The sequence below is a fragment of the Cervus elaphus genome, chromosome 18 (genome assembly GCF_910594005.1).
Source record: "Cervus elaphus chromosome 18, mCerEla1.1, whole genome shotgun sequence".
NCBI classification, from domain to species: domain Eukaryota; kingdom Metazoa; phylum Chordata; class Mammalia; order Artiodactyla; family Cervidae; genus Cervus; species Cervus elaphus.
This window is the reverse complement of record NC_057832.1, coordinates 82383932-82456020: the sequence shown is the minus strand read 5'-3', so window position 1 is coordinate 82456020 and position 72089 is coordinate 82383932. Positions and strand designations below refer to the sequence as shown.

General features: G+C 39.7%; 1 long non-coding RNA gene and 1 other non-coding gene across 2 annotated transcripts; both read left to right on the top strand.

Annotated features, from left to right (window-relative positions):
• Positions 1-59060: 59060 nt before the first annotated feature.
• LOC122674339 lies at positions 59061-71821 on the top strand. The gene is made up of 3 exons (XR_006334954.1): positions 59061-59170; positions 59303-59456; positions 70939-71821. It is a non-coding gene; the product is annotated as an uncharacterized LOC122674339 (long non-coding RNA).
• Positions 60828-60899, top strand: TRNAA-AGC. The gene has a single exon. It is a non-coding gene; the product is annotated as a tRNA-Ala (tRNA).
• Positions 71822-72089: the final 268 nt, after the last annotated feature.

Sequence of the window (72089 nt, the reverse complement as noted above, 5' to 3'; positions counted from 1 at the left end):
GAGGAGCCCTTACAAATAACTTTGAAAAGCAGAGAGGTGAAAAGCAAAGGAGAAAGGGAAAGATATACCCTTCTGAATGCAGAGTTCCAAAGAATAGCAAGGAGAGATAAGAAAGCCTTCCTCAGCTATCAGTGCAAAGAAATAGAGGAAAACAATAGAATGGGAAAGACTAGAGATCTCTTCAAGAAAATTAGAGATATCAAGGGAACATTTCATGCAAAGATGGCCAAAATAAGGGATAGAAATGGTATGGACCTAACCGAAGCAGAAGATATTAAGAAGAGGTGGTAAGAATACACAGAAGAACTGTACAAAAAAGATCTTCACGACCCAGGTAATCACGATGGTGTGATCACTCACCTGGAGCCAGACATCCTGGAATGTGAAGTCAAGTGGACCTTAGGAAGCATCACTACAAACAAAACTAGTGGAGATGATGGAATTTCAGTTGAGCTATTCCAAATCTTAAAAAATGATGCTCTGAAAGTGCTGCACTCAATATGCCTGCAAATGTAGAAAACTCAGCAGTGGCCACGGGACTGGAAAACATCAGTTTTCATTCCAATCCCAAAAATGGCAATGCCAAAGAATGCTCAAGCTACCACACAATTTCACTCATCTCACACACTAGTAAAGTAATGTTCAAAATTCTTCAAGCCAGGCTTCAGCAATATGTGAACCGTGAACTTCCAGATGTTCAAGCTGGTTTTAGAAAAGGCAGAGGAACCAGAAATCACATTGCCAACATCCAATGGATCATCAAAAGAGCAAGAGAGTTCCAGAAAAAACATCTATTTCTGCCTTATTGACTCTGCCAAAGCCTTCAACTATGTGGATCACCACAAACTGTGGAAAATTCTGAAAGAGATGGGAATACCAGACCACCTGACCTGCCTCTTGAGAAATCTGTATGCAGGTCAGGAAGCAACAGTTAAAACTGGACATGGAACAACAGACTGGTTCCAAATACAGTCAAGGCTGTATATTGTCACCCTGCTTATTTAACTTATATGCAGTGTACATCATGAGAAACTCTGGGCTGGATGAAGCACAAGCTGGAATCAAGATTGCTGGGAGAAATATCAATAACCTCAGATATGCGGATGACACCACCCTTATGGCAGAAAGTGAAGAAGAACTAAAGAGCCTCTTGATGAAAGTGAAAGGGGTGAGTGAAAAATTTGGCTTAAAGCTCAACATTCAAAAACTAAAATCATAGCATCTGGTCCCATCACTTCATGGCAAACAGATGGGGAAACAGTGGAAACAGTGGCTGACTTTATTTTCTTGGGCTCCAAAATCACTGCAATTGGTGACTGCATCCCTGAAATCAAAAGATGTTTGCTTTTTGGAAGAAAAGTTATGACCAACCTAGACAGCATATTAAAAAACACTTTGCCAACAAAGGTCCGTCTAGTCAAGGCTATGATTTTTCCAGTAGTCATGTATGGATGTGAGAGTCAGACTATAAAGAAAGCTGAGTGCCAAAGAATTGATGCTTTTGAACTGTTGTGCTGGAGAAGGCTCTTGAGAGTCCGTTGGACTGCCAGGAGATCCAACCAGTCCATCCTAAAGGAAATCAGTCCTGGGTGTTCATTGGAAGAACTGATGCTGAAGCTGAAACTCCAATGCTTTGGCCACTTGATATGAAGAACTGACTCGTTTGAATAGACCCTAATGCTCAGAAACATTAAGGCTGGAGAAGGGGTGACAGAGGATGAGATGGTTGAATGGCATCAGTGACTCGATGGACATGACTCGATGGACATCACCGGGAGTTGGTGATGGACAGGGAGGCCTGGCATGCTGCAGTCCTTGGGGTTGCAATGATTCAGACACGACTAAGCGACTGAACTGAACTGAGTGAAGAGGATATACTTGTACGTCCCTTGAGGAGTTAGCATACTTATTCATTTCAGCTAATTAAATATATGCACATGTAGGTAGGTGTGCCTTTATTTAATTTGATTTCTATAAAACTGGAAGTCAAGTTTTTGAATCACTTATAACAAATACACTCATCCTATGTAGTGTAAATATGTGCACATTAGGTCACTTCAGCCGTTTCCAACTCTTGGCAACCCTATGGAGTATAGGCTGCCAGTCTCCTCTGTCCGTGGGATTTTCCAGACAAGAATACTGGAGCAGGTTGCCATTCCCTACTCCAGGGGATCTTCCTGACTCAGGGATTGAACCCGTGTCTCTTATGTCTCCTGCACTGGCAGGTGGGTTCTTTATCAGTAGCACCACCTGTTAGTTTCATTTTGGCTTTGTTTTCTTTCTGTGCTTTAATTTCCTCTGGTCCAGATTATCTATTTCCATGTGTAAGGGAAGTTTCATTCAGAACCTGAGACCAAGAGTGAAACTTCTGCTTGAAACAATGCTGGCAATAATAAAAACTGCCCTGAAATCAAGGAACATTATAGCTATTTCACATTTCTTAATCTAATACAGAACCAGCTGCATGCCAACCTACACATTTTCTCTTCACTATGCTCCCAATTGATATGCTTACATATGACACTTTTACATCATAAAATCTATTCACGAGGTGGAGAAACCAAGTAATGCCACTTCAGTCAAGATGATGGATGAAGACAGCACCCTCATGCTTGTAGACAAAGATGGAAAAAATGTTTAAAGTTCTCCAAAGAGGCGGTAGGAGAAGAACCCTCAGTATATTCATCTAGTTGTAAAATTTGGAAAAACAGACTGATTTTTCCCACTTCTCGCAGGATGATTATTCCTAAACCAAGCTATTTGGTGTGAATTTGTAGGTATCAGAGATGGAGGTGGGGGTGGAGCTGAATTATTAAAGAGATTATAAAATCTTGCAATGGATGAAAGGAAGGGGGTTCCTTTCTTGTCCAGAACTCTACTTTGGAGTTGAAGTGGAGACAGCCATGCCCTGATTTCAAGGACTCCAGTCAAATATCACAGCAACAATGAAATTTCCAAAACTTCTGCAAAGTGCAATCTCTATTTTATTACAGTTGCCTCAGGACTGATAGTGTCCTGGCCACCAAAAAAACAACATGAGCACATGGCTATCTTGATTATATGTTGAACTGTTGAATAAACTGGACTGTTATGGCAGAGTAACAGCTCCTCATCAGGAAGGTGCCCTCTGGGGCAGTCTTTGGAATTGGCCCTTTGCTTTTAGAAGCTGTTTCATTTGCCTTTTTGAAGCATCTCTGCTTCTGACCAGAAGAGACGTTCAATCAATTAATAGTAGGCCAAAAAATTTCCCTGGTTAACAAATAACCTTTTTAAAAGGAAGGATAGTTCTCCCCTTAAATGATAGTAAGGATAAAGAAGGAAAAACGAACTAGGCTGGCATCTGGCATGTTCTAAATGCTTGATAAATGGCTACAAATGATTAAGTCAATGGCCCTTTCTATTTGCAAAACAAATGCACTTAAGGAGGAGAGCTTGAAACAAGATTTCTGGGCTCTAAGCATCTATCTGACTTAAAATTGGGAAAAGGTTGAGAATGGCAGGAGTCAAGAAAAGCACATACTCCACTATTTCACATACAGTTCTCCTTTGGAAAGATTGTCTCTTGATTTACAGACCACACTACAAACACACACAGAAACAACTATATTTAATCTGTGACTGAGACACAAATACACCCTCAAGTAAAAAGACAGTTTTTATCCAATTTTTATGAAGAAAAATGATGGTTTTCCTTATTTTAGTTATTTTAAAAAGAGGAATAATTCTTAAGTCTTGGAACTTCTCTGCAACTCACTGGGGACTCTGGAGTGTGGGTGTGCCAGTTACTTGCAGAAGTCTACATTTCACAACATATGCCTGAGGGGGGTGGAAATTAGCAAAAATATTAAGAGCCTTTATGTGGTTTAAGTCATGACATTTTGTACTTGGCTTTTCTCATCCAGTTTAGGTATTGTAACCCATTATAAACATTGGGGACCAATATAATTAAAATTGTGAAACAGTTTCCACTATAAGCTTTAATTTGAGAACACTTGAATTTTACGAATAATTCTTCAAAATGTTCCATCTTCAGTTTTTATCCAAATGTGATTTGTTTGTTTGTTTTGAAAATATTGAAGATATTTAACTATTGGAGTATCAGGTCATGAAAATATTTCTTTGCTGATTGATTTTGTTGAGTACTTTTATAGAAATACTCCAAATGTTATAAATTGCCTGAATCTACATGACAAACTTAGAAAGTGAGGCAAGTTTTAGTGAGAAATTTTAGAAACTAGAGTAAATGCTTGCAATGAATAATTAAGACCTTAGAGCAAACAACGTATGGAAAGAATTTAAGCCAAACTAATTCTAACTCTATTTGCAGACACAGAGGACAGACTTGTGGACACAGTAGGGGAAGGAGTGGGTGGGACAAATTGAGAGAGTAGCATGGAAACAAATACATTACCGTATGTAAAATACATTACCATATGTAAAATATGTAAAATAGCCAGTGGGAATTGCTATATGACTCTGGGAGCTCAAACTCATGCTCTGTGACAATCTAGAGAGGTGGCATGAAATGGGAGATGGGAAGGAGGTTTGAGAGGAGGGGGTATATATATATATATATACCTATGGCAGGTTGATGTTGATGTAAGGCAGAAACCAACACAATACTGTAAAGCAAATATCCTCCAATTAAAAATAGATAAATAAAAAAAAAAAAAAACAATTCCAACTCAGTCTCTCTTTTATATCTACAAAATCTGAATATATACTCTCTTGGGTTATTTCAAACTTTTGCAAGTAAAAGACACTCAACTCAATTCTAGTACCACTTTCTCTACTTGCTTGTATTCAGGAAAGAAGTAAATCTGTTATGAAATACTAGTTCTTGGTTATTATAGAAAAAAAAATCCCTGTCTTCCTTTCTCTCCTTCTTTTAATATAAATTCAATAAAATTGGTGATACAAACATTTCTTAAATAAAACTTCCAGCTCCAGTTCTATGTATAAAGAGTTTGAGTTTTATCATCCTCATCCTTACAATAAGAAAAAGCTGAACAAATTAATCATCAATGACTTATTTTGACCCATTAGAGAAATAAGGTTTTAGGGGAAATTACTACCCCACAAGCTGGAGGAACAAGAAAATCTAGAGCCACAGCTTAGATCTGCTTACCAAGACCTAGGAGCAGAAGCTGCTGGAGCCAGACACTGGTAGGAACATTTCAATAATAATTTTGACAAATTGGTGAAGGCTAAGTATCAACTAGCATGAGCATGATGGATCCAGAAGCTACAATCAGAGCTTCCCAAAGCATTTTGGGAGTTTTATCATCAAGTTCCCCATAGTGTTTTCACAGAGATAATCCAAAAAAGACCGAAAGACCATTTCATGACTTTTAAAGGAGGAGGTTAAAAAAAATTGTGGAATAATTGTGCAAAAATTCTGAAATAATCCCAATGTTTTCCATGACAATGATCTACTCTTCAAGGTAAAAAACAAAGAACACTTTCAATTCAGTTCAGTCGCTCAGTCATGTCCAACTCTTTGCGACCCCATGAATCACAGCACGCCAGGCCTCCCTGTCCATCACAAGCTCCTGGAGTTTATTCAAACTCATGCCCATCGAGTCGGTGATGCCATTCAGCCATCTCATCCTCTGTCATCCCCTTCTCCTCCTGCCCCCAATCCCTCCCAGCATCAGGGTCTTTTCCAATGAGTCAACTCTTCGCATGAGGTGGCCAAAGTATTGGAGTTTCAGCTTCAGCATCAGTCCTTCCAATGAACACTCAGGATTTATCTCCTTCAGGATGGACTGGTTGGATCTCCTTGCAATCCAAGGGACTCTCAAGTGTCTTCTCCAACACCACAGTTCAAAAGCATCAATTTTTCGGCGCTCAGCTTTCTTCATAGTCCAACTCTCACATCCATACATGACCACTTTACCAGAGCAATATTCCAGATGAGAGATCATTCCTCCCAACCAATCCCCTCTCATCTTACTGTCTTACTCGTGATAGGAAAAACAATTGTGAAAGTCACAGCCCAGGACGTGTACACACTAAAAGCTTGAGACTTGGTCATAAGATTATAAACTGCTTCTCCACCCCTACTTCTTACCACCATACCATCAGGGCTCCAGTGTAATCAAGCGGATCATAACTTAAACAAATGAGAGATGCAGACTTTCTCTGAAACGAGTTTCAGGAGAGCCTAGACTCAAACGTGAAAGTGAAGTTGCTCAGTCGTGTCTGACTTTCGGGACCCCGCGGACTGTAGCCCACCAGGCTCCTCCATCCATGGGATTCTCCAGCCAAGAATACTGGAGTGGGTTGCCGTTTCCTTCTCCAGGGCATCTTCCCGACTCAGGGATCAAACCCAGGTCTCCCGCATTACAGGCAGACGCTTTAACCTCCGAGTCACCAAGGAAGCCCACAAAGAGAAGACCAAATAATGACAGAAGAGTGATGTAAAGACTCTCGCATTTGGGGCTAAAACAGAAATTAAATACAGCTTAAGTCCAAGAAAGATGAATGTTCCTGCTCACACTAAAAGCCAATACAGATCAATTCCTTAATACAACATGTTCAGCATTCACTGAGAAAGTGACAGGGATAGAATAGGATAGTTATACAGATAGTTTTAGAAGTCCCAGGAGGGAACTACAGATAGCGAAGGAAACCTTAGAGTCTTTGGGAGACCACTGTAAGTTAATGATCTCTCAGGAAAGCTATGGGACCACTGTGGAATGAAGTAGGCTTGCTTAACTATAAATTCATAAATAAAAGCACAAGATACGCCACAGGCCATTAGGTGAAAGAAAACTGCCACCAGCTTTCTACTGATTTTTGTAAGTGATCTGTTAATCCTGGTTTGACCTCACAGGGTCAGACACTCTCCTGCCCAATTTGAAGGAGGAGTTAGTGATGCAAGCTTGAAATCTACTCATAGAAGGCAGTCTTTCCCCCTCCCCCACTTTCCTTTGACTACAAAATTGTAGTCCACTTAATCTTTTGGGGCTGAGCTCCCTCACCTGCCTGCTTGCATTTCTTACAAATTTTGCCAAATAACAAGTGTCCTATATTAATAAATCTACTTTTTGCCTATCACTTTGCCTCTCACTGGAAGAACCTGAGCCTCAGTAAGTCCAGACACCAGGTGAGTGATTCTAATTAAAAGACCGTGAGTAGGAGTCCCAAGCAGGGTTTTGGGCAGGTTCAAGTTCTTGCACACTGAGTTCAAGTTCTTGAACATTGAATTCAAGTCCCAATCTGAGGAGAATGATTTCAAAAGTACAGGTAATGCCAGAAGACAAGGAAAAACAGTCCGATGGGACAAAGACAGCATCAGAACCATACTCAGATATGTTAAAAGTTTTAACAGAAACAGTGGACAGCATGGAGAAAGAGATGGGTAATGTAAGCAGAGAGGTGAGGAACTCTGAGAAATAATCAGAAGAAAATTTAATGAATTGAAAAAAAAAACCTCACATTAATGGGAAAAGTCTTCTCATTATTTTCTGTTGGATTATTGATTTTTCTAATTGATTTCTAAAAACTCTGAATTTAATAAGGAGATTAGTAGCACATTTGTTATTTATATTGCAAATACCCTTGTTTACATGCATAATTAGAATTTTTATGTATGCCAATCTACTACTTTATGTGGTAAGTCTTGCTTTAAAATTCTCTCCAGTGCTCACATTATATGTGTATATGTATAGACAATTTACAATGCTTTATTACATTAATTAATTTTGAAATATTTATTATTTGAAGTCTTTTATTATACAAAAATATATACACCTGCACTGTCCAATATGGTAACCTCTAGACCCACGTGACCCCTGAGCAATTAAAATATGATAAGCATAAATGAAGATGGGAATTAAAGTGTGAAATAAGCAAACATCAAAGAAGTAATATAAAAATGAATATAAAATAAATTAACAGCTTTATGTTGATTATATTTTGAATATATTATGTTAAATATACCACATTATTAAAATTAATTTTATCTCTTGCTAACTTTTTAAATATGGTAATTTAAAACCTTTAAATTATTTATGGTCCATATTACATTTCTGTTCAACAGCTCTATACTTACGATTCTGTTTGCCAATCTCAAATTTTGCCAAATTATTTCAGATCTTGGGGTCTTCCCTGGTGGTCTAGTGGTTAATAATCCACCTTGCAATGCAGGGGACATGGTAGATCCTTTGTCTGGGAGGATCCCACAGGCTGAGCAACTAAGCCTGGGAGCCACAGTTCCTGAAGCTTGAGTGCCTAAAGCCCATGCTCTGCAACAAGAGAAGCCACCACAATGAGAAGCCCACATAACACAACAAAGAGTAGCCCCTGCTTACCGCAACTAGAGAAAGCTTGTGCTAGCAATGAAGGCCCAGCACAGCTAAACATGAAATAAATAAATCTTTACAAAGAAAAGAATGGAAAAAAATTCAAATCTTTATAAAAACCTCAGAAAATTATCAAAGATAAAGGAACGTTACACAGTAATAAACAGGTCAGTCCTCCAAGAAGATGTAGCCATCCTTAGTGTTTATGTGCCTAACAACAGAGTATAAAAGTACATGTGGCAAAAACTGATAGAACTGCAAAGAGAAAGAGATGAATCCACCATCATGGTTCAAGACTTCAACAACTTTCCACCAGGAAAAACCAACTCCAGAGTCAGAGAAACAGTGAAGAAATAGTTCAACTCAACCGCACCATCAATTAACTGGATTGAATTGAGAGCTTTCCCAGTGGCTCAGAAGTAAAAAATCTGCCTGCAATGCAGAAGATGCAGGTTCAATCCCTGGGTCAGGAAGATCCCCTGCAGAAGGAAATGACAACCCACTCCAGTATTAAATAGCATGGACAGAGGAGCCTGGAGGGCTACAGTCCATAGGGACACAAAAGAGTCGGACACGATTTAGTGACTAAATAATAAGAACATAGAATTATACACATTCTTCTCAAGCCCACATAAAACATTAAATAAGATAGGCCACATTCTGCACCATAAAATACACCTTAACAAATTTAAAATAATAGAAATCAAATATAGCAATTCTCATACCACAGTGGAATTAAACTAGAAATCAACAGCAGAAAGATAGTGAAAAAAGTCCAAATATTTGGAGATTAAACAACACACTTTTAAAATAACACATGAAATAAAAAATAAGCTGCAAGAAAAAATTTTAAATATCTGAAGTAAATAAGAATAAAAATACAATTTATGAAAATTTGTGCAATGTAGTGAAAGCAGTGACTAAGAGACAAAAGCATATACTAAAAAGAAAGAAGATATAAAATCAGTAACCTTGCTTTCAACTTAGGACACTAGAAAAGAGGACAGAAAATTAAATCCAAAGAAAGCTGAAGCAATAAAAATTAGAGCAGAAATCAAAACAGTTTGGTAATGGCATAAAATCAAACACATAGATCATTGGAACAGAATAGAGAGCCCAGAAATAAACCCACACATATATGGTCAATTAATTTACAAGAAAGGAGCCAAGAATACACAATGGGGAAAGAAAAGTTTCCTCACTAAATAGTGCTGAGAAAATTGGACAGCACATGCAAAAGAATGAAAATGGACAGCACACCATCTTACACCAAACACAAAAATTAACTCAAAATGGATGAAAGACTTGAATGTAGGACTTGAAATCATAAAACTCTTAGAAGAAAACATAGGTGGTAAGCTCCTTGATGCCAATCTTCCTTACGACCTTTTGAATTTGGAACCAAAAGGAAAGGCAAACAAAATAAAAATAACTAAAACTACATCAGACCAAACAGCTTCTGTACAGCAAAAGAAGCTTAACAAAATGAAAAGGCAGCCTATTGAATGGGAGGGAATATTTGAAAATCATATATCTCATATCTCAGTATCCAAAATATATCTTAAAAACTCAAAAAACTCAATAGCAAAGAAACAAACAACATGACTAAAAAATGGGTAGAAGATTTAAATAGACATTCTCAAAAAAATACATATAGGAGTTACAACAGGTACATGGAGAGATGCTCATCATTGCTAGCTGCTGTTGTTCAGTCGCTCAGTCATGTCCGACTCTTTGCATCCCTATGGACTGCAGCATGCCAGGGCCTCCTTGTTCTTCACCTTCTCCTGGAGCTTGCTCAAACTCTTGTCCATTGAGTCAGTGATGCCATCCAGCCATCTTGTCCTCTGTCATCCCCTTCTCCTCCTGCCTTCTACCCTTCCCAGCATCAGGGTCGTTTCCAATCAGCCAGCTCTTTGCATCAGGCAGCCAAACGACTGGAGCTTCAGCTTCAGCATCAGTTCTTCCAATGAACATTCAGGGTTGATTTCCTTTAAGATTGACAGGTTTAATCTCCTGCAGTCCAAGGGACTCTCAAGAGTCTTCTCCAATACCACAGTTAAAAAACATCAATTCTTCAGCACTCAGCCTTCTTTATGGTCCAACTCTCACATCCATACATGACTACTGGAAAAACCATAACTTTGACTATATGGACCTTTGTTGGCAAAGTAATGTCTCTGCTTTTGAATATGCTGTCTAGGTTGATCATAGCTTTTCTTCCAAGGAGCGATCATCTTTTAATTTCATGGCTACAGTCACCATCCACACTGATTTTGGAGCCCAAGAAAATAAAGTCTTTCACTGTTTCCCCATCTATCTGCCATTAAGTGATGGGACTGAATTACAGTGAGCTATCACCTCATTTCTGTTAGAATGGCTATTATCAAAAAGACAAAAGATAACAAATGTTGGTAAGGATGTGGAGTAAAGGGAACTTTTGTGTAATGTTGGTGGGAATGTAAATTGGTGAAGCCACTATGGAATTCATTAGAGAGGTTCCTCATAAAAGTAAAAAATTATACACCATATGACCCAGCAATACCACTTCTGGGTATTTATCTGGAAAAAACAAACACACTAATTTGAAAATATATATCCACCCCTGTGTTCATTGCAGCATGGTTTACAATATCCAAGACAGGGAAACAACCTGCATATCCACGGACGAATGGATAAAAATATGATTTATATATAATGGAATATCATTCATCTATTAAAAATGAAATCTTTCTATTTGTGACAACATGGACAGACCTTGAAAGTACTAGACTAAGTGAAATAATTCAGACAGAGAAAGACTAATACCACATAAACTTACTTCTACTTGCAACCAAAAAAAGTTTTTTGAACTCATAGATGCAGAAAATGGATTGGTGCCTGCCAGAGGCAGGGAGCAGAGGATGGGTAAAATGGAAGAAGCTGGTTAAAAGATACAAACTTCCAGTTATAAGGTAAATAAGTCCTGGGAATGTCATACAGCATGATGTCTAGAATTAATAATATTATATATTTGAAAATTGGTAAGAGAATAAATCTTAAATGCTCTCATAAAAAATTGTACCTATGTAGGTTGACAGATGTTAACTACATTTATTGTGGTAATCATTTCACAATATAAATAAATATTGGATAATTGCATTGTACACCTGAAATGAATATAATGTTAACTATCAATTATACCTCAATTAAAAAAAATAGAGCAGAATCCAATGGCATTGAAAATAGGATATCAATTGAGAAAAATCAATAAAGCTTATTTTCTTCAAACAGCAAGATTGATAAGATTCTAGCCAAATTAATTAAGAGAAAAAGAAAAATGCTACAAGCTGTTTATATCAGAAATGAATGACAGGCCATCACTATATACAGTCTGGCTACTAAAAAGAAGATAAAGGAACATTATGAACAATTCTAAGCCCACAAACTTGAAGACTTAGATGAAATCAAATAATTTCTTGAAATACACGGTGTACCAAAATTTACACAAGAAGAAATATACAATTTAAATTGACTTACATATTTTTAAGTACATGAATCAATGATTAATCTCCTTCCAAAATAGAGCACACTAGACCCAGGTGGGTTCACTGATGCATTCTACCAAATATTTAAGGAACTTTGCAATGAATAACTTTTTTGAATATAGACTTTTAAAATGTTTTAGGTTCACAGCAAAATTGTAAGTGCGAACGTTTCCATACAACCCCTTTCCTCACCTCACACATTTTTGGAGCATTTGTTATATTTGTGATAATGTTGGGAGAAAAAAACCAGAAATAGACCCACACAAAATTAGTCAACTGATCTTTGACAAAGAAGGAAAGTCTGTTCAATGGAGAAATGATCTTTTCAACAAATAGTGCTGGAACAACTGTAAAAATAAATAAAAATTTTTAAAAACACTTGATCTAGATACAGACTCTTCATCCTTCATAAAAATTAACTCAAAATGGACTATAGACCTAAATGTATAACATAAAACTAAAGAACATTTAGAAGATAATACTGGAGAATATCTAAAAGACCTCAAGTTTGGTGATGATTCTTTTTTTTTTGATACAACAACAAAGACATGATCCTTGAATGAATGAATTCATAAATTGGACATAACTAGAATTCTAAAATTCTTCTCTGAAAAAGGCATTATAAAGAGAATGAGAGGGTCTTCTCTGGCGGTCTAGGGGTCAAGACTGTGCTTTCACTGCAGGGAACCTGTGTTCCATCTCTGGTCAGGGAACTAAGGTCCCACATGTTGTGCAGTGCAGACAAAAGTAAAATTAAAATGTTTTTTAATGAAAGTTTTTACAAAAGAGAGAGAATGAGAGGAACTGCCACAGACTGGGAGAGAACATTTGTAAAGACAATCTGATAAAGAATTTTTATTCAAAATATACAGCAGTAAATCCATGGCTGATTCATGTCAATGTATGACAAAAACCACTACAATATTGTAAAGTAATCAGCCTCCAACTAATAAAAATAAATGAAAAAATATATATACAGCAAACAAAAACACTTCTTAAATCAAAACTGTAAGAAAATAACTTGATTGAAAAAGCAGAAATAGATTGCAACAGCCACTTCATCAAAGAAAATATATAGATGCCAAATAAACATATGAAAACATGATTAACATCATATGTCATTAGGAAATTGTAGATCATAGCAATGAGATATCAATACACATCTATTAAATGGCTAAAATCCAGAACACTTACAAAAATCAAATACTGCTGAGACTGTGAACAATAGGAATTGCTCATGAGAATTCAAACTGTTCCAGCCACTTTGGAGTGTAGCTTGGTAGCTACTTATAAAACTATACATACTCTCAGCATACAATCTGTGAATGCTCCATATTATATTTCTGAAAAAAAGTCAAATTTATTGCAGTTTGTTCCCCATTATTTACTCAAATGAGCTGAAAATGTATGTCCACACCAATAACTTGCATGCAGATGTTTGTAGTAGATTTAAGTTGGAAACAACTTAGAGGTTTTACAACAGGTAAATGGATAAACTGTGGCATAACCATGCAATAGAATATTACACAGAACTAAAAAAGAAATAATCTGTTAAGTCACAAAAAGATATGGAGGAGCTTATATTGCTAAGTGAAAGAAGCCAATCCAAAGGGATACATCTTGTATGATTCCAACTATGTCACATTCAGTGAAAGGCAAAACTATGGGGATGAATTTAAAAAGTTAGCATTTGCAAGGATGCTTGGATGAGAGGAAGAGGTTAGTAAGTGGACCACAGGGGATTTTCAGGGAAGTGAAACTATACTTATAGGCACACTACTATGATGGACCCTTGACATTATGCATTGTCAAAACCTATAGGACTATACAACACAAAAACTGATCCTTAATGTAAACTATGGACTCTAGTTGCTAACAACATATAACCATTGTCTCATCAAATATAACAAATGTTCTACATAAATGCAAGAGTTTCATAATAGGGAAATTGTGTGAGGTCAGGAAAGGGGGTGTATGGGAACCCCTTGTACTTTTTGTACAATCTTGTTCTAAACTTAAAACTTTTAAAAACTCTTTATTTAAAAAAAAATAGTCCATTGCAAACCGCAATAAATTTGACATTTTTCAGAAACATTTATTCTTCCTTGATGAGCAGAGAGTAATTTTCCTTCCCTTATCGGACTTTAGACTTGGCCACATGACTTGTCTAGGCTAATGAAATATTAGCAAACACTGCTGGATTAAAATTTGAAAAGTGCTTGTATGACTGGGTGTTTACTCTTGCACACATTCATTGCCAGGAGAAAAACATGCCCTGGATGATCCCAGAGGATGAGCAAGCAACACATGAAACAGAGCTGCTAAGTGAACCAGGCTCAGCTAATCTCTCACAGATGCATGAATGAGCTCCAGATCTGCAGAATCACCCAGGTAAGCCCATTGTGAATCAACCAGCACTCAACTGATCCACCAACACAGGATCTAGGTAGTTTGTATTCTTGTACATGGGTTTCCCAGGTAGCTCAGTGGTAACAAATCTGCCTGCCAATACAGGAGACGTGGATTCAATCCCTGGGTTGCAAAGATCCCCTGGAGGAGGAAATGACAACCCAATCCAGTGTTCTCACCTGGGAAATCCCAAGGACAGAGGAGCCTGATGGGCTACAGTTCATGGGGTTGCAAAGAGTCGGACACAATATAGCGTTCTTGTACACATGCATTCTTCTACACTACTGTGGTTTCTGATTGTTCCTCTTGCAGTAAGAGTTTCAAGAGAAATAGGTACTTGGAAGTGGAGGGCTGCCATAACAAAACCCTAAAATATGTGAGTCTGGTTTAAGAACCAAAAAATAGGTAGTAAGGAGCTGGAAACATGATATGATGTAGCCATGGAATATTTATTGATTGTTGACTTTTTTTTTTATTTTATTTTTTTTAAATTTTTTTATTAGTTGGAGGCTAATTACTTCACAACATTTCAGTGGGTTTTGTCATACATTGATATGAATCAGCCATAGATTTACACTTATTCCCCATCCCGATCCCCCCTCCCATCTCCCTCTCCACCCGACTCCTCTGGGTCTTCCCAGTGCACCAGGCCGGAGCACTTGTCTCATGCATCCCACCTGGGCTGGTGATCTGTTTCACCATAGATAGTATACATGCTGTTCTTTTGAAATATCCCACCCTCACATTCTCCCACAGAGTTCAAAAGTCTGTTCTGTATTTCTGTGTCTCTTTTTCTGTTTTGCATATAGGGTTATCGTTACCATCTTTCTAAATTCCATATATATGTGTTAGTATGCTGTAATGTTCTTTATCTTTCTGGCTTACTTCACTCTGTATAAGGGGCTCCAGTTTCATCCATCTCATTAGGACTGGTTCAAATGAATTCTTTTTGACAGCTGAGTAAAATTCCATGGTGTATATGTACCACAGCTTCCTTATCCATTCATCTGCTGATGGGCATCTAGGTTGCTTCCATGTCCTGGCTATTATAAACAGTGCTGCGATGAACATTGGGGTGCATGTGTCTCTTTCAGATCTGGTTTCCTCAGTGTGTATGCCCAGAAGTGGGATTGCTGGGTCATATGGCAGTTCTATTTCCAGTTTTTTAAGGAATCTCCACACTGTTTTCCATAGTGGCTGTACTAGTTTGCATTCCCACCAACAGTGTAAGAGGGTTCCCTTTTCTCCACAGCCTCTCCAGCATTTATTGCTTGTAGACTTTTGGATAGCAGCCATCCTGACTGGTGTGTAATGGTACCTCATTGTGGTTTTGATTTGCATTTCTCTGATAATGAGTGATGTTGAGCATCTTTTCATGTGTTTGTTAGCCATCTGTATGTCTTCTTTGGAGAAATGTCTGTTTAGTTCTCTGGCCCATTTTTTGATTGGGTCATTTATTTTTCTGGAATTGAGCTGCAGGAGTTGCTTGTATATTTTTGAGATTAATCCTTTGTCTGTCTCTTCATTTGCTATTATTTTCTCCCAATCTGAGGGCTGTCTTTTCACCTTACTTATAGTTTCTTTTGTAGTGCAAAAGCTTTTAAGTTTCATTAGATCCCATTTGTTTAGTTTTGCTTTTATTTCCAATATTCTGGGAGGTGGGTCATAGAGGATCTTGCTGTGATTTATGTCAGAGAGTGTTTTGCCTATGTTCTCCTCTAGGAGTTTTATAGTTTCTGGTCTTACATTTAGATCTTTAATCCATTTTGAGTTTATTTTTGTGTATGGTGTTAGAAAGTGTTCTAGTTTCATTCTTTTGCAAGTGGTTGACCAGTTTTCCCAGCACCACTTGTTAAAGAGGTTGTCTTTTTTCCATTGTATATCCTTGCCTCCTTCGTCAAAGATAAGGTGTCCATAGGTTCGTGGATTTATCTCTGGGCTTTCTATTCTGTTCCATTGGTCTATATTTCTGTCTTTGTGCCAGTACCATACTGTCTTGATGACTGTGGCTTTGTAGTAGAGTCTGAAGTCAGGCAGGTTGATTCCTCCAGTTCCATTCTTCTTTTTCAAGATTACTTTGGCTATTCGAGGTTTTTTGTATTTCCATACAAATTGTGAAATTCTTTGGTCTAGTTCTGTGAAAAATACCGTTGGTAGCTTGATAGGGATTGCATTGAATCTATAGATTGCTTTGGGTAGAATAGCCATTTTGACAATATTGATTCTTCCAATCCATGAACACGGTATGTTTCTCCATCTGTTTGTGTCCTCTTTGATTTCGTTCATCAGTGTTTTATAGTTTTCTATGTATAGGTCTTTTGTTTCTTTAGGTAGATATACTCCTAAGTATTTTATTCTTTTTGTTGCAATGGTGAATGGTATTGTTTCCTTAATTTTTGATTGTTGACTTTTTAACTGAAATAGAGAATTGCTTATTTGCGTGCATGCGTGTTAGTTGCTCAGTCATGTCCAACTCTTTGCAACCCCGTGGACTGTAGCCCACTAGGCTCCTCTGTCCATGGGATTTTCCAGGCCAAGAATACTGGAGTGGGTTGCCATTCCCTTCTCCTTGCCTTCATTTATATTGGTATTTTAAAAATATTTTTCTCAACAATATTTTTCTTTTATACTTTTCAGTATAAATATTTTATATATAGCTTTACTAGGTATTTTGATGCTAAATTAAATATTCTTAAATTTAATTTTCCTTTTGTTTGTTGCTGACATATAAAATACAGTTGATTTTTATATGGTCATATTGTGATAATCATGTTGTCAATTTAGTGATTTTGTTAAATTCATTTATCAAATAGTTTATGTAATTTGGGGGAGATTTTCTATGATTATATTTATGTTGGCTGGAACAGTTACAGTTTTACTTTTTCTTTTCAATCTTTTAACTTTTATTTCTTGTTCTTGCCTAATAACAGTGGTTCCCATAAAATTAAATTCCAGTGCTGTTGTCCAGTCCACATTGTATACAGCTCTTTGCAACCCCACGGACTGAAGCACACCAGGCTCCTCTGTCTTCCACTCTCCCAGAGTTTGCTCAAGTTCATGTCCGCTGAGTCAATGGTGCTATCTAATCATCTCATCCTCTGCCAACCGCTTCTCCTTTTACCTTCAACCTTTCCTAGTATCAGAGTCTTTTTCTATCAGTCAGCTCTTCACATTAGGTGGCCAAAGTATTGGAGCTTCAGTTTCTCCAACAGTCCTTTCAATGAGTATTCAGGGTTGATTTCCTTTTGGATCAATTGGTTTGATCTTCTTGCAATCCAAGGGACTCTCAAGAGTCTTCTCCAGCATCACAATTCAAAAGCATCACTTCTTCAGTGCTCAGCCTTCTTTATGGTCCAATTCTCACATCCATAGGTGACAACTGGAGAAACCATAGCTTTAACTTTACAGACTTTGGCAGCAAAATGGTATCTCCGCTTTTTAGTACACTATCTAAAGTTTGTCATAGCTTTCCTTCCAAGGAGCAAGCATCTATTAATGTCATGGCTGCACCATCCACAGTGAATTTGGAGTCCAAGAAAATAAAATCTGTCTCTTCTTCCACTTTTTCCCCTTCTATTTGCCCTGAAGTATTGAGACCTGGTGCAATGATTTTAGTTTTTTCAATGTTAAGTTTCAAGCCAGCTTTTTGACTTTCCTCTCTCTCCCTCGTCAAGAGGCTCTTTAGTTCCTCTTCACTTTCTGCCATTAAAGTGGTATCATCTGCTTATCTGAGGTTGTTGATATTTCTTCCAGCAATCTTGAGTCCAGCTTGTGATTCATCCAGGCTAACATTTTGCAGGATGTACTCTGCATATATGTTAAATAATAGGGTGACAATATATAGCCTTGTCTCGCTCCTTTCCCACTAGTTATTCCTATACATGCTGAATATAAGTACTAAGGGTAACAGAAAGATACTGGGAAAGTAAAGACATATTCTCAAGTTTATGAAATTCAAAAACCAGGTCTAGCTGATTCTAAGCCAATGTTTTTAAAATATTTCTACATCTTCGAAAAGCTCAATTATACTTCTCAGCACTTTTTCCAAAAGTTCCTCTACCATCCAAATGGTTCTGAGGTTCATTGTAGTAAATGACTATGAACTTCAAACGCAAACCATACTTTTGGAGCCAGTTATAACATTAGACAAACCAAGAGCCCAGGGAGAACAGAATAATGAAAAGTGCATTTCTAGCCAATTTCTGAGCACCTGTTATAATGTTGATTTTTTTTTTTTTTGGCAAAATACTTGGATAAATCATGAAAATTGACATAAAGAAAAGAAACGCTCTTTCCCTAAAAATACAAAATCTTATAGAACACTCACAAAACTTTCACTTCACTGTGCTATTATTCAGAATTGCATGACATGCAAAGGAAAAATTCTGTGCCCAAACTATGGAAAATCTGTACATTTAAAAGAACAACAACCATCTGGCATTCAGCACATTTATCATCTCTTGCCAAGTTTAATTTTTTTAACCTCAGTAGTTCTAGAGTGCTAATATAAATTAAACTTCTAAAAGACATTTTCAAAATTTTCCATTATGCATTTAGTATATGTGAAATACAGATTTGTGACCAACATTGCTAAAACACTTTTAATTTAAGGTTATTTTATTTTTAAGGTCAACATAATACATGGAATATATAATAATACATTTTGTAAAAATTGTATATAAATCAGTACATATATCAGAAAATAAAATCATTTTTTTAGATGAAGATCCTAGTTAGCTTGATTGAGAAATAAAGATCACTCTGCATGCTTCAATTTTTTATTTTTAAAATTATGTTTTAGTTTGGAGTTTCTATTCACGATAAGATAGCTAAGTCTGTAATCCCCTCTTCCCCTCAACTAAGCAAAACTACAAACCCTGGAAAAAGCATGATAAGATTCAAAAGAGAAGTTTGAGAGGTGCTAAAAGAAGGCAAATTGGTTTGGAACTCCAGGGAAAAAGGCACAACACAATGACAAGGTGTCATATATCCCTCATCCAACAAAAGTTGACTCAGGAAATATGAGAAGACCAATCTAGCAACAAAAAGCACCAAGGTATGTTTAATCCTTAGACCAAGAAGATTCCACAAGCCGCAGGGCAACTAAGACTATGAGCACAACTACTGAGCCCACACACCACAACTACTGAAGCCTGCACGCCCTAGGGCAGCAAGAGAAGCCACCGCAACTAGAGAGTAGCTGCCACGCACCACAACTAGAGGAAGCCCGCAGGCCACAGTGAGACAAATGTGGGAAATGATAATGGTAGATTCTGAAAGAGTCACTCATGTATCTTGTCATGCCCAGAACAACTACTACAAAAGCTGTTCTAGTAACCCAAAGAAAAGGGAAAGAAAGAGAAAGAAATAGAAACATAAGAACTGGAAGAAACAACTAGAAAACAAGTAATAAGATGGAAGACTTATATGCCAATATATTGATGATTACTTTAAAAGCATGTAATCTAAACATGCCAATCAAAAAAACAGAGAGTGGCAAAATGCATTAAAAAAAAAAAAAGACCCACCTTTATGCAGCTTACAAGAAATTTGCTTCAAATTCAAAAACAAAGGTAGATTGAAAGTAAAAAAATGGAAAAAGGTATATCATCCAAATATTAACCAAATAGAGAGAGAGAGGGAAATTATTTTATTGATATGTGATGCAGTAGACTAAAAAACAAAGAAACTTACTAGAAAAAAAGAGGTACACTATATAATGATAAAAGGATCAGTAGGTATACTATATAAAGATAAAAGGATCAGCCTACCAGGAAGACATAATAATCCTAAATTTGTATGCACCAGAGACTCAAAATACATGAAACAAAAACAAAGTTGAAAGAAGAAATGCACAAGCCCACGATTGTACTTTACTACTTAAACACACAATTCTCTACAACTAATAGAACTACTGAGCAGAATACCAGCAAGGATATAGAACATCTAAATAACACAATCAATCAACAAAGTAAAATTGACAAATATTGAATAGTCCACTAGAAATTATTAAAGGTCTCAAATCAGTGACCCAGATTCCTACCTCAGGAAACTTGGAAAGGAGCAAAATAAATCCAGAGCAAGCAGAAGAATGTAATAAATATAAGAGCATAGATCAATGAAATTGAATGTAAGAAAATAATAGAGAAAAATTCAAAATAAAGAACATCACTGAAACAGGGAATACCACTACAGATTCCACAGTCACTGAAAAAGATAAGGAATACTGTAGGTAAGTTTATATATATAAATTCTATGACTTAGAACATGTAGACCAACTCCTCAAAATCATGTGCTATTCAAATTATCCAAGATGAAATGAAAATATAAATGGTCCCACAACCAAATAGAAGTTAAATTTATAAATAGAAACCTCCACTCAAAGAAATGTCTAGCCTGAGAGGTTGCATGGGGAACCATTCAAAACATATCAAAAGAATAAACAGCAATTTTACACAATTTCTTCAGAGATGATACAAAATAAGAAAACTGTAGACCAGTATTTCTTGTGGACTTAGGCACAAAAGTACTATACAAAATAGAGAACTGAATTCAATAGTGTATACACTGAATTATACACCATGACCAAGTGAAATCGACAAAGCCAAATAAAACCTATCAGTCCTACTCAAAGCTGCCTTTTTTCAGACCAGAAAATGTCCAAGTACATTTTTTAAAATTTGTTTTTATTTTCCAGCTTTATTGAGATATAATTGGCTTATAATATTGTGTGTGTTTAAGGTATACAATGTGATGATTTGGAATATGTATATATTGTGAGATGCTTACCACAATAATTAGTTAATAGACCCATCATCTCACATAATTGCCATTTTTTACAGTGAATAATACTAAGATTTATTCTCTTAGCAAATTTCAAGTATGTAACACCATACTGTTAAGTAGAGTCATCATGCTCTACATTAGATCTCTGGAATTTATCTGTCTTATAACTGAAAGCTTTTAATATTAACCAACATTTTCTCACCTCCTTCACTCCCCAAACACTGGTGATCATTAATCTACTGTCATTTTCTATGAGTTTGAGATTTTAGATTTCATATATAAGTGAAATCATGCAGTATTAGTCTTTATGTGTCTGACTTATTTCACTTAGTATAACACTATCTAGGTTAATTCATGTTGTTGCAAATGACAGGATTCATTTCTTTTCCAAGGCTGAATAAGATTTCATTGGACCTTTATATATTTTCTTTATTTATTCATCCATCTATTGACCCTAAGGTTGTTTTCATATCTGGTCTACTGTGAATAATCCTGTAACAAAAATGGGCACATAGATATCTCTACAAGATTATTATTTCATTTCCTCCAGTTAAACACCCAGAAGTAGAAATGTTGGGTCATAAGGCAGCCCTATTTTTAAATTTTTGAGAAAGCTCCACGTTGTTTCCAGTTTATTTCCCCCTCAACAGTGCACAAGTGTTCACTTTTCTCCATATCCTCCACAATGATAACCATGCTATTGCTTGTCTTTTTGATAATAGCCTTTCTAACAGGTGTGAGGTGATATCTCATTATGGTTTTGACTTCTATTTCCTTGATGATTAGTGACATTGAGCACTTTCTCATGTACTTGTTGGTCATTTATTTTTGTTCTTCTTTGTAGAAATGTCTATCCAACTCCTCTGCCCATTTATTAATAGGATTTTTTGCTATTTAGTTGTATGTGTTTCTTATATATTAGGTTGGTACAAAAGTACCATGTAGTACTTTTATATATGTGATTTTTGCATTGCTGAAGTTTGCTATTTGATATTGGAATACATTCTTAAGTAAATGTGGCTATGTTACACATCATTTTAATGTGCATTTCTCACTTTATGGATTTTTGCTAACAGCTAATTACTTGCTGTTTATTTTATATTTATTTTAGACTATGGAAATGATGTTGGACAAAAAGCAAATGTGAGTGATTTTCTTATTTGAGTTCAAAATGGGTGGTAAAGCAGTGAAGACAACTTGAAACATCAACAATGCATTTGGCCCAGGATTGCTCATGAACGTACAGTACAGTGGTGATTCAAAGAGTTTTGTAAAGGAGACAAGAGTCTTGAAGAGTGTAGTGGCCCGCCATCAGAAGGTGACAATGACCAATTGAGAGCCATCATCGAAACTGATCCTCTTACAACTACTCGAGAAGTTGCCAAAGTTGTCGCAGAACATTCAACAGCATTGACCATTCTACTGTCATTTGGCATTTGAAGCAAATTGGAAAGGTGAAAAAATTTGATAAGTGGATGCCTCATGAGCTGACAAGAAATTTTTTTAAAAAGTCATCTTTTTGAAATGTCATCTTCTCTTATTCTATGCAAAAACAAGGAACCATTTCTCTATCAGATTGTGACCTCTGATGAAAAGTGGATTTTATATTACATCTGGCAATGACTGGCTCAGTGGTTGGACCAAGAAGCTCCAAAGCACTTCCCAAAGTCAAACCAAATAAAGGTCATGGTCACTGTTTGGTGGTCTGTTGCCCATCTGATCCACTACAGCTTTCTGAATCCTAGTGAAACCATTACATCTGAGAAACATCCTCAGCAAATCAATGAAAGGCACCAAAACTGCAATGCCTACAGTTGGCATTGGTCAACAAAAAGGGGCCCAGTTCTCCACAACAACACCTGTGCTGCTCATCACACCACCAATGCTTCAAAAGTTGAATGAATTGAGCTATGAAGTTTTGCCTCGTCCACCATATTCATCTGATCTCTCACCAACCAACTACCACTTCTTCAAGCATCTCGACAACTTTTCGCCAGGAAGACACTTCCACAACCAGCAGAATGCAGAAAATGCTTTCCAAGAGCTCATCAAATCCCGAAGCCCTGATTTTTATGTTAAAGGGATATACAAATGTATTTCTCATCGGCAAAATTGTGTTGATTGTAATGGTTCCCATTTTGGTTAATAAAGATGTGCTTGAGCCTGGTTATAATGCTGTAAAATGCACAGTCCAAAACCATGATTATATTTGCTCCAACCTAATATTTTGGATGTTAACTCCTTACCAGATAAATAGTTTGCACATAATATTTTCTCCCATTCCACAGGTTGCTTTTTCATGTTATTGATGGTATCCTTTGTCATATAGAAGCTTTATAGTTTTGTATAGTCCCACTTGTTGAATTTTGCTTTTGTTGCTTGTGCTTTTGGTGCAAGATCCAGAGATAACGTGGGATGATGTTTGATTAAATGAATATATATGGCATATATAAATATGTATATATTTATATTTCTAATGTATGATATTCATTAAAAGAAATTCCAGAATGCTTGTAGACACAAATACAAAAGACAGAATAATAAAACTTGAAGATAAAACCAGTGAAGACTGTCTTCATAAGATTGGTGAAGTGAAAAAAATTTAAGCAAGGCACAAACAGGAATAATAGGAAAAGAGCAATAAATCTGACCACATTAAATTAAGAACTTCTGTTCATCAGAGACACAAAAACGAGAATGAAAAATCAAGCCAGATTGGGAGAATGTCTCATTAAAGCATATGACTAACAAAGACAACAGTGTCTAAAATATGAAACAAACCCTTACAAACCAGTAAGAAAAGAGTGCAAAGGAAAAATGGACAAGAGACTAGAAGCAACATGTCAAATGAAGAATGTAATTGGATCAACAATAAACTTACTAACAGGTACTTGAATGCATTACGAAATGCAAATTCAAATCTTAATTCTATACCAGTGCACAACGACAAAAATGGGCAGATTTTAAATACTGACAAGTCCAAATGTTTGAAATATGTGACAAAAAGAGTGTTTTCTTAATGTTTAATGTAGTGTAGCCTGGTGGTACCGTCTTGAAAAGCCTTTGGTGTTATCTGATGCCATGGAAGATGTGATTTATTGTGCTCCCTGGGCACCCTATTCAATATTGGATAGTAGAGATAATTTCATGTGTCATTCTTGGTCTCCTGGAGACCAAAATTCTGCACAAATGCTTTTGTAATTTTCATCTTTAAGTGTGATGCTTGCTGTAAAATTTTTGTGGATAAGTTTTTCAAATTAAAAAAAGTTTTTTGTTTTGTTTTGCATTTTAATTCTTAGTTCGCTAAGAATTTCTTTTTCTTAAAACATTCAGTTCAGTTCAGTTCAGTTCAGTCGCTCAGTCGTGTCCGACTCTTTGTGATCCCATGAATCTCAGCACGCCAGGTCTCCCTGTCCATCACCAACTCCTGGAGTCTACTCAAACCCATGTCCATCGAGTCGGTGATGCCATCCAACCATCTCATCCTCTGTCATTCCCTTCTCCTCCTGCCCCCAATCCCTCCCAGCATCAGGGTCTTTTCCAATGAGTCAACTCTTCGCATGAGGTGGCCAAAGTACTGGAGTTTCAGCTTCAGCATCAGTCCTTCCAATGAACACTCAGGACTGATCTCATTTAGGATGGACTGGTTGGATCTCCGTGCAGTCCAAGGGACTCTCAAGAGTCTCCAACACCGCAGTTCAAAAGCATCAATTTTTTGGTGCTCAGCTTTCTTCATCTTAAAACATTAGTGGATGTTAATTTCTACCAAAAGTTTTTTCTCCCTTTTTTACAATGATCATATTTTTTCTCACTTATTCTATTAATGTGTAAATTGTATTGATTAATTTGGGGGTGCTACATAAACTTTTAGGGCTTCCCTGGTGGCTCAGAGGGTAAAGCGTCTGCCTACAATGCAGGAGACCTGGGTTCGATCCCTGGGTCAGGAAGATCGCCTGGAGAAGGAAATGGCAACCCACTCCTGTACTCTTGCCTGGAAAATCCCATGGAAGGAGAAGCCTGGTAGGCTACAGTCCATGGGGTCGCAAAGAGTCAGACACGACTGAGCGACTTCACTTTCACATAAAATTTTAATTCTTAGAATGACCTCAGTTTGGTTATGATTTTTATTTTTTGTGTGTATTTACTTTAATATTTTCTTTAACATTTTTGGTATCTTTCTTATTTACCTTATTCAATTTCTTTTAAAAGAGTATTTTGTTCTCAAAATCAAGTTGACTATATTTTAACCAATACAAAAGTTTGGATTTTTGCACAAAAGCTTAAATATGAAAAATTTTTTATGGTCTAAGCTTTTGGAATTGTTTTTAATATTTTTTTAAGTGCTAAAAAGCTCTGATGCTTGAATAGATATTGAAGAAAATATAAATGTAATGTGAGCACATATATTTCACAGGTAGAAGAGAATCAGGTATAATTAGTGCATGGGTAAGCATTAACATTTTTAAAAGGTAAATTTTATGTAAAACATTTATAACAAAAACAACATTTAGTAAAATTAAACTGGATGCATCAATAAAAACTCATGATATTTGAAAAATACATGCTTTCCTTGTCTGTTTCTAAAATCTGGCTGGAGTTTCACCTTGCCACCCCAGTGAAACCACAAATTCCCTCATCAGGACTATGTGAAAAAAAATGGATATGAACCCAACTATGTCAAAGTTGACTTCTAACACTATTCTCTACCAAAATAGCAAAGTTTCCTTGTAACATCATTATATCCATGTACTGAGAATTGAGAAACGTAAGATGATCTTATAGCATCTGGTAGTTTCCAAGAAACAAACATGTTTTTAATGTTTCTTAAATAGTGATGAAATAATATAAGATCAGATTTGTCAACGTTGATGACTTCACGAAAGGGATAAACAGTTAGTTGAGGCACATCTCCCCAGACTCTTACATTTGGCCAGCTTGAGAGGATTAAATATGTTTGATATTAGGGTGTCAGTGCATTACCCAGGGAAAGGGCGGAAACAAGACAGAAATGGATCCTAACATAAACTGTGCTATGAGCTTAGTCGCTCAGTCACGTCTGATTCTTTGCAACCCTTTGGACTGTAGCCTGCCAAGCTCCTCTGTCTGTGGGATTTTTCAGGCAAGAATGCTGGAGTAGGTTGCCATTTCCTTCTCCAGGGGATTGTCCCAACCCAGGGGTGTCTCCTGTGTCTCCAAACAGCAGGCAGATTCTTTACCCACTGAGCCACTGGGGAAGTCAAACATAAATTAAACCCCATAGAATTAACCCTTTAGAGTTGAGTTGATCCACATATAAATTGCAACCAACACTATCATCTGTATGTTTTCCTAATCACTTGAGTGAAATGTTGATAATCTTCTGGCTGCGGTGATGACTTGCACTCCATCTTTTGATGTTAGACAGCTGCTGACAGCTTGTAAGGCTCACCACCCCCATTCCCCTCCCCTTCCCTTTGTGCCAAGGATAAGGATAGAGGGTGCTTCTCCCCATGGGAGATTGAAACCACAAAACTCACAAAGTTGCAAAAACCTTGACCTTGACCCCACCCTGATCACTATAAAAACACAGGCCAATCTCCATTTCTGACTCTCTCAAGCCATTTTGGACCCGTGGAGAGAACTGCGCTCCTTTCTCCAGACTTCAGTTAGATGAAAAGGTTTACCACTTACTCCCTCTTGGAGTATGCTTGGCATCAATAGTTTCAACATTTGAGCCAAGCTGCATGGGGTCTGTCCACCCCTGACAGTGGCTATAACACTGACACATTAGGAAATCTGTCAGTTAATTCCAGGTTATTATTTGAAATGTTAAATAGAAACTGACATTACAGAACTGTGCTTTAATTAAAAATTGTGATTGAATGCAATTGTTTGTAAACAGTGTTTAAAGTTTAGTCCCATATTGTTTGTTGTAATTGTAAGCTCAGGTATATCAGAGAGGTAATTAGCAATGCAACATAGAAAGCATTTGTTAGATTACTAAGGCTTTCCTATTTGGGGTGTGGAGTTAGAAACAGAAAGTTCCCAGTTTCAGTTTGAAAAGTTAAAGATGTTTAAATGTGCTTGGAAATGGAGTAGAATTATAAGAAAATTCAATCCACAACTGAGTGTTGAATAGCAAGCAAAAATGAGCATTTTTAAGTCAACATAAAGTCTACTAAATTTATACATAAAAGATTTATTCTTAGAATTTAAGAAAAGCTATATTTTTAATTTAAAAGCAAAGCAATTGATGTTATTTTAAACCCAAACAAGTAAACTGTAAATAATCTCATCTACAAATGGCCCCTCTGCACCAAACAAAACCCAGATGACACAGAAAGAACAACCTTGAGAGAGGAGAATTTGGAGAAAGAGGAGAAAATTGCTGAGCTCATGGAAAGTCATAAGTATATGGGTGAGTGAGAAGGCTGGGGATCTAGGAGAAGAGGGGACTCTTAAATCTAGGAGATTTCAAGTGTGATAAAGACCTTTGCAATAAATTGGTGGGCAAGAGAAAGCACAATTGTGGTAGCAACATGTGTCTGGGCAGAGAGAGTTAAACCATTTTCTGGGATTGCAGTAGTCCCAGAGTATTACATAAAAGCATCTGAAAAACATTTCTTCTTTGAGAGAGATACTGTCTCTCTATCAGATGTGACCGAGAGAAGAACAGCAGACTTGAGAAGGTCTGATGCTGGGAAGGACAGCAGGACCCCTTGAGGAATTAGTAATATGAGGATGAGCAAAGTCATTAATAGCAAGAGATATGCTAGAGTGGATAAGGTATATCTTAGCTGATGGTGGTAGAAGACAGAAGTCATACACATTGGCATCCCCGATGTCTTAACATATAAGTAGTCCTGATGCCACCTTTCAGAGGAGAGAAGAGGGAGCAATTTTAAATTGCTGATGTGTCTGATATTAACCTGAATTGGAAAGATCAGGTAATTGAAGACTAGGTTGTTTGGAACTCTAGATACCAATTAAGGTTAATCAGACAAAATTAAAGATATCTTTTCACCTTTTTGCCCAACTGGAAAGCCTATGTTCATGTATCATAATTCTTGATAATTAATAGTCAATGAAAGTTATTTCAGTTATAGTAGCAGAATATCATAGAAAATCATCTTCAATATTAAGTATTGAGGACCATTGTCCCCATTTTGAATGTCCAGGCTCTAAGTTGTGGATATCACCTTGACACAGTCAACATTTGGAAACCATTCTAGAATATAGGTGAGTTGAATTTCTCACCAGTAATAACCTTCCCTGCATGAAAGACCAGCCGCAATGCTTATCATCAATTAACAAAGGGAAACACAGAATTTAACAAACCCTAAGTGGCAAATATGACAAAGCCTGTAAGAAAAAAATACATAGTACTTTCTAAGGAAAAGGAAATAGAGAAAGCCCAAGTGAAGACTGGCTATAGGTGGATACAGGAAGGCAGAAGTATCTGTACTCGAGAGTAAGTATCACAGAAGAGAGAAAGTCTTTTCAAACAAGTAGGTGACCTTGCAGTAGCCAGTCTTGCCCCCTTAAGCATTCAGGAGTGTTCTCCTGAGGATCTTAGTGAGTGCCTTTCTAAGTTTAAAAAAAAGGAGAGAAGATCAAGAATATCCTCAGTGAAAATAATACATTTTAGGAGCCAGGATTTCAGAAAAAGTCATGGTATCAGAAATATAGTTTAGAAGTCATAGTTTATAGAGTTTGCTTCCTGTCTCTATCACTGACAATGTATGGGAATTTGTGCAATTCTTTCATGCAAACCTTAGTTTCCCCATCTGTACAACCAGAAAAACCATAATGATCCCTCACTTATTGGCTGACTCTCCAATTAATCATTTCCTACCACCTTCCTTTCATCACTGTCAACTCTAGAGAGGGCCAAAATAAACTTTCACTTTCCCAGTCAAGAATGGCCAATGAGATGTGCAGGAAGAGGGAGAGCTTCTGTTAGGCTTTCACCCTGGTTCTTTTCTTCCTTTTACCTGTCTTGCCCACAGATGATAACTGCATCTGAAGCAATCACATTCTAAACAGGAGACACCAGTGTGAGCACAGTTGGCCAACAGGATAAGAAGGTGACCAGTCCAAGATGCCCTGTTAAGCAGCTGTATCAGTACAGCAACTGCCATTCTCTGGACTTTTTGTCTCAGATAAAAAATGAATCCTTTCTTGTTAAACCAGTGTGTAGCATATTTGCTGCTGAAAGTATTCCTAAACACCAAGACATTTTTAAAACTGTTTTAAATTATATGCAATATAAAACAAGATCTCTTGTTATTATACTTAAAGATACATAGCATAATAGCATACCAAAGAATACAAATTTTATTTGTTACACTGTATAAAATTAAATGGCATTTATTCATGTACCAAATGAATCGCATTTATTGAAAAAAATAGAAACATGTATGCATTGCACCACTGAAAAGAATGAAAGAATAAACGTCTCTCCTAGTTCTTAAGTCATAGACAACACATTGGTAAAATGAGAGCTTATGATATTTTTATTTTAAAACAGAAAATTTAAGATAAATTAGCTCTGTTGGAACCATAGGATGAAATGAAGATATTCTGTGATGTCTTTGTGTCTTTCCTCAGGAAACTTGTCCTGGCAAAGATAAAAGCTAGCTTTACAGAGGAAAATAGTCCAAAAGCACTCCCTTCCTCAGCCCCCTCTACACACGACCTTCAGAAGCATTGCCAACTCATGCCTCAGGGATGCTGCCCAAGCTAGGGGTCTGACATACCAGCTAGAATCCCCCAGGGCCCTGGCCCAGCCTGCCAACCCACATCATTTCCTGCCATTTCCCTCAGTACCACCTATGTTCTATCCAGAGAACTGTCCAATCACCTCTGAACGAATAGCCCAACTGTTTGCTTATTTTTCCTGTGGAAAATGCCCTTCCCTTAATTGTGTCTTTCAGGAAAACCCCTCTTATCTTGCAGTGCCTGTATGTGTGTATGCTCAGTTCTGTCCAACTCTTTGCGACCCCATGGACTGTAGCCCGCAAGGCTCCTCTGTCCATGGGATTTTTCAGGCAAGAATCCTGGAGTGGGTTGCCATTTCCTACTCCAGGGGATCTTCCTGTCCCAGGGATTAACTCACATCTCCTGCATTGCAAGTGGATTCTTTTACTGTTGAGCCGCCAGGGAAGTCCCTTATCCTGCAAAGAAGAGTTAGTCGCTCAGTCATGTCTGACTCTTTGCAATCCTGTGGATTATAGCCAGACAAGCTTATCCTGCAAGGTCCTCCTCAAATACCTGTTCCTCACTGAAACTTTCCACAGTAGAGTTCACAAGTCCCTCATATGATCCTCTTGTAGTATTAGCACAATGTCTTTGTTATAGGCACTAATAACAGTATGTATTTTTTATCATATTATACAGCTCTTTCCCTCAGTTGAATGTGAAGCCAGAGCCCATCCCCTTGACATCATAATAGAATTTAAGATGCATCATGACCTTCTGGTTGACTGGAATTGACTTCCAAGTGGATAGATTCAGGTTTATCCAAGCACCAAAAATGGAAGACTGCAAAGAAGCCACACAAAGAACTTCTCTAAGACTGGGGATGGAGATTCCAATTTTTTAAAAATTTACTTTAACACATGTCTATATACTTTTTTGTGTATTAGTTAGGTATACTTACTTCATTACATAAAGGCTACTTCTCTGTGTTCTATTCATAGAAGAAATGTGTATAGTTCAGTTGATCAATAATCTCCAGTATTTTCACACAGCATCTCCTGATAATTGATTCTGGAACTATCTTCCACATTTAGAAACAGCTCAATGATCTGATTGGTCTTTAGTGCTTCCAGGATAAATGAAAATGTGTGCTTCCCCTAAGGGTTGCTGGTTTCCATTTTTATCCCTTAGCGCTTGACTAAACACCACAGGAAAATGAAAAACCTATACTAACTTTCCTAATTGAAGCTGTGTCTGATTATAGAAGCATTTAAAACAGAAAAATGGATTGCACATGGTCTGCTCCTGGCATCGAAATCAGGCACCACTTCCTGCCATCAATCCTTGATAGGGCAGAACCAACCCAGTACTGGGCTATGAAGTTATGATGAAGCATGAAATGGTAAGAATATTAATTTTCAACTGACAACACTCTACCAGATCCAATTTAAAAGCGTTTTCCTAACTATTTCACTTTGTAGGCAAACACTACCAGACATCCCAATGTGTATCTTTAAGAATCTGAGTTTACATGCAAATTGAATCAATGCAGAGGGCTGAAGTAAACTGTTCACAGGCTTTTTTTCACTAGCAGAGGGCAGTTGGCTTCAGTCTCAAACTTTCTTAATAATTAGAACTACATGACTAATCAGTTTCCAATGCCTATAAGTCTTCAAGTACAGATGCCTGACAAGATAACTCAAGTCTGTGCTTGACTAGATACATATTTCATTCCCAATCCATATTTCATTCCCTACCCAGACTGCACTCCATTGGAGGAGGGCCGGGGAGGAGGAGGGCTGTTATCATTGTTAATGTTCAACAGAAATTAAATTTATATAGACTACAATGTAAGAAACTGGCTCTAATAAGAGTAATGAAGATAATCCAAATATATCAACTTTAGAATTCCAAATGGCTTAATTTTCATTTATCCTGAGGCGATAACTAAAAGGAAAGAGGAAGTTTTTTTTAACCACAATGGGGATCTATGTTGCTATGCTTTCTACATGTGTCCAGCCTGTGTTCATGCTATGAAAGGCTTCATATCCGCATAAAACCTACACTGAGTTCACGTCAGCAGACCTGGGCCAATTTCTCTGGGTCTCAGGTTGTGAAGAGGAGGAAGCAGAATCAATGCTTCATCGTTTTAAAAAATAAGCTATTTGGAATAACCAAGATGGGTTTCAGATCTCAGTTTTTCCACTTTCTAGGTAAAATTTTTTTATCTCTTTTTAACATCTGAAAAGACACTTTATTAATATTTCACTATATAATACATTAGTGACTAAACCAGGTTGCATTTTCTCAATTAGCAAACAAAGCACACGATAACATTTCTCTTTGATTCAAGAGAAGGTCAATATCATTTCTCTTTGAGAGAACCCAGTTTTTGTGAGAGTTATGGGACTGTCCACCAGAGTCCCAGTGAAGCTTAGTAGGAAAGAATATTTTGCTGAATTGTTCTATCATGGTTCTTACACCTGGCATTTACCTTTCCCTTCTCATCTGTATCTGTTTTTTTTTTTCCTACACTTTGATCATGTTTCCTCACTATTATGCACAAGATCTGATCCAGGAATAAGTTTTGTGCGTTTATATGGGACATCCACAGAAGGATGATGACATACTCTTATCTTGCCATCAGATGTCAACTCAAAAACTGCTTTGCAATTATAGCCTTTTGGAAGAGAAGAATACAGACCTACGAAAAATGCAATATAATGTCTGCCATTGTGTATCTATTCTCTTCCTGATGAACATTTATGTTTTCTCACCTTTTCCATTGTTACAGTCTTTAGAATGGAAATTCATGTCTCAAATAATCACTACTGTGCTGCTGCCACTGCTGTGGTGTGTCAGGATGTCTATCAGGTGGTCTAGAAAAGGGTGTTTGAAGAAAATTTGCTTTTAAAATCTGCTTCCAGTGTCCCAGTGTTCATATCCAGACAGGAAAGTGAAAAGTGAAAGTGAAAGTCGCTCAGGCGTGTCCGACTCTTTGCAACCCCATGGACTAGAGCCCTTGGAATTCCCAGGCCAGAATACTGGAGTTCATAGCCTTTCCCTTCTCCAGGGGATCTTCCCAACCCAGAGATCGAACCCAGGTCTCTCACATTGCAGGCATATTCTTTACCAGCTGAGCCACAAGGGAAGCCCAAGAATATTGGAGTAGGTAGCCTATCGCTTCTCCAGCAGACCTTTATGACCCAGGAATCAAACCAGGGTCTCCTGCATTGCAGGCAGATTCTTTACCAACTGAGGTATGAGGGAAGCCCATCCAGACAAGAGCCCACCATTTTTTCTCCGGAATTTTGTCCCTTAACTTCAGATCACACCTATGTGAAAACGAAGAATGCCATTCAAAAAAGTATGTAAAAGCAGATGGCGCTTTGTAGAAGAACCAAAGACAAGACGTTTCCATTTCCTTTTGCTCATGAAGACAAAGGCAAGGCCAGGAAAATATGTGTGAGATCCCTTCCAGATATAACAATCCATGGTTTATTTTCAAGCCAATGATGTGTTTGAATTTGATTAGTCATCCAGACAGAACTTGGGGCAGATAATGGAGCAAGTCATATGCTTTAAAGATTTCCTTTCATCACAAGGAAGCTACATGACTTAGCATCTCTCTAATAATAGCACTTATGTAGGGCTCTCCTGGACAGAGAGCCTGGTGGGCTACAGTCCATAGGGTTGCAAAGAGTCAAACACAACTGAAGCGACTTAACACACACACACACAGAGCACTCTCAGAAACGCTTGTCACTCTCCTAAGAGTTTTAATCTATATTGAACCATTTAGTCTAATGACCACTAAAGCTTCAGTTCAGTTCAGTCACTCAGTCGTGTCTGACTCTTTGCGACCCCATGAATCACAGCATGCCAGGCCTCCCTGCCCATCACCAATTCCCAGAGTTTACTCAAACTCATGCCCATCGAGTCGGTGATGCCATCCAACCATCTCATCCTTTGTCATACCCTTCTCCTCCTGTCCCCAATCCCTCCCAGCATCAGGGTCTTCTCCAATGAGTCAACTCTTCGCACGAGGTGACCAAGGTATTGGAGTTTCAGCTTCAGCATCAGTCCTTCCAATGAACACCCAGGACTTATCTCCTTCAGGATGGACTGGTTGGATCTCCTTGCAGTCCAAGGGACTCTCAAGAGTCTTCTCCAACACCACAGTTCAAAAGCATCAATTTTTCGGCGCTCAGCTTTCTTCACAGTCAAACTCTCACATCCATACATGACCACTGGAAAAACCATAGCCTTAACCAGACGGAAGTTTGTTGGTAAAATAATGTCTTTGCTTTTTAATATGCTATCTAGGTTGGTCATAACTTTCCTTCCAAGGAGTAAGCATCTTTTAATTTCATGGCTGTGATCATCATCTGCAGACTCTACACATGGACATCACCAGATGGTCAACACCAAAATCAGATTGATTATATTCTTTGCAGCCAAAGATGGAGAAGCTCTATACAGTCAGCAAAAACAAGACCAGGAGCTGACTGTGGCTCAGATCATGAACACCTTATTGCCAAATTCAGACTTAAACTGAAGAAAGTAGGGAAAACCACTAAAGCTTACATAGTAATTAATACTAATGTTCAATGTGCTTTGTGTTTATTAACCCTCAATCTTCACAAAACTTTAAAGTAGCTACTTCTGTACCTCCTTTTACACACATGGAAACTGAAGCACCATAACCCAGCTTGCTACAGTGCAGTGGAGGTGAGCATCAAGGTACTTGCTCAGAAGCCAGGCTCTTAGTAACCACCCTTGCAGCCTCTGGCTCCAAGTAGATTCTAGTCATCACTCTTGTTGGGTTGTTCTGTTTGTTGTGCTTTTCTAACCACTATGATAACATCGCTTTCAAAAGTTTCCTGCCTGTCCTTCCAGGATGAGAGGTAAATGTAAAAGCTGAATTTTGTGGATAAAGAAAACTAACTCTTTGGAGAGAATGCAGGCCAGTTACCCTGACTTCACTTGTTAGCCATCCAGTTTAGGAGCGTGGGGTTTTTTATTTGTTTTTTGAATAGAAACACTTTGGATTTGAAAAGCTCCTGTTTCTTCTAGAACTTTCAAATTCTACATTTATAAAACAATTCTCAAGTCAAGTAACATATTCCTCAGTTTAGCATTTTAGGGGGCTTACTAGGTTGTCAACTTAAAAAAAAAAAAAACACAGTGTGAGAGTTGCAAGTTTTACTGGGGGCAAAATGAAGACTGCAGCCTAGGAGACAACACCTCAGATAGCTCTGAGAGGCTGCTTCAAAGAGGCAGGGGGAAGGTCAATATATGTGATTTTGGTAAAGGCGGAGTACATCCAATCAAGCACATTGTAGAAAGTTTCTGCTAGTCAAGAGAAACAGTCGTCCCCATGAAGGATTTTAGTGCTTTTCTAGATATGAGAGATACAAGAATTGCGCTCATAAAATCAGTTCCTGAGAATATCTAACTATCTGAAGACGTGTCCTGCCAGTCTTTCCCTGAGCACAGAGGGCCTCATTTCTGCTCTCCACCCTGAACTCCTTCAGGGGGTGTTGAAGGTAAGCAGCTGCATCGGAACATAATTTAATCCTTGTAGAGGTAGGTGGCAAGCACCCATGGCAAGTGCCAATTTGTAGTTGACAGGTGACGTCATGGGCCTGAATTTGAAGTGTAGGAACCCATCATTTTCTTCAGTTCATCGTAAGGAGGCCCTGCTACATCAGGCTAGAGTACCAAAGCCCATGTGGCCTTAGGCAAGTCATATATCACAACCAGGACTTCGTGTCCTCATCAGCAAGTGATATAATATGTGTGAGGGGATTGGCACAACCCCTCACACACAAGGAGTACAGAAAGTCATGAGTCCGTAGAGCTGTTATACTATTATGATTACTATTCCTTTTACTACTATAAAATTATTGTGTTGCAAAATTCTTCAACACCTGGAAGTAACTGAGCTCTAAGCTGGGCTAGGCAGGGGTTTCAAGTTATGAGTCCATCCCTTTGCAGACCTTCCCTGGAGCCTGAGACTCTGAAGATGTGTCCTGAGGCCATCTGATATGAAGATATGTGTGACTTCCCCAACCAGATAAATGCACAAGGACACTATCTGATAGGTACATGCTTACAAAAATCATCACTCCTGCTGTTACAAAGAGCTACACTTTCTTTTGCTCCTTCCTTTATTTTTGAGTTCCTTTTTTCTGACATACATGACATCAACAGGCTAGGAGAACATGTATTTACACAGGGCTCCTGGGAGAAGGTAGCCTTTGAGGCCACCGTGGTCAGAATGGCCAGATTCAGTACCCCCAATGCCTCAGCTGGTGAATGCAGAGTCACCATCAACTCCTTGAGCGTCTGACGGTCGACCCAACTCCTCTTGGCTGAGCTAGTGGAAAATGCATTTACATTTGGCAAATGCCAATGCAATTGGGCTTTTTAAAATTCCAGAAGACTTTCACTGCAGAAAATCACTTAATTTTAAATCCCTTATTGTCTTTTTTTTTTTTTTTCCGCTTTCGAAGCTGAGCAATGAAATGAGACCAAACTAGAGTTTAATAAAAATGAATTCCCAGTAGAATTCAGAGCACATCTTTAAACTGCCTTACGTCTGTCATGAAACTCTGACCAGCAAACTGCAAGAGGTCAACAGCCTGTTTCTAATTTATACATTTTACTCTCTTCAGGAGATAGAAGGAAAAATATCCAGAAAATAATGTCTGCAAAGTAATCATAGTTCCCGCACTGCTGTGCAATTGCCAGCCTCTGCTCAACTCATTGGAGAGGAGGAGACCTCAGAGTGAGGGAGGAGCCACGAGGATTCCCAAAGACCTCTGAGAGGAAGGAGGGCTGCCCCATATCAGCGCCTCATGATGCCAAGGGCTTGTGAACGTGATGCCTCTGCATCCTTGGGTTGCTCTATGAGACGTGTTTGTATTACTGTGTAGCCATGAGTTCAGAGAGATGGGGCCTACACACTAGCACTGTGCAAATGTCATAAAATGTGCAATTCAAACCAGGTTCTCCTACTTCCTAAATCAGTTTTCCTGCCAGACAAAATACAGGATGCTCAGTTAAATTTGAATTTCATATAAGCCAGATGTTCCTAGGAGCCCCACCACCCAGGGTAAGGCTTTGGTGTAAGTGTTTCCCAACCACAGCATGGAGGTAGATTCACTAAGAAATAATCTATTGTTTATCTAATGTCTCCATTGAACTGAGCATCCTATATTTCTATTTGCTAAATTTGGTAACCCTAACACTGGGATGTTTTTCTTGATAAGAACTAAATGTTGACTATCTTGTTCTCTTGATTGGTATAGGTTTCAATTCAATTTTAAAAGATAATGTATATTTGGCAGGGTCTATAGGATCTTGCTGCTTAATATTTTATTTTAGACTTACAGAAGGAAAGGAAAAAGAAGGGAAAAAAGACTGGAGGAAAACAGGGAAGACAAGCAGGAGGGGAGAGTAGGAGTGAAGGAAAAGGGGAAGAAGGAAAAAAATATGATACCTCAGAACATTTCCTATTAAAATCAGCAATACTTTTACTATATCAGATTTATAGACTGCTCAAAAATAATCTATCTTACAACTAAAATGAATAATAATCTCTTATATAGGACATTTATTGAGAAAGATAATCTAAAATTTTATGGTGGGACATTTCAATTTAAATATGCATATCTTTTACTAACTAAATCATAGTATTAATGCCGTGTTTCTCAAATATTATCATAACCAAGCAAACCTACAATAATTAGATTATAGTAAGACAACTAAATTATATGCAGATAAATTCTGCTTTCATCCATTCAAAACATATCATACAAATTCCCAAACATCTGGGTGTCTGCAAGAAACTAAAACTCTGGCATATTTATAGGCAACATAATTCACTGATTTAATATTTTTTTGCTATTTATCCAAAAGTTGCATCTCTATATACACACAGTCTCATTTCTCATTGATTTAAGAAGCCATTTGACCTCTCCAGGCCTTGCCCATTGTCTCCATGTAATGACGTTTGGGCTCCGGGACCCTCATAGACCTTCTCACTCTAATATTTAAAGATTTTCTGAGTCAGACTTCAAGTGAGTAATTGCAAGTAGTAGAGGATTAAAACATTGCTTTTCTCAGTTGAAACACGGTTAGAGAATACAAATATGCACTTATTTCATTTCTATTTAAGCTTCCAGGGATATAAGACATGGTATTTATAGCCTGCATAGATGATTATTAACCCAACATGAGGTGAGAGTGTTTAACAGACAAGTTGGGGGGCAGGGGGAAGTGGTGGCAGAGGGACAATAAAATCACACCGTAATCTTTCCTATTTACTTAAGACTCATTGTATTTATTTGAAAATGCCAAGGTATATTCCAATGGGAACAGACACCTCGGAAATAAAAATTTCACTCAAGACTGACTTCACAGTGATTTAATTGTTAATATAAAAATCCCTTTCCTTTTTATCCTTTAATTCCCAATCTGTGTGCCTCGAAAGTGAAGGGAATGACCGTATCCAGTTCCCACGGCATTCCTGCAGTACAGAGGCATTCACTAGCTCCTCGGGCTGCACATATGAAAAAAACATGGTTTTCCTTTCAAGCAAGGAAAACATGGACTCAGCCAACTTTAACGCACTACAACTGGTTTATAATAGCCAGTGATGAAAGGACCTCAGGGGAATGTGAAGAAAGAGCCCCAAATTCTTAGAGGAATCCAGAGAAGATCCTCAGAGGAGGAAACAGAGTGGTGGAGAGAACCCCAAAAACTCAGGGCATCAAAGCTAGCTAACACTATCACGGTATCGTGGGCCCAGGGACAATGCGCTGCTGCTGTGTGTGTCCAGGCTGAGGGAGTATTAATGCGGTGTATTCATAGAGACCTGAGGTACTCAAGTCCAACAATCAGGAGATGGTTGCCACTGAAAGATCATCTGTTTGATTCCTAGAGGAGGAGGGCCCAGCTTCGGAAGCACCAGGGTCAGTCAGGAGCAGAGAGAGGAGAGAGCAGTGAGCAAGAGCCTCTGTTGTGGTTTCCTGGGAAGGAACAGAGGAGACTGGCTACACGTGTAAGCCTGGGACTGAACTGGCTTGAGTGATCAGTGGACTCTGGGCAAGGGGACTGTCCCTGGTTGCCTGGTCCCTGCTGCTCCAGTGATCGGGGCAGGGATAGTGGATCTTTGCCCACTGCACACCCATCACCTGGGACGGAACACAGGAGACTGGCTACACGTGTAAGCCTGGGACTGAACTGGCTTGAGTGATCAGTGGACTCTGGGCAAGGGGACTGTCCCTGGTTGCCTGGTCCCTGCTGCTCCAGTGATCGGGGCAGGGATAGTGGATCTTTGCCCACTGCACACCCATCACCTGGCTGGGCACAGCATCCCTAGAGGAAAGCATGGGTGTTGTGGTTGTTCTTGGGAGAAGGTCCTGCCCAGTCCAGTGGGGTCCAGCTCCTGATGCATTAGTTCAATTCTCCACAATTCCCCAGGGTGTTCACGAGACCTTGTACGGCCCAGGGAAACATTTCATCTCTAGTTCACAGACACTGACAGTAATTGTTAGTGAGCTTATTGCACAGATGGAGAAGAAAGGCAGGGCTTCCCTGGTGCCTCAGTAGTAGAGAATCTGCCTGCCATGCAGTAGACCGAGGTTTGATCCCTGGGTGGGGAAGATCCCCTGGAGAAGGGCATGGCAATGCACTCCAGTGTTCTTGCCTGGAGAATCCGGTGGATAGAAGAACCTGGCAGGTTGCAGTCCACGCGGTCACACAGAGTCAGACATGAGTGAAGTGACTAAGCAGCAGTGGTGGCAGAAGAAAGGCAAGGATAATTGTCACCACCGACCCCGCACTTTATCACCTGCACTTCCCACAAAGGAGAGGACCTGGTGAGTCTCAGCAGCACTGGAAAACACCTCCAAACCCATACCAAACATGGCATTCTTTTACATTCACTTGACTCATATAAAATGTTTCTAAATATAGATTAGTAAACAAGTTTGATTTCAGAGTCTTTGATAAACATCATGAATGTTAATCAAGCCAAATAAAGCTTCTATACCGACAATAAAGTGAAATTCAAGTAATTTTTCAAGATTGCCAAGTATCTAAATATTAGACACTGTGTAGATAAGAGTGACCTAATCATAACACCCCGTATTCTATTACAATCTTGGACTCACTAGTTATAAATGAAATCTCCTTATGAATACGTGCACAGAGGAAGAAAACCACAGAAGCAAAGCAGTTAAGCTCCTCAGTACCACATCAGATTTACAGATGGGAAAACTGGTGTCCATCCAAACGACCCATGTCACTTGGGAACCCACCAATATCACAAGATTGAGATTGCAGTGTTTATAGTTTTCACAATTATGAAGCTATTTTTTATTTCCCCAAATGGAGAGAGAATATATATATATATATATATATATATATATATATAAAGAAGGATGGCATCCATAAATTGGAATACTAGAATAAAATACTTGCATTTACTGACTTTTACTCTAATGTTTGTAGTTTGGAGAAAGAAGAATAACTTTTATAAGATGTTTTATGGCCAAAATTCTCCTCCTGGAATCTTTTCAGGATGAAGCATTGTAAAAGAATCTGCCAAACAAACAGCTGTGAGGTTTACACAGTAGAGGGATATGGATATTTTTGGAAGAAAACACATGGGAATCATTTCTAAAGCACTTCTAAAGAGTCCTTCACATTTAAACAATAAAATATTAGCCATAAAAACCTAAGAAGATAAAAGTTATGGTGATAAAATCTTTTTAGCTTGGCCACACACTGAAAGTGAGGACATTCAGGTAAGTCATGAGACACAGTGACTGGATGCCCTGAGATCCAGGGTGATGCGTGAGACAAACATGCCCTTCACACTGACTGACTTAGGACTCTAACCATGTAGATCAGAAGGCCCAGAGAACCTTGTCCTTCACACCCCACTTCACCTCTGTTAGGTGAGATGACAGACAGAACTTTCACCCAGTCAAGGTACAACAAAGATTAGGGGATAAGAATAAGAGCTAAGTGTCCAACACAATTGCACTCTCCCTAACAGAAGGGGACCAGCTTAAAAAGTAACTTTGATCTCTATGTTATTCCAGACCCAGACCTGTTTTGTTTTTTTGGAGATTACAAGGTCTTATTTTCCTTCTGTTGTCGGCTGCAAAGATGGGCTCAAAATACAGCATAATAGCTAACGCTGTAGTATAATCCCACTTCACAGTTCCCTTAAAACATCCTCTTGACAAGGGAAAAGGTTCACAGGCTGCAGCCTGGATGAGGCCCTGGTGGCCTGACCTTTGAAGCCTGGTATGCCGGAAAGACTCTGTATGTAATTATGCATTACTTTGACAAATTTGTAAAATATGGACAAAAAGCAACCCAAAAAAATATCCCAAAGTATTTTAGACATTTGGTCTTAGGAAAGTTTTGGATTTCCTCCTCCCTTACCCCGCACACAGAGATGAGAAATAGATATATATTTGAAGTGGAGGAGTTAAATTCTGAGTGTATCCATACCTCTTGGAGTCCTTTTCAAAATGAGAGAACTGACAAAAAGGCAGTTTTTAGATAGTAATAACAACCACTGACTTGTACTTCCTAATAGCTAATACTTAACTTAAATTCAGTTGGGCCTTTTTCTAATATAAGAAAAATACTTAAGCAGAAGTAAATTCTAAATAACAGACTTCTTATTTAAATGGTGACTTCTCAGCAATCTGTACAACATAAATTATTGAATTCTTTACTTGCTCCCAAGGACATTTTGCCACATTCAATCAGAACAGAAAGTTTTGGAAAGAGAACTTGATAATTTACCTATTGTGCAAAAGTTGTGAAATATGAAGATATTTGTGAGTTTTGCCATGGGTGGAAAACTAGAAAAATCATTTAATTCTTTTTTAAAAGGTGGAGTTTAGACAATTCCCAAAATATGCCCTACAAACTATTGCCCTTGAATTCTAACTCTACTCTTTATCTACCAAATATTGATCTTAAGAGGATACTGATACATAATTTTGAAACAAAATTAAGAAATTTTTTTTTTCCTTTAAAAACAAGGAACTGGTTAACCAAGAAGGATTTAGTTGATCACATTGACAGCATCTCCTGGTTGTCAGGTAAGATTTCCTCCAACTCAAAAATGTCAAGAGCTCTCTCTCCTCTGAAGTTGACGTTGCAATTTAGCGAAATGAGAGAGTAACACGTTCATTGCAAGAATAGTATGTCTTTCTGCATTTCATATTTTCTAGATTTTGTTCATTGAAAGAACTAGCTGGAAGACTAGCAGGATGGAAGTTAAATTTTACAAAGGGTCTAAAATAAATCACTGTAAGGGATCCATCTCCTCATAAAATATAAAGAAATTGTCCACTGAGAGAAAAATTGTCCAAAGGGAGAAAAACATACAGATGAAGAGAAATGGTTTTTCTAATAGCTGGTGTTTCCTGGCATCTTATGCTATGCATGACACTCCCTTGTGTGTGTTATGTGTGATCTTGTAACAAAGCAATCTTGAGATGTTGGGAAAAGGTAGATCCACTTTTCAGTTGAGGAAACTCAATGACTGGCATAAAGGTACTGCCCAAGCCAACCCTGGCATTGGCCCTTCCCTGCTACCACCACCATGCCCAGCTTCCAGGCTCACTCAGTGAAACCTACTGTGTCCTGGTCCTAGTACGCAAACCCTGGGCAGAGATGGAAGGAGCACACAGCCACTTGGCCAAGGAGCTTTGTGACTCCATCACACCTGGCTCCAGGACGATTCCCACAGGGGCTCCACCCTGACTTGACTTGGCCTTACGATGAATACAGTAGTAGCAAGATTGAAATGTCCTCTGAGGATTTCCAGCAAGTGTGGCTCTGCTAAGATAATTTTCACACCTGCCTATAAGAACCACCTTCTAGCTCCAAAGCATGCAAACAAAAAATCTGTATAACAGCTTATAGGATGCCCTCTGTGAGAGTATCGGATGTTAAAGTGATGGATGGGTGCATTCTGTAAGCATTCATTAACTAACTTCTATGTTCTTGGGATGTACTGGACCTGGATTAATTCACTTAAACTCACAACAGCTTTATTGACTAGATTATTATTTTTCCCATCTTTTTACATATAATAAATGAGAGCCTTAGAGAAACTATGACAATGTTCATGGTCACTGTGGTACTGTGATCTATAAGAAAAATATATTTGGTCATTCAGATGACCAAAATATATTTCTCATATATATTTGGTCTTCCTTCACAGTTTCTGGCTCATAGCTCCCAAAAACCCTTGGAATTTCCTAAGCAATAAGAGCAGTGAAAGCTTTTGTTATAATATTTGGTCTCTTGTCCTCAGCTCTAGAAATCAGTTCAGAGCTGTAAAGATAAAATGGGTGTCTTATTATTCATAACAAGCTCTTTCTACCACAGCTGGTAAAGGTGAATTTTGAAAAGCACCTAACCAATGAGGGCTTCATGCCGGGGGAACCACCAAGTGATGAGACGGTTATAATTCTCTCGGGAAGAGGAGTGGGGCTGGAGGCTGACTCAGTCACCACTAGCCAATGATTTAATCGACGGTGCCTCTGTATTGAAACGTTCATGAAAAATCAAAAGAGTGAGTTCAAAGATCTTCCAGGTTGGTGAACAAGTAGAGGTTCAGGGAAGGTGGGGTCCCTGGAGAAGGCGTGGAAGCTCCATGCCCTTCCCCATAACTTGGCCTGTGCTTCTCTTGCATCTAGCTGTTTCTGGGTTATATCCTTTTATAACTGGGTTATATCCTCTGATAATAAACTAAAATCTTTCTCTCAGTTTTATGAGCTGATCTAGCAAATTAATCGTATCCCAGGAAGGGGTCATGGGACCCTCTGATCTACAGTCAGCTGATTCGAAGCACAGGTGCCAACCTGGACTTGTGACTGGTGTGTGAAATTGGGGGTGGGGAGTGGAGTGCAGTGCAGTCTTATGGGGCTGCCCTCAACCTGTGCGATCTGACATTACCTCCAGGTATATAATATTAAGTTGAATTGTAGGACACCCAGCTGGTGTTGCAACATTGCTGTGGGAATGGGGAAACTTTCCCCCCCACACACACATATTGGAATTAGGTATTAGAACTGAAGAGTCACAGAGATAATTTGTCAAAGGATCAAACTTTGATTTCATATCATCCTAATCTCAGAGTTCATTCTGCCACATCGCAAGGTCTCTAAGAAGGGATACTTTCCATTTGGAAAGCTGGGTTCTTTTTTTATACAGCTCTAGAGAATTTAATGCTTTTTTACTGAAGTATAATTGCTTTACCATTTTGTATTAGTTTCAAGCATACAGCTGATCCAAGTGTACAGAATATATATATATATTCTTTTTCAGATTCTTTGCCCTTATATGTTATTACAAAATATTGAGTATAGTTCCCTGTACTATATAGTAGGTTCTTATTGGCTATCTATTTTTTATATAGGAGTATATATTGGCACCCCACTCCAGTACTCTTGCCTGGAAAATCCCATGGATGGAGGCTCCTGGTAGGCTGTGGTCCATGCGGTCGCTAAGAGTCAGACACGACTGAGCAACTTCACTTTCACTTTTTACTTTCACCCACTGGAGAAGGAAATGGCAACCCACTCCAGTGTTCTTGCCTGGAGAATCCCAGGGACGGGGGAGCCTGATGGGCTGACGTCTATGGGGTTGCACAGAGTCGGACACGACTGAAGTGACTTAGCAGTAGCAGCAGCAATATATATTAACTCCAAACTGCTAACTTATTGCTCCTCACACTTCCCCCTTTGGTACTCTTAAGTTTGTTTTCTATGGCTGTGGGTCTATTTCTATTTTGTATGTAAGTTCATTTGTGTCACTTTTTTTGGATTCTGCATATTAGTGACATCATATGATATTTGTCTTTGTGTGGCTTACTTCACTTAGTATGATAATCTCTAGATCCACCCATGTTGCAGCAAATGGCATTATTCCGCTCTTTTCATGGCTGAGTAATATTCCATTGTGTATATATATACCACATCTTCTTTATCCATTTATCTGTTGATGGACATTTAGGCTACTTCCATATCTTGGCTATTGTGAATACTTTGCAATGAATAGATATCTTTTACTCTGGTTTTCTCTGGATACACAAAAGTAGGATTGAAGGATCTTAGGGCAGCTATATTTTTGTTTTTTAAGGAACCTCCATATTGTTCTCCATAGAGACTGCACCAATTTACATTCCACCAACAGTGTAGAAGTCTTTTTCAAAGACTTGATTTCCTAAGATTCAGAAGTTTTCCAGTTAATAAGGAGGATTCCCATAGATGTGTGTACCTTGATCTCTAATCAAGCACCAATGCACAGGGAAGCAAAAAATCAAACTATGGAGTCTTTTGCTGGCTTATGCAACTGAATGATTGCACTCTCAGGAAAAGTGATTGCACTTCTGCATTCTCAGGAAAGAAGAAAAATGAACTCTCAAGTCTTCTTTTGCTGCAAAAATCATGACTTGCAGCATTATCCCATCTACAACATGAGAAGTGAAAATGTAGGCTTTAAGAGAATATATTTCCAATTGAATTTTATAGCCAAGTCATTACAAAATGTCCATTCTCTGGATAAGATGAAACTGATGACTTCCTGTTGGAATATTTTCCACACCCTTAATCCTGTTAATGAGAATTTGCAGAAAGCTAAAGTGGCAGGAGCCATGGATATATCTCATCTTCCCTTCATGTTTCACAAGCCTCCTTCTATCTGCTCCTTCCACACCTCTAATTTTGAGTATTGTAATCAATGTCTCCACAGCTGCTTGTATCTCAGGAAACATCTCTCCTAGATACCCCCAGGATTGTCTTCTTAGTAAACAAACCAGCTCGATCCTCTTCTAAGGCTGAAACAAACCTAACCAAACCAAGACAAAACAGAACTTCTGACAACTCCTGCTTCATTCACACGGGGAAGACTGTCATTCCCAGCCTGGCACACAGACCCTTGACATACAAGCCAAATCTTGTCTCCTTACCACCACCTACCACTTTTTTTCTGACTGTACAACCCTTAGTGCTAATTTCCTGTTTCTCATCAAGCACCGTTTTATCTTACATATATCTAAGTCTTTTTTATATAATTTTATTTATATATTTATTTGGCTATGCTGGGCCTTCATTGCTGTGTGAGGTTTTCTGTAATTGTGCAAAGTGGGGCTACTCTCTAGCTGAGGCGCACCAGCTTCTCATGGTGACTGCTTATCCTGTTGCTGAGCACAGACTGCAGAGTGTTTGGGCTTCAGTAGTTGCAGCAGTGGGCTCAGTAGTTTCAGCTCCTGGGCTCTAGAGCACAAGCTCAGTAGTTGCGGTGCACAGGCTTAGTTGCTCTGTGGCATGTGGGGTCTTCCTGGACCAGGGATCAAACCCAAGTCTCCTGCACTGGCAGGCAGATTTTTACCACTGAGCCACCAGGGAAGCCCTCATGTATCTAGTCTTAACATGCATTCTTCTCTCTGCCTGGATTGTCCTTTCCCTGATATTAACAAAATGTTTGAAAGGATAATTCAGAGTGCAGAATCTCAGAGAGATTTCCATCTTGGGTTGACTTCAGGCTTTCTCCATGTACTTATCAGAGGCTGGCCATACATCTTTCTGCAGATCACACATTGTGTATGATGTCTAGTTTCCCCAACTTGCTGCTTCACCAGTCCTTGCTAAGTCGTGAGGTAAAAAAAAATGTCACAGATCTTGGATGAAAAATGCAGATTAAACTCTGTTCCACTTTTTGAATAAGGCAGCTTGGTTGAAGTCTCTAACCATCTAGATGAGATTGGGCAACTTGCTTAACAATATCAACCTCCATTTTCTCATCCATAAACTAGTAATAATGACATACTTCTCAAATAACTGTGGTGAGGATTGATGTTTGTAAACACTCAGCACTTTCTGGTATAAAGCAACTGTTCTGTAAATGAGTGATCAAGAGTTTAGGCCCTGGAGGCAGAGCACAGTTGTCCAAACTGGAAGTCCTGCCTTTTAGTGGCTGTGTGAACTTGACCAGTGAAGCCCTTTTAAACCCAATTTCTCCATATATTAAAATGAGAGTGAGATGCTTGCACTTAGTTTGGGATTATGCATATAGATACACTACACTAGAATATTGTTGAGTAGAAGCTACAGGATGCACAGTGTATGTAGTCCTCCATGTGTTAAATCACACCACCTTCACAAAGCCTGTGCTCAGTATTGTTAACTCTTAATAGCACCAGTTGTTGCTATCATCATTATCGTCATCACCAACATGATCATCCTCATTTTCATCATGCTCAGCATCATCATGGTTATCATCATCACTACCGTCATCACCCTCATCACCATCACCATCATTCTCACCTCTGCCATCATCATCACAGTTATCACAGATATCATCACCATCCATCATCATCATCCTAGTGGTCCTCACACACTCACACTGACTCCTACTTGGCGCATTCCTGTCTAGTCATATCCACTCCTCAGCTCCTTACAATACCTTAGTTATGACACTTTGGTAATGTGCTCACAAGCCCCTTAGAATCCAGCCTCTGCTCTCCAGGCATGACAAGGACAGTTTGAAAGAAGCCTGATCACTCATGATATCATTTCTTCACATTAGGAGAACTGATTGAGCTCATTGTGTTCAGCTCACTCTTCTCAAAATCACCCACAAAAAAAAAAAAAAAAATCTTATGAAATGTTCTGGAAAATGTTTAAAATTAGAATCTATCCTTGATCAAAACTTTGAGAAAAATCATAGTATACATAATTCTTTAGATACATAGTAATTCATTTTAGCATATTAAAGAACTAGATAATTACCACAGTAAACTAATTAATATATTTAACTAATGTAAGTCTGCTGATCTGTGTAATCAGCTAATCCACAAATCTATGACTACAGAAAATTTCCCTGTGTTTGTGTGCATGCGTATATAGGTGGCCTATGCAATCGGAAGTGTTGTGTAAATGCCTTCCTCTTTCCATGTATTCATTTGTGTGTCTGTGCACATGTGCGGTGTGCTAGATGCCTCTCCTTTCTGTTTGTGTGTGTTTATTAAACGTGTAAAGATGTGCCATATGCCTACAAGTGTGCGCATGTACAATGAATGAAAAGAATGTGCTGTGTGCCTTCTTTTGGTGTATGCATGTGGGGGTGCATATGTGTGCTGTGCTACATGGGTTCTTTCTGTGTTTGTGTGTGTGTGTGTGTGTGTGTGTGTGTGTGTGTGTGTGTCTGAAGCAATGAGAGGATGTACCAAATTTTTTTGCCTATGAAATTTCTCCCACCTTAGCCTTCTGCTTTTCGAGTTTTGAGTTCCTTTCCTTTTCCTAATTATTGACTATTATATCAGCATTTCTATAGTTTCTGTCTCTTTCCATATTTTTCCTCTACTCTATAAGAAAAAGGAAAGTACCAGAAGGCAAAGGGGTGGTACAATACATTGTATGGCCACTGGTTTTCACTTATCTTTTTCCATTCTGTGGGGTAACCTGGTGCTAGGTCTGCTGCTGCATCAATACCAGTTATAGCAGGTCTTCCCCCATGCCTCTTGCCCCTTAAATATTGTTGAAATGTCCCCCTCCTCAGAAAATGAGCATGGGCTCATCTCACACCCATCTTCACATGGATGACCTTAGCCCCTTAGATGTCAGGCTCATGGACTCCAGGCTAAGATAGATGGATGACAATCACCATCTTAACCCCTGAATCCTTAAAGTTAGCACCACATCTGGCAGAGAGTCACGCCAATGAATGTTGAAAGAATAAATGAATTAATCAGGATAGCTCACCGAGGGCCTGTTTATTTTTAAGACCATGTGGTATGTTTTCAGTCAGCAACATGTTCAACAGCAAAGGACAAACTTGTCCCAAGCCCCTGGTGTACTTTCTTTTATCCCCTTTCTAAAGGTTATTATTTTCATACATTCATCCTGCTTTCCTCTAGAAAGTAAGTCTCCACCTTTAAGAGTCATTATGTACAGTTGTGCAGATTGTGCACTGTTATTAAGCAGAGTGTCCGGCCAAGGGGAGTGAGAGTTGAAACTCGAGTTTGCACATTGGAACAGGGTAGGGTCTGCCATGAAAAAGCACCATGTGTTTGCAGTTATGTGTTCCCAGAGGGGATGCTTTTTATTTTTCACTCAAAGAAGTAGTGTGGATTAGTGGTGAGCCTCCCACAGGCTACATGAATCCCTGGGGGTACTTCTTCCCTAAAATCTAGGTCAAGAGTTGAAGAGGATGGACATATGCCACCTTTTTTATTATGATTTACTGTGTGGATCACAGTGGGAAACATTCTGGAGAGAACATAAGCAACAGACATTAGATTTGACTATACTGAGTCTCATAAAACCCTTTCCTACAGTGGCCACAGAGTGGCTGAGATGCAGATGTGTGCTGACAACCGAGAAACAGAAGGATGAAGAAGAAACCAGGAGCACGGTTGGAGGCATTGGCCCGCATGTAGTCCCAGCTGACTCATGGGAGTGAAGTTTTCTAGAAGGATAGAAGTTGTACCCAGTGGCCACCTGCAACCCTCCTCCTATCAGGAGCCCATGGTATCTGTTAGTTGTTTTCTTCCATCTCCAAGTGAAGAGTCCTCCTGCCCTTCTGCCTGCTATCCCTTCTTCCCTGACATGAAGGTCTTGCCCCATTACAGATTTTCTCTGGCCCTTGTCATAAAGAGACCCCAATAACAAACAGGTAGAAACCCTATTCACGTGACCCCTGGTCTCAGAGGAATAATGCGTATCTGCAGAGGTCTCTGATCAGAAAACATTTTTGACTGCTTGTCTCACCTGTTGCCCTAGAAAGGTCTCTCTCAGGTGGGACCCACCCGGAAGGCTACCATTGTTACGTGTACCAGTACACTCCAGGCATTGAGTCGGGCGCTTGGCCTGCAGAATTTCTTCATTTGTCACCAAGTCTCCAGCATAGCAGGCAGATTCTCTACCATCTGAGCCACCAGGAAAGCCTCATTTGTCACCACAACCCTCCGCTAAGTTACTATACATCTCTGCATCATAAAGGAAAACAAAAGCAAGAAAACCACCCATGTTGTAGGAGTGTAATTACAAGGAGGAGTACTGCGTAAAAACACTCAGCAGGGCACCTAGAGTACACCGAGCACCAGGTCAGTGAGTCATTGGGTTTGTTTGTTGTGAAAACCGCCTCTGCAAAGATGCAAACACATAACACAGACATTGGGCCTTATGCAGACAATGGTGAGAAATTGTTCTTTGCTGGACGAGTTAGGCTGAAATGATTTTTTAATATTCCATCCTTGTGGCCAAATCCTACTTGCTGGGTTAACTTTTGAAATTTAGAACAAATTGTCATCTAGTAAGTTAAAATGATCTCAGCCTGAGTGTGTTTCCTGCTGTTAGTTCACTCGGAATGTTCTGGGCTGTGTGTCAAATGCATTCTCATTGTGTGACTGCCAGAGGGGGGAAAATGCCCATTGTCTTGGCTATTGCTATTTTTATTTAAATTGCAGTCCAACTTTTAGAAAGTCTTGATGGTCATAAATGTGAAATGGTGGGTAAGGTACTCTTGAAAAAAGATATACTGTTTTCATTAAAAGAAAACAATACATGTTCATAAGGGCACATAAAAGCAAAACCCATTCTCCTATAAGCCTTTTTCTAAAACAGAACCACTTCTAAATTTTTGAGTTTTTAAAATCTAGCCATATAGACAGATAGGTAGATAAACAATAAATAGACAAACAAGATTGGATATCCATGTAAATGAGTGAATAGAAATAGATATAGATATATACTAGATATATATACACATATATACCTAACTTGCAATATATAATTGGAGTTGTGTGTGTGTATATATATGGGGAAGGAAACGGCAACCCACTCCAGTACTCTTGCCTGGAAAATCCCATGGACAGAGGATCCTGGTAGGCTACAGTCCATGGGGTCATAAAGAGTCAGACACGACTGAGTGACTTGTATATATACATACACATATATATATCTATTGTCAACATTATGTGTGTATACATGCAGAAACACAAACAAATGATATCTGGAGATAAATAGATATACTGATCATACTGTTGTGAACCTGCTTTTTAAGCTTAATACTCTAGCAAAAACAATATTTTGTATTTTACAATGATTTTGTGATTATCATTTTAATAACTGCAATAATAAATGCAATTAAAAAAGTATATTTCATAGGTTGCCAGATCATAGTTCAAATGTCATTTTTTCTGTGGCTGGAATTTGAGATTGTTTCCCAGTCAAGGTTTGTATAAAGATTGCAGGAGTAACATCGTTTGCACAAATGCTTATTCATTGTTTCTCTCTAGGACATATTTCTGGATCAAAGAGTATGGCTACTTTGGAAGGATTTGAGATATATCATAATAAACATCACTTAATTGTTTATTTCATTGTTATTAATTTGGTTTGATTAATATTCCCACCAGTGTATTTATACTTTATTTCCCTGAATTCTCCCAAATGCAATTATCACAATGTTCAAATGAGAATGTTTTTATTTTGAAAATAATAGTATACATTCAATAGGGTTTGAAGTGTACCACAGAGCAGATAAACAATCAAGAAAGACTTCAAACTGTTACATGTAAGCCATTTTTAAGCATTAAGGTCACTAAGGTTGCTGTCACTGTTTAGTCACTAAGATGTGTTCAACTCTTTGCAACCCCATGGACCACAACCCACCAGGCTCATCTGTCCATGGGATTTCCCAAGCAAGAATACTAGAGTGGGTTGCCATTTCCTTCTCCAGGGGATCTTCCTGACCTGGGGTTCAAACATGTGTCTTCTACTCTGGCAGGCAGATTCTTTACTACTGAGCCACCTGGGAAGCCCCCAACTAAGGTATGGGGGGCTTTTACTCATTCACTCAAGGAGGTTACAGTACTGAGAGGAGGGTGCTGGCATGACTGCACCCCATAAAAAAGGGGGTCCACAGTCCCCATAAATGTCATGGTCTCTGCAAGTGAGGAGGACAAGAGAACATGCCTCAAAAGAGCTGAGACTCCAGTGGGACTGAAGAATGTGACAAGAAAAGCAGTCACCTGCAGAAGAGTTCGTGGAGAGCAGTGCTTGGCAAGCAGGGGCCCAGGGGGTACCTTTGATAGCTGAAGGTGAAGATGGGTGGCTGAGAGACCAGCATACCTGGTGGAGGTGAGGGACTCTGTCGTGTCGGCCACACGGAACCTTGGGAGGAGTATGAGATGGGCAGGGAGGACACCTGTGAGTTGTGGGGGATTCACAACCTTGCCTCGGGAGTGGGTGAGGGCAAAACCCCAGGGGAAGATATCAGGAGACCCTGAAAGAGCAGTGGCCACAGGGTGAGCTTTAACTAAAAGAGCACTGTGGCCGTAGAAACAAATCCCCCATTCAAACTGTGGAGGAAAGAACCAATAGAAGTTGGTGAATGAGTACACCCTGGCAGGGCCAAGAGGTGCAGGTTTGAGTCAGGTGGGGTTGGAGCCACACCAGGTCTCAGCACCGGGAACTGGTCTGTGTTAGTGACCTACAGGCAGATGACCCAAGTATTCTTTCACTCTGTATGGACATGAGTCTTCCTAATATTTCCACATAGTGTCAGCTAAATGGTACCGCTAGAAGCTCCAGAAAACCCTGCCCTCTTACTTCCCTAATCTGACAATATGTGTTCTCTAAGGTGAGGTTGAGAGGTTGCTTGGTGAGTCATATCCAGCTCATTAAAAACAGCAAAAAAAGAAAAATATTTAAGCAGAAATGCTGTGGGAAACTTCAGAGACTTCTCTTTATAATGATGATGGTATGAAGGTGCTTCCCTTCCCCTTCCTTCTTAATTGGCCCAGAATATAGCTGATGTGATGGTTGGAGCTCTAGCAGCCATGTTAGATCATGAGATGGCCTTAGAATGGAAGCCACAGGCTGAGGATGATGGAGACTTGCTTCCTAAAGGCACCATGGAACCACCACATCAGCTTGTCTCTGCCACTTTTACTTTGGGTCTTTATGTTTTTGTTTATTTATAAAATAAAATTCAAGCTAATTTCCTTCATATTTATTAAATAAGTTCTTAGAAAATGAAAAAAAAAAAACAGCAGTCCCAGGCTTCCCTGGTAGCTCAGTGGTAAAGAATCCGCCTGCCAATGCAGGAGACGTACGTGGGTTCAGTCCCTAGTTCAGGAAGATCCCACATGCCACGGAGCAACAAAGACTGTGCACCACCATGACTGAACCTGTGCTCTAGAGCCCATGAGCCACAACCACTGAAACACACACATCCTAGAGCCTGTGCTCCATAACAAAAGAAGGCACCACCATGAGAAGCCCCCTCACTGCAACTAGAGAGTAGCCCCCACTCACTGAAACTAAATTTTTTTAAAAAAGAACAGCGGTCCCAATGCCCAAACTCGGACCTCAGTCACCTCACTGTGACCAGCTCTGCAGGCCACCTCTGTGTGCCAGGGAGACAGGAAACAGGGGCATCTCCAAGGAAAAGAGGGAAGTTCCTTCCAAGAGGAGCTGGTCAGCAGTATACCTGAAGGGTCTGGGGCAGCAAGAGGGCAACTCCAGGAAGCAGAAGTTCCAAATCCACCCCAGGAAAAGATGACCAGGCCCTGGTGGAGAATAGCCCAAGGTGATGTTCTCTAGCCTGAACCAAAATAAATACCAAAATTCACAAAATATTTAAAATGTGGCCAAGTAAGAGGCCAAGCATGATATCTGAAATGACTTGCACTTGTTGTTTCCCTGAGCAAGTCTTGTGTTTCTGCTGTAGGATGATTGTATCCTGATAGCCTAAAGAACCCACCTGCCAATGCAGGAGATATAAGAGATGCAGGTTCGATCCCTGGATTGGGAAGATCACCTGGAGGAGGGCATGGCAACCCACTCTAGTATTCTTGCCTGGAGAATCCCTAGGACAGAAGACTCTGGCAGTCTACAGTCCACAGGGTCACAAAGAGTGGATATGACTGAAGCGACTTAGCACACACGCAGACAGCCTAAAACTAGCTTGCACAGTCATTAACAGGACCCCCAAATGCAGAATAGTTGTGGGGAGCAACTGTTTTTAGAGACTATCCAATTTGTGACACTGTTGCCACTAGAATGAGCAGCTCTTTTTCTTCCCAAATAGCTCTGCTGAGGATAGGTGTAGGGTTCTGGCTTGTGTGACCCATGCTCTGGTGCTTGTAAGTACCTGGCCTCCAGTGCCTTGTCTCAGGGCTGCTCAGGAGCTTTTTTTTTTTTTGCACTTGACCCCAGGAGTACTGTGCTTGTTCACGAATATATCCATATATCTCTGTGGACAGAATGAGAAAACACACAGCCAGGCAGTCAGTCTTGAGCCCCTTTCTCTGCCATATGGGGGGGGAGTGGGGCTCATGCATTGGATGTTTCAGACTTTACATGAGAGAGGAGGGGGAGGTCTGGCAGGCACAAAGACTAGCCTTTAGCCAGACAGAGAAGGAGGAATTAAAGGAGTAGACTCTTTTATGAGTAGTGGTGGGGAAATTGAGAATATTCTAGAGTTAGAAAATTCACAGTGCTCTGAAATAAGACAGAGATCCATCCAGGGGGCACCAACCACTGTGCATCTGCCTGGAATGCTTGTAGAAGAGGACCTGGAGTGACACCAAAAAAATAACATAGAGAATTCAGAAACACGAATTGGACACTCCTATTCTTTCAAAATTTTATATACATACATACACACACACGGGTTTCCCTGATGGCTCAGATGGTAAAGAATCTGCCTGCAATGCGGGAACCCTGGGTTCAAACCCTGGGTTGGGAAGATCCCCTGGAGGAGGGCATGGCAACCCACTCCAGTATTCTTGCCTGGAGAATCCCCCCGGACAGAGGAGCCTGGTGGGCTACAGTCCATGGGGTCGCAAAGAGTCAGACATGACTGAGCGACTAAGCACACACATACACACACATAGATGCATACACACACGAGAAAATGTGCACACAAACACATACACAAGCATATACACAGATACACACATACACAAACATACATGCATACACACACACATACAAACATAAATACATACATACATGTTTAGGTGCTATGTCGTTTCAGTCGTGTCCAACTCTTTGCGACCCTATGGACTGTAGCCTGTCAGACTCCTCTGTCCATGAGATTCTCCAGACAAGAATATTGGAGTGGGTTGCCATGCCCTCCTCCAGGGGATCTTCCTGACCCAGGGATCAAACCCACATCTCTTATGTCCTCTGCATTAGCAGGCAGGTTCTTTCCCACTGGCACCACCCAGGAAGCCAAATTTATACACATGCATACACACAAATAATGCACACTAAGCACAAGCCTGCATACAAACACTTACACACGTACAAACACTGACATGTCAACACATGCATGCGTACATGCAAATACACACATGTATGTATTTGTACACCTGTTCTCCTACTGGGGTCAAGATGACTGATGCTCCTTAGAAATTAGTCAGGGGACAATCACAGTAACATGTCTGTACCTTCAAGTCTCTCAGCACCATTTCCACTGAACTCCAGTTCAGACCAATAGCAGGTGGGGATACCTGCCACAGAGGCTGGGGCCCACGGCTCTATGGGCGTCTCGGGTCTGTCACTCTGGGTCATGCGCCCGGTCCTTCTCCTGTCAAGGGGGTGGCAGTGTAGCTTATTTCACTTGGCTGTTTGAAAGCCCAACAAGACAACCGGTAGAATTTCCCTAGAAAATGTAATGATTTTGAGCAATCATTCAGCTGTGCATATTTGATGAATCGACATGTTTTGGGCATTTAGGTATCAGGCACTATATCAGTTATTTTTATAAATAATCACAAAAAGCAAGCCATTGGAATAATATATCACCATACAAAAAGACCTATTTGGAGCAAAACGTAGGACAGGATGGAAGATATCAAACCCTCATTTCCCTGAGAAAATAAGAGGCAGTCAGCCTGTGTTCAGGGAAGGGTGCCACGTGGATCATTAGTGATGAGGCCTATGTCCCAAAGTCTGGACCCTTTGACTTGGGGGCCAGTGCTCCCTTGACCAGACCCCCCAGCTTTCTGCTTCCCAGAAACCCCTGGGAGGCAGAGGCAGATACTGAAGGTCGCCTAGGAGCATATGAGAAATAAACATGGCAAGTTTCCCAGGTTCATGGGCTCCCCGCCAGGCCCTGGCAGCAGGCAAAAGTGCAAGGGTGTCCCTGGCTCTGAGAAGTTCATCAACAGGGGCAAGGAGAAGGAGCACTTAGCTCTATTTCCCTGCAATTCCTATGAGAAATAAACCAAATCATATATTCATATAGGATGACCAAGGAGGGCAACCTATCATCTAAGTGATGCAATGAGGCACCATCTTCTACAGCTTCAGTTTTTCTAGCCGCACCAGGATACAGGAGCCTGAGGCACAAACACCCACACAGGCCTCTCCTCTTGTCAAGAGCAAGGCAATAGAATGCAGCCAGGTGCAGCTCCTGGAGTTGTGCTCTCCTGATCCCGCTAATGAGTTTGGACCCGAGATTTCACCTCTCACTTTCCACCTAGGTGTCACTGGAGGCTCCCAAGCCTGTTTCCTCACTTGCAAAGGAAGGATGGCAATTGCAGTATCCTTGATGTCCTTGAGGGATAAATGAGATGACACAGAACATGCTTGGGTCCTAGCCGCACTCAATGTTGGGCCTGCCATCCTTATGACTCCATGATGCCTGTCTAGGAAAGATGCCAAGCTGGCTCAGAGACACCAGATTGCAAGGCAATCCTAAATCCAGGGACCAGTACAAGATGGAATTCAGGAGTCAAAGAGACCGAGGTTCAGACTAAGGAAGACGTGGAAACAGACAGACAGGATTTTGAATTCATGTGAGAAGGCAAGGAGCTCGAACACAATGGAACATGAATTTACTCTACACTGGGATGATGATCGAGCTTAATGTTTCTGAGGCAGAGAGAGGAAAAATGCTCCCAACCCTTGCCCTATGTTCAATGGTATTTAGTAACCAAATTAAATTCTATAAGAGAAAAAAAGTTCTTGAAATGCTTATAATCAGAAAGAAAATTCTGCTCCAACACTTGCAGCAAAATGTATGCTTCTATCTAGCAAATTTTCAGCCCCTTTGGGGCAGGAAAGAAGGGTGTAGCAGTTGAGTGGTCAGGGACCCCAAATGCTTTTGCTGATAAGACAGAAAAAGACCTCAGCCATTATAGGAGCAGGTGAACTTTTCACTTGCCTCCCTGGTGCTTAGTGCAGGGCCTCCATAGCTGCCAAATTCTTGCCCACTTGGATGACAAAGAGGAAGGCAAATCAGAGGGAAGGGCTAGATGTTCGGGCAAGATTTGAGCATAGTAATGAGATGAACACTCAAGTCCCCCTCGGAATCAGGAAAATCAGATTGAAATCCACTTTATAATATATATTCAGACAGGTAAGATATTAGGTCCCTGTGTAGAAGCAAACATGTGAAGGAAGGAAGCTGAGCTCTGATCACAGGTTGGACTGACCAGGGTCTCAGGCGTGGAGAAGTCAGTTGGCAGCACAGTCAGAAGCACACAGAACCTCCCTGAACTGTAGAGCTTGCAGAAGGGGCGGGGCATGTCTGTGTTTTTACTACTGTATATGCTCAAATGTTCACAATGCTTAAATGGTAATAAAATAATGTTTAATACGTAATTCTTACAGTGACTCTGGAAGAGAGCTGGTTCCGCCGTCATGAACTAACCTGGGAGGAGCTGGGTCTCAGCAAAGCTGTGTAGATTTCCATTTCCCACGGGAACCAGTCCCTTTCAAGGCAAGGAGCTCAGCATCCAGGATCCTCAAGAAGCACCCAGTAAAGTTGAAAAAAAAAATCAATAAACAATCTATAATAGGAATAGAAAAGAGTTTTATTTGACCCAAACCCAGGATGACAGGCCAGGAGACACCTTCCCAGGCAACTCTGAGGAACTGCTCTGGAGAAGCATAATTTTCAGCAGTTTTCTGTCTTGTCAGACCAAAAAACATCACATAAGTCAAGGGCACATCTCTTTGAGGTTTCAAAAACACAGATCATCATGTACACAGTGGGTCAGTATGGCCTTGGCACCTCAGAAGGAAGTCTCATCATCAAAGGAGGACCATTATTGGCACCACAGGAAGGGAGTCTTCAGTTTTTACTTCTAACATGAACATTCTTTCTAATCAATACCCCCCTCTTCTCTAATAATTAAAGCAGATGTACAATGTATGTTTGATAGGCCACAAACAGGCTGTTCTAGTTAGTATAAAATTCAAGGTAACCCAAGAGTAAGCCAAGATGACAGCCTCTTTCCTCAATATGTGAGCATTTCTTTTAACAATATGAAGTTAGCTTCAAGAGATTAGGTGAGAAATAGGACTTCTTTGGTGGCACAATGGATAAGAATTCACCTGCCAAGGCAGGAGCCATGGGTTTATTCCCTGGACTTGGAAGATTCCACATGCCACAGGGCAGCTAAGCCTGCGTGCTGTGATTACCGAGTCCACGTGCTGCAACTACTGAAGCCTGTGCGCTCAGAGCCTGCGCTCCATAACAAAAGAAGGCATCACAATTAGAAGCCTGTGCACCTCAACAAGGGGGAGCCCCCGCTCACCACAATTAGAGAAAGCCTGCATGCAGCAAAGAAGACCCAACACAACCAAAACAAATAAATAACTTAAAAAAGAGAGAGAGAGACTAGATGAGAAATGGTTAGCAACTGTGGGCAGAAAATGTGTCAGTCACACTAAAGGGACTGGACTTTGAGAGACCGGAGCCCAAGCTTGGTCTAAGCAGAGGTTTGGAGGAGCCTGCCGGCTTCCTTGTCCTCTGTGCTTGCGGCCACAACTTGTCCTGGGTAAGCGCCCAGTGTCCTTTACCAAAAAATATGTAAAGGGGCCCATCTTCCATGAAAGCAATTCACAAAAGAAATAGGAGTTTCAAAATATACTCAGAGGCCAAGTAAGGTTGTCCCTGTTGTGCCCCTAAAGGGTTATTTAAAGTTTCCCGTGCTCAGTCTGTGTGCATCCAGAAAGCTGTAACTTCTTGGCTGAGCTCAGGCTGAACTGATAGGAACTCCTGGCTGAAAGATTAACAAGATATTTACACTCATTTTCACAGGGGAACCTCAACAAGGGTGGTTAGCAAATGATTTGTTTGGCTTTCTGGACTGAACCCCAGGAGAGTACATAAAAATGCTAATTAGATGTTAAGAGAACACAAAGAATCCTTGAGAAATCATTGAGGTGGTCACCCTACTTTGGCAAAGCCTCAGAAGCAGTAGATAAGTCTGCCTTATAAAAGAGAACCAGAGAAATGAGTTGGCAAGACCCCTTGGTGCCCTGTTACCCTAAGCTGTTAAAGGAAACCTTTCCTTACGATGCACTAAGCCCCACCTCGAGCCTCTGTTGCTGTCTTCTGTTCTAGGGGCAGCAACGCTCAAATGACTGGTTTCCTCTTGTATGTAGGAAACTTCCACATGTTCCATTTCATCAATACCTGGCTTTTTTAAGGTTAACCCAGCCCGGATTTTCAAGGACACATTTCTTTTTATAAAACCCTTGTAACAGTTTCCGTCTGTCTCTTTTGCAGATTGAGAAACACAGCAGGATGAATAATAGAAGATCCTGGATAAAGCTGTGCTAGGAAACAAGGAACGGCAAAGACCCAGCGATAAGAGCAACCCACCAACTGCCAGGCCACGGAAGGCGAGAATGCGACGCTGCCCTCTGGAGCCCCCAAAGAGGTGAGCTCACCACTGCAGCGTGACTACAGAAAGAAAGCTGGGGCTGTCAGCACAGGGACTGTGGGCGCTCCCCGAGGGAGAGGCCGAAGGACCTCTCAGGTGTCCAGCTGATCCCGTTGCTGGAGCAGTACCAGCCTGGAGTCCTGGCAATCATGCATTCGTGGAAATCTGCTCAACCTCGCTTTTGCTGCCTGGTTGCCCTGCTCCTGTCCCTGCTGCTCCTACTCCTGATACACAGCACCCTCTTTCTTGGTCCTCTAGTTGGCCTCACTTTTCATTCCTTCTCAGCATAATGCTTGACTCATGCCTAACTCTCAACCTCATTTCTACCTTTGGGCTCATGAGTATTACCTATTCTATCAGGAGACTCATAGCAATAGCTATGGGTTCGGGCTGTTAAGAATAGAGCTATAAGCATTTATATATAGGGTTTTTGTGTGAACCTGAGTGTCTACTGCTCTGGGATAAATGCCCAAATCTGTAGCTGCTGGGTCATTCAGTATTTGCATGTTTTGTTTTATAAGAAAGTGCCTAGCTATTTTCCAGGGTGGCTATGTCTTTACGCATTACTATCAGCAATAGAGGAGTGATCTAGTCTCCTCACCAGTATTTGATATATCACTATTTTTTTTTAAATTTCAACCATTATAATAGGTGTGTACTGATATCCTATTGTGGTTTTAATTTTCATGTTCTTGACAGCTGATGATGCCGAATACTTTTCATTTGCCATTTGCGTATTCTCTTCAGTGTAGTGTTTCTTCATGTCTTTTGCTCATTTTCTAATTTAAATTGTTTGACTTTTATTATTAAGTTTAGAAAGCTCTTTACATATTTTAGAAACTAATCCTTCATTGAATATGTGATTTGCAAATGTTTTCTTCCCTCTTTAGTTTACCTCTTCATCTTGTTCATTAGAGTTTCCATGGAGCAAAAGTTTTAAATTTTGATTAGGTCATATATGTCATTTTTCACTGCTATGGATCATGATTTTAGGGTCTAAGAATTCTGCATAGACCTGAATCCTGAAGACCTTTTCTCTACTTTTATAGAAATATTATAACTTAATATTTGCTGTTAACCCCATGATCCATTTTCAGTTTTTGTTTTGTTTGTATAAGGTGCAAAATTTACACTGAAGTTCATTCTTTTTGCCTACAGATGTTCAAATATATCAAAATAGTTACTGGAAACATCTATCCTTCTTTCATTGAACCAGCTTTTGCATCTTTGTCAGAAATCAGTTAATTATATTTTTGTTGATCTATTTTGGAATCCTGCATTCTGACCCAGTGATCTATATGTCCCTCCCTCCAGCAATACCAAACTGTCTTGACTGCTATAGCTATATAGTGAGACTAAGCACTGGTTGGGGGTATAGCTCAGTAGTAGAGCACATGCTTAGCATGCATGAGGCCCTGGGTTCAATCCCCAATACCTCCACCTTCATATGTTGGACTTTCCTCATAGCTCAGCTAGTATAGAATCCACCTGCAATGCAGAAGACCCCAGTTCAATTTCTGGGTTGAGAAGATCTGCTGGAAAAGGGATAGGCTATCCACTCCAGCGTTCTTGGGCTTCTCTGGTGGCTCAGCTGGTAAAGAATCCACCTGAAATGCAGGAGACCTGGGCTCAATCCCTGAGTTGGGACAATCCCCTGGAGAAGGGAACATCTACCCACTCCAGTATTCCAGCCTGGGTTGAAGAGTTAGGACATGACTGAGTGACTTTCACTTTCAAGCATTGGATAAAGTGAGTCCAACCTCTTTATTACGATTTGTCAAGAATGGTTTGTTCTAAGACCTGTGTCTTTCAATATAAATTTTAAAATAATATTGTCTATATCTACAAAAATCTTGCTGGAATATTGATAGGAATTGCATTCTACCTAAAGATCAGTTGGGGGAAGTTGATGACATATTTACTAGGTTGGACCTTTTGGTTCATGAACATGGTATGTCTTTCCATTTAGTTAGGTCTTCCTTGATTTCTTTCATGAGCAAATTGAAGAATAAAAACCATATAATCATCTCAATAGATACAGAAAAAGCTTTGACAAAATTCAACACCCATTTATGATGAAAATGCTCCAAAAAGTGCACATAGAGGGAACCTACCTCAACATAAAAAGGCCATATGTAAGACCCATAGCAAATATCATTCTCAATGGTGAAAAACTGAAAATTTTTCCTCTAAGATAAGGAATAAGACAAAGATGTTCATTCTTGCCACTCTTATTCAAGATAGGCTTGGAAGTCTTAGCCATGACAGTCAGAGAAGAAAAAGAAATAAAAGTAATCCAAATTGGGAAAGGAGTAAAACTATTACAGATGACATGATACTATACACAGAAAATTCTAAAAAAAAGCTACTACCAGAAAACTACTAGAGTTCATCAGTGAACTTGGAAAATTAGTAGGATACAAAATTAATACATGAAAATCTCTTGCATTCCTATACACTAACAATGAAAGATCAGAAGGAGAAATTAAGGAAACAATCTCATTTACCATCACATCAAAAAGAATAAAATACCTAGGAATAAACCTACCAAGGAAGCAAAAGAACTGTACTCAGAAAACTGTAAGATCCTAATGAAGGAAATGGACACAATCATATGGAAAGAGATATCGTATTCTTGGATTGGAAGATCAATATTGTGAAAATAACTATACTTACCCAAAGCAATGTACAGATTCAATGTGATCCCCTTCAAATTACCAACGGCATTTTTCACTGAATTAGGACAAAAAATTTGTTACAATTTTGTATAGAAAAACAAAAGACCCTGAATAGCCAAAACAATCATGAGAAAGAAAACAATCTTGAGAAAGAACTGGAGGAATCAGGCACCCTAACTTCAAACTATACTACCAAAGCTCCAGTAATCAAAACAGCATAGTCCTGGCACAAAAACAGAAATATAGATCAATGGAACAGAATAGGAAGCCCAGAGATAAACCATGCACTTAACGTCACTTAATCTATGACAAGGGTGGCAAGAATACACAGTGGAGAAAAGAGTCTCTTCAATAATGGTGCTGAGAAAGCTAGACAGCCACATGTATAGGAATGAAATTAGAACACTCCCTAACACCAACACAAAAATAAACTCAGATAGGATCAAAGATCTAAATGTAAGCCTGGACACGATAAAATTCTTAGAGGAAAGTGTAAGCAGACACTCTTTTACATAAACATCTTTTTTGACCCACCTCCTAGAGTAATGAAAATTAAAACAAAAATAAACAAATGGGATCTAATTAAACCTAAAAGCTTTTGCACAGCAAAGGAAACCGTAAGCAAAAAAAAAAAAAAAAAGACAACCCTCAGAATGGGAGAAAATATTTGCAAATGAAGCAACCAACAAGGGATTAACCTCCCAAATATACAAACACTCATATAGCTCAATATCAAAAAAAACCTAATAACCCAATCAAAAATGGTAGAAGATCTAAACAGACATTTCTCCACAGAAGATATACAGACGGCCAAAAAGCACAGGAAAAGATGCTCAACATCACTAACCTGCTTGCCTCAACTAGAGAAAACCCACATACAGCAATGATGATCCAGCACAGCTAAAAATAAATAACTAAAATTTAAATTAAAAGAATTCACGGATTACAATTACTTTCTTTTAGTGTTTCAAAAGTGTTGTGCTACTTTATTCTGGCTCCATGATTTCAACTCAGAAATCCACTGTTATTCAGATTGGTGTCCTCCTACGGGTAAGGCATAATTTTTCTGGCTGCCTGTAAGATGTTTCCTTTGACTTCAGTTTATAGAATTTCATGGTGATATTTTTTGGCATGGACATGTTTGGGCTCCTCCCATTTGCTTTTTTCTCAGCCACTTGAGTCTGCACACTTGTGCATTTTAACAAATTTTAGTTTTCCATCATTTTCAAAATAAGCTTTCAGCTCCATTCTCTTCCTCTTCTTTTTCTGGGACTCTACAAACATTACATCTCTGGTTATTATGCAAAGGTCTCTGAAACTGTTCTTTCTCCATCTTTCTTGTGTTTTTTCAGTTTGGTAAATTCTATTTATTCATCTATCTTCATGCTCATTGGTTTTAGTCTCTGTCATCTCCACTCTACTGTTGAACGCATTTTACAAGTTTATTTTTGTTTCAACGTAGTATTTTTGTTTCCATAATTTTTATTTGGTTCTTTTTTTTATTAATTTCTATTTCTTTGCTGATATTTTATACCTTTTTTTTAAGAGGATATTTAATTGATCTTTGAAACATTTTCATGTTGTCTCCTTTAAAATTCTCAGGTAATTTCAACATCTGATTCATCTTGGTCTTGGCATTAGACAATTAGGTTTTTTTCTCATTCACTTATAATTTTTTGGCTCTCAGCATAATAGGAGAGTTTCAGTTGTATTCTGGACATTGGTCTATGATATTAGGAGACCCTGGGTCCTATATCAGTCTCTATTTCAGCAGCCAGTCACCTTGTTTACATTTGATGTGGTGGCCTTGGTTTGCTGTAGACTGTGGTCCTACTGACAGTTCAAAGTCTTTCCATGTTATTTTGGTCTGCATAATTTATCTGATGTTTCCACGTTTTTGCTGGTTTCCAACGTTGCTGCCTGAGGGGTGGAGGGGTTTCCAGGCAGGGTCACTGGGAAACTCGGTGGTGAAAAGGAGGCGTCCTGGCTAGATGCTTGTCAGGTAACCCTAACAGCATTCCCCCTGCTATCCTATATCTTAAGGGAGGGTGATTTATACTGTGAGACGAGGAGACTTTCCGAGCCAGGACACATAGGCAGGGTTAAGCATTTTCCCCTGGATCAGAGGTGGCTAACAGACAGGTTGAAATGCAAACATACATTTGCCCCAAGTGGAGAGCTACATTCGTTCTCCTTAGAACACTGCAGTAGATAAGAAAAAAACCAATGGAACAGTCATTATCAATAACAATAATCTGAAATACAATAGATGGTTGATGCAAGGAGAAAGTGACAGTGTGGAACTTCACCTGAGTCCGTGCTCCTGGGAAGCAAAAGGTCCCGAAACGCCCCCACATTTGTATCCTGGGAAGTGGCGTGCTGTGAAGGCTTGATACGACTTGGATCAAGTTCACAATGCCTCCTCTTCCCCTAGGACCAGACCAGAGAGCCCAAACTCCAGTTGACCAATCTGGACAAATGCCCACCAACTTGACCAGTCTTCAGTGAGGCTTCTCTCCTCCCGCAGGTCCTGAACTTGGCCTGCCATTGAGCACTTGAACAAGGAACTCCACCTCCTTCATGACACAATTTTGTCAGATCCATCAAAGGCTTCTATTGCTCACTGCCCCGGCATGACTGAGTTTTAGCCCCCTCACAGTGAAGGCACCTGAGCCAAAGGGGTTGGAATAGTGCCTCTTGCTGACACAGATGATCAATGGTCCACGAGAAATAATGGTTATAAGATGTCAGGGGGAGGGGAAACTCTGGTTCCAGTCAGTGCTGACCTGCTTCTCCCCAGTAGTCAGATTCTATCTTTGGCGTCAGCCCCTCCAAGTCCCCCTGCACCCTCTTCAGGTGCAGAGTGCAGCTGTGAGTGCCTCTGGGTCATCACCCACCAAACCTGCCTGCACGGAAGTTACCCACGATACACTTCATAATTGCACTTTGTGAAGTTGCCTGCTTGTTTTCTCTATCTCAAATTTCCTTCTCAGTTTAGTGAGTGCTTTAGGTTCCCTTCCTACTCAGAAAATAGCCCCTCCAAGAATCAGTCTCTGAAAAATGTATTCCCTATTAACTTTGGTTCTTTCTAGTCTCTCTTGCCTCTCTAGATGAGATGTCTAGAAGCATCCCACAACATGTTGTTTCTAGTCTTTTTTGCCTTTCTAGATGAGAGGGTCTCTTTCCCGCTGACCTTTCAGACAACTTCACTAAACCTCTTGGCAGGATTCAGCACAGTTGTCCAATGTCACTTTCTCTGAGCACAACATTCTCTTGAATTTTGACGGCACAGCGTCCACTGGTCTTCAGTGCATATCCCTGGCTACTCCTCTGCTGGCTCTGAGTTGAGGTCCTCCTTCCTTTTTAGTTGTCAGTGATAAAGATCATAAATAATGTTCATAAAGATCACAGTTATGCTCCAAGAAATAAATGAGCTCTTGGAGCTTTTACGTCTCTTCTTTTCTTCCTTCTCCTCAGCCTCCTCTCCCTCTTCCTCTTCTTCTCCCCACCTCCCTCTTTCCCATTAACTGTACTCTTTCTCATGACTTTAAATTCCATCACTATGCAAAAACTCCCAAACTTATATCTCCAACCAAAACTTTATTTCCTGCTCCAGTGTGTCTATTTGTTACAGACTAAATTATGCCCTATCCCTAAAATTCATATGTTGAAGACCTTATCCCTAGTAAGTTAAAATTTGAATATAGGGTCTTTATAGTGGGGATTAAGTTAAAATGAGGTGGTTTGAGTGGGCCTGATCCAATCTGACTGGTGACCTTATTAAGAAGAAAAGATTGGTACCCAGAGGGGTGCCAGGGATGCAGAAGAAACACCATGCCAGGACACAGCAAGAGGCTGCTATCTGCAAGCCAAAGTCTTGGAAGAAGCCAAACATGCTGACACCTTGATCTCAGACTTCCAGCCTCCATAACTGTGAAAAAATGAATTGATATTATTTAAAGCCTTCAGTCTGCAGTATTGGTTATGACAACCCTAGCAAACAAACATGATATCCAACTGTCTGTTATCCACCTTGGAGATGTCATAGGCATCTCAGCATACACTTGTCCAAATTTGACCTTCCTCAAATCTTCTCCTCCCCATTACAGGTACCCACCATCCAACTATGTGATCAACATTAAAAACTAGGAGTGATTCTGTTCAATATCATCAAATCCTTCCAATTATTCCAAGGAAATACTTATTTTCATTGCTAACTTTATGCTTTAGATGATTGTAATTTCTTGATTGGCCTGATAAAGTATACCCATGATTATCTCCCTGCATCCATTCTCCACTCAATAGCCAGAGAATTCTTGCTAAATATTTTGTGTAGCTTTTCACTAGTCCTTGGAGGGAAGGTTGATCCAGATTCCCTATTCTGACATCATATTCAGATCGAGTCCAAACATCATGACTTCTTATCTCTCCTCCTTCTTGGAATTGGCCATTGTCTACATCGTCTCCTTTTTTCTTTTCAATGATAGACCTTTCTTATGAAATCAGTTTCCATTTTACACCCAAATCCTGGCCTGATGATGTTCCTCATTCATCCACCTGGATGATATGTGAACTTTAATATTTCCAGAAGCAACAGGTGACTCTCACCATTGAGACATTCTTGTCTAGGAATTTGAGTCCTAGGTGTCTTTGAATCCAACACGTGCATCTTACTAGGTAGCTCACTACATACACGTGTCTCACAAGTAAAGATAGAATATTTGGTTTTTCTGCACCAGTCATCCTTTTCCTCCTCTATCTCCTCTATCTCTCCAGCTTACTCTCCCTTTCTAGAACATTCCTACATGAAAGCAATGTGTTTATTCATGCTAAATTTTTTACTGCACTAGGAGGTAAGAGAGGGTTGGAAATGTGTCAGTGATTTGTCCAGGTGTTCTTGGGGTATAGCACTGATCATAGGACTTTGGGTCAAGTGTCACAATAGACGCTTAATAACTCTTTGCTAATCTGAAAATGATGCTTTAGCAAATTTGAGGGTTTTCTGAAACATTAAGAAAAATTTCAGGGATAATTCCAAAGAGCAATGCTAAATCCCAGGAGAAGTCTTCTGGACACTCACTCTGCCGTACACAGCATTTGTTACCTGACAGGAGCTGAGCCCCAAGTGTGGAGAACACCCCTGTCTGTGTCTTGGGCAGCAAGGAGGGGCCCAGGGCTGGGATATCTAATACATGGAGTGCTTGTGGTGTGAAGGTGCCTCCCACCTCGTGGAAACTGCACAGGGCTCTGCACAGATAAGGAACCCAAGAGAAAGAGAGGTTAGCAGGCATACAACCCACATCCAGTAAGGGCTTGGCCCAGGATTCAGCCCTGTCACTAGGGTCCAACAACTACGTTGGGAACCACTATTCTAGCAGGGCCTCAGCTCCCAAGAGAGGAGCTGCTGCACACCCCCACCCCCAGTCCACGGGAACCCACTCTCCTGGTACTTCTGAGAAAAACAGAGGTCCCAAAACACTTAGCCTACATTCAACTCTTCAGTTCGGCTCAGTTCAGTCGCTCAGTTGTATCTGACTCTGCGACCCCATGAACTGCAGCATGCCGGGCTTCCCTGTCCATCACCAACTCCTGGAGCTTGCTCAAACTCATGTCCATTGGGTCAGTGATGCCATCTAACCATCTCATCCTCTGTTATCCCTTTCTCCTCCTGCCTTCAATCTTTCCCAGCATCAGGGTGGAAAAGAGTCAGTTCATTTTCAGGGTGGAAATGAGTTTTCAAATGAGTCAGTTCTTCACATCAGGTGGCCAAAGTATTGGAGTTTCAGCTTCAGCATCAGTCCTTCCAATGAATATTCAGGACTGATTTCCTTTGGGATGGACTGGTTGGATCTCCTTACAGTCCAAGAGTCTCTCAAGAATCTTCTCCAACACCACAGTTGAAAAGCATCAATTCTTTGGCGCTCAGCTTTCTTTATAGTCCAACTCTCACATCCATACATGACTACTGGAAAAACCATAGCTTTGACTAGATGGACCTGTGTTGGCAAAGTAAAGTCTCTGCTTCTTAATATGCTGTCTAGGTTGCAAGTAACAGAAGTAACTCTTCTGTTACTTACATTTCAAAACAGGCTAAGAAGTGGGGTGATTTCGTTATCACTAGCTGCCAAACAAGGGCAGACCAGATGCTGTTTCCCATTTTGTGCTCCTCACTGCACACAATTTTGTCCAGAGGAGATCACTACAGTAGGATCAATAAATAGCAGGCAGATAATCAAATGAAATATTCATAAAATATTAGGATGCTCACCTAGAAGCAAAATATCTTGACTTTCATTAACTTTCAATATAGAATAAATTAACCTAGAAAAAACTAATATGAGAAAAAGCTGCACTTTTAGACTCTTTAAAAATATACTTACATTTTTATTTTCTAGGTTGTCTGGGAAATAAGAAAACTCAGTTAGACATCATTCTTTTTTGTAGACATAACTGAAATTAGTGAAAGCCCGTGTCATGAGCCAGATAGGAGGAAAGAACTCCTGGGCACAGGCACCTCATAGCACCCAGGCCATGTAATTCTGTCTAAATGGATTGCCAACCAGCTCTCATATCAGCAATAGAGTCTTTGTTCACACAGCAATAAACTGAAGTGTACAATTGAGTTTACACTCCACACATAAACTGTATCCAGGACACAACAAAATAACAAGAAGTGAACCATAAAGTTTCCAAAATGTTTTAAGAATTACAGGAACTTCCTAAGAAAGAAACAAAAATACTATGCTTTGTAAAACATCAGTAGAAGTTGCACTTGAGTTGTTTTGTTTGGTGAGTAAATGTGGTCATTTTTCACCTCCTGAAGATGTTGACTCAAACCCCAAGTGTGACTGAGCTGCAAATTTTTCATGAAACCATGCTGTGTAATGTAGCCAACCCTCCAACAATCTGAAGATAAGGACCATGGAAAGAGGAAGCATACTCAGCGCCTCTGTGCAGGGTTGCTGCATGGAGCCACCCAAAAAGGACCTCTCATGAGTGAGGCAGAACCTAGAACCTATTATACAGAATGAAGTAAGTCAGAAAGAGAAAAACAAATACCATGTATTAACGCATATATATGGAATCTAGAAAGATAGTGCTAATGAAGGGCAGCATTATTTGCAGGGCAGCAATGAAGACACAGACATAGAGAACAGACTTGTGGGCACAGAGAGGGAAGGAGAGGGTAGAACGGAAACGTTACCATATGTAAAATAGATAGCCAGTGGGAATTCCCTGTATGCTGCAGGGAGTTCAAATCCTGTTCTGTGTGATAACCTAGAGGGGTGGGATGGGGTGAGAGGTGGGAGGAAGGTTCAAGAGGGAGGGTTCATGTTGATATGTGGCAAAATTGATTCATGTTGATATATGGCAGAAACCAATGCAATATTGTATCCTCCAACTAAAAATACACTTACGTAAAAATTTAAAAATTTTTAAAAAGGAACATGCCAGTCATGCTCTGGTGTTCACACTGATATAAAGGAGGAATAGGATAAGAGCTTGAGGAGCAGCCCCTGTTCCCACCCCCAGCATCCTGTCCTGCTCCTCCTACTTCTTCAGGTAAGCTTTGGCACCCCAGAGGCTCCTCCCAAAGGCTACTACAGGTTTCGTTTCTCATGGTTTTAGCAAGTGCTACATGAAACAGGCTGTTTCATCCATCACCTGGGATCTGGTGAAAGCCTGCTGAGTGGCAGACACTGTGCTCTTGTGAATAAGCTAATGCTCAAGGACTTCATAGGGCCCTCCCATGGCCATATGCCAAGTATAGCTGATCAGAAACTAGATCCCAGATCACGTGGTTTCAAGTCCTCTGCCCTTTCTGCTCCTGGGTATTTATCCAAAAGAATTGAAAGCAGGATCTTGAAGAGAAATCTGCACTCCTATGTTCACTACAGCACTATTCACGCTAGCCAAGATGTAAAAACAAATACCCACTGACAGACAAAAGGATAAAGTGTGAAATAGACATGATATAGATAGATATAGATACACACACTGGAATATCATTCAGCCTTCAACAAGAGGGAACATATCATTTGCAACAACATGGATGAGTCTGGAGGACATAGCACCAAGTGAAATAAAGACAAATATTACTTGATTCCACTTACATGAGGAATCTAAAATTGTCATACCCACAGAAGCAGAGAGTAGATTGGTGGTTGTCAGGGGCTGGGCGGAGGGGAAAATGGGGCGATGTTCAGTGAGTATAAAGTCACCATTATAAGAGATGAATACATTCTAGAGACCTGCTGTAACCACAGGGCCTGTAGTTAGCCATTTAGTACTGAACACTTAAAAACTGGTGAAGAGGGTAGATCTCATGCTAAGTGTTCTTAACAATAAAAATAAATGCAAGGGGATACAAGAAATTTCATGGAGGTGATGGATGTGTTTCTCACTTCATGGTGATAGTACCCGGGGTGCAGGCAATGTCCAAACAAACACATCAAAAAGTATACAGTAAATATGTGCAACAGTTGGTAGATTACATATATGTCAATGAGGTTGAACAAAGAAATGTCAAAAATATCTATTTTAAGTGAGGAGATATGTGTTAGAATTCATTCTCATGGTATATGGACAGATTGCAGAGGATACTGAGAGAGATTCTAGTTTTCCTAAGAAAATTTCTGGTTTCAATACACGGAGGTCCCTGATGTGTGGAACTGGGTAGCATGAGAAACAGGGGAGACGAAGACCCCCTCGTAAGGATCTCCCCTCTAGGGCCTCTGACAGTTGACATGGATACACATGGTAGCCCACCAAAATTTGATAAGTTCTTTTTGCCTTTCCAGGCAACCCAATCTGTGGTTGACAGCAATGGGCAATGAGAAGACATCGCTTTACGTGGTTGAGTCTGAATCAACCCCAGTAGGAAGGGCTGTTGGCTATTTGACCACAGTGGTTTTTCTATGGTGAACAAAAACTAGAATAATGTGGAAAATGCCAATGAGAAGAAATCCAGAAAAAGCTACAGACGGAACTTTTGACTTCGGAGAAGAATGTTGGGAATTGCCAGCAACATATCTGGGAAATGGGCCACCTGGTTTTGACGCCTCAGACACAACAAATGCTTGGGAGGACTTAGACTGGCCGACCTAAACCAGAACCAGACCGTTCACACGGGAACCAGCCTGGCTGCCGCTCCTGTGAGCTGCACTGGCTTGCGGCAGCGGCAGGGAAACATTCTGCAGAGCTGAGTGAGGGCTCAGAGGAAACTTCACGATGGTCAGGAATGTACTGTTCTTTGAGCTATTTCCTTTAACAACTTGGAAGAAATAATAATTAATATAAACAGTAGTCACCAGATTTGGACTTACTGCAGGAGAAATAAGAGAACACGATTTGCAAAGATTCAGGTTCAAGGCAGAGTTCTTTCTCTACTGTCCTGGGGGGATGGAGCGAAGTCAGCAAAACTCTCTGAGCCTCAGTTTCCCCTTCTGCCACATTAGCAGATACCTGCCTTGTAGGGCAGTAATAGACTCAGGTGCCCCACAAGCATAGAAATCACACCATGGGCTTCCTTACTATTCTTATTAGTTCTATAATCTGCAAACTAGGTGGTCCTCAATAAATGAGAAGAAAGTCACAAAGAGTTTAATTCATTAAATTTATCATATTTTCAAGAAACATTAAAATCCTTCCAGAATATACAAAAAAGATGAAAAAAACACCATGTTTGTTTTACCAAACATGCCTAACTGCAACATGAAAGTGTAATTAATATAGATCAGTAAAGAAAACCTGCAGAACTCATCTCACAAAACAGTATTTTAGATCCTTAATTATTAGCTAATAAACATATTTCAAAGTTCAAAAATATGAATAAGATGGCATAACACAAAGAAAAGTACTTATTTCAAAGCATTGCTCTTAACTTGGAATCATTAGATGATTTTCAGTGGTAGCAAGGATATGAGTAAGAGAGAGATTAAACGAGAAAAGG